This window comes from Arachis stenosperma, chromosome 3 (genome assembly GCF_014773155.1).
Source record: "Arachis stenosperma cultivar V10309 chromosome 3, arast.V10309.gnm1.PFL2, whole genome shotgun sequence".
Taxonomy (NCBI): domain Eukaryota; kingdom Viridiplantae; phylum Streptophyta; class Magnoliopsida; order Fabales; family Fabaceae; genus Arachis; species Arachis stenosperma.
Genome location: NC_080379.1, coordinates 26,644,420 through 26,716,508, shown reverse-complemented (window position 1 = coordinate 26,716,508; position 72,089 = coordinate 26,644,420). Strand labels below are relative to the sequence as shown.

General features: G+C 33.6%; 4 protein-coding genes and 1 non-coding gene across 6 annotated transcripts in view; 1 reads left to right on the top strand and 4 right to left on the bottom strand.

The window, feature by feature from the left end:
• The first annotated feature begins 25,151 nt into the window (after window positions 1-25,151).
• Window positions 25,152-27,120, top strand: LOC130968146 (transcription factor TCP3-like). Of its 2 annotated transcripts, none has more exons than XM_057893252.1 (2): window positions 25,152-26,443; window positions 26,539-27,120. In XM_057893252.1, the coding sequence occupies exon 1, from the start codon at window positions 25,384-25,386 to the stop codon at window positions 26,404-26,406; it is 1,023 nt and encodes a 340-aa protein (XP_057749235.1). In that variant the 5' UTR covers window positions 25,152-25,383; the 3' UTR covers window positions 26,407-26,443; window positions 26,539-27,120. The 2 variants fall into 2 exon arrangements, with proteins under 2 accessions (XP_057749235.1, XP_057749236.1); XM_057893253.1 differs by having other exon boundaries at window positions 26,523-27,120.
• A 16,702-nt stretch (window positions 27,121-43,822) lies between these two features.
• LOC130970065 (PLASMODESMATA CALLOSE-BINDING PROTEIN 5-like) lies at window positions 43,823-45,538 on the bottom strand. The gene is made up of 3 exons (XM_057896025.1): window positions 44,939-45,538; window positions 44,682-44,709; window positions 43,823-44,588 (listed from the first exon to the last, which is right to left on the bottom strand). Exons 1-3 carry the CDS (start codon window positions 45,303-45,305, stop codon window positions 44,408-44,410), a joined length of 576 nt encoding a protein of 191 aa, XP_057752008.1. The 5' UTR covers window positions 45,306-45,538; the 3' UTR covers window positions 43,823-44,407.
• Window positions 45,539-51,253: 5,715 nt separating this feature from the next.
• On the bottom strand, window positions 51,254-51,361 carry LOC130971804 (small nucleolar RNA R71). The gene has a single exon (XR_009083013.1). It is a non-coding gene; the product is annotated as a small nucleolar RNA R71 (small nucleolar RNA).
• An 8,880-nt stretch (window positions 51,362-60,241) lies between these two features.
• On the bottom strand, window positions 60,242-61,837 carry LOC130965752 (uncharacterized). The gene has a single exon (XM_057890512.1). It carries the CDS (start codon window positions 61,835-61,837, stop codon window positions 60,242-60,244), a length of 1,596 nt encoding a protein of 531 aa, XP_057746495.1.
• An 8,963-nt stretch (window positions 61,838-70,800) lies between these two features.
• LOC130965750 (protein FAR1-RELATED SEQUENCE 5-like) overlaps window positions 70,801-72,089 on the bottom strand; it is a 6,214-nt gene continuing 4,925 nt past the window's right edge. The window contains exons 3-5 of the mRNA XM_057890511.1: window positions 71,241-72,089; window positions 71,007-71,066; window positions 70,801-70,923 (exon numbers count right to left, since the gene is read on the bottom strand). The exon at window positions 71,241-72,089 is cut by the window's right edge and continues 155 nt beyond it. Of these exons, the coding sequence (XP_057746494.1) occupies window positions 70,801-70,923; window positions 71,007-71,066; window positions 71,241-72,089 (1,032 nt within the window). The remainder of the gene's footprint in view (window positions 70,924-71,006; window positions 71,067-71,240) is intronic.

Below are 72,089 nucleotides of genomic sequence, written 5' to 3'. Positions count from 1 at the left end.
ATTCTTAGTTTTTATTTCTTTAATTTACAACTATTTAATTGCTCATTATCCAAACACAAACTCTCTTGAAAACCCCTAATTAATAAATTAGTATCCTTTCTAGCAACTCGTTAGGAGACGACCTGGGACTCATACTCCCAGTATTTTTCATTCTAATTTTATGACACCCTTTCTAAATTGATACACAGAATCTTCATTGGTTAAGAGCTATACTTGCAACGCCATTTTCTCTATAAACTCTTAATCGGTGATTTTCCGCCACGTCAATATTTTTTTCTTGTTTTTCTTCCATTCCATGAGTAATTAATTCTCTGTCAAAAGGTTAGGAGCTCTGTTTATATTTTTTATGGGTTATTAATATAAGTTTATTTTATTTTAAAGTCTTGCATTGATCTATTTTATGATTGAATTATTTGTTCTTCATTCGGATTAGTGATATCGAAAGGTATTTTATTCTCTTTTAACTCTTTTATTATAATTGAAAATTTTGATATTTGAATTAAAGTTTGAAAACTCTTTCACATGTCTCTTTGAATTCGGCTAGAAATAGTAGTTCAATTAGTGTGCGACACATGCATGATTTTCAATCACTCTAATTTTGAATAAGTGACATATAATTTGGATTAGAACAACTTTTGAAAATTGTGTTTTTCTTCTAAAGGTTAACTGGACAGGACTAGCTTGAATAGGTGACATGTAATTCGACCTAAGAACTACTTTTAAATCTTATTAGAAAACTGAATTAGTTTTTGTGCTTAATCTCTTGATTAATTAATTGATGACTAATTAATGATTGAAAAACTGAGGAACGAAGGAATTGAAAATCAGTAACTAAAAATTTGTCGTGAAAGATCTTTACAAACTTTAAGATAAGTAAATAAGGTTTGATTTCTCTAAAAGTATAAACATCTCTGAAGCCCTTTACTCTTACTATCATTGTCTTCTCTCAAATCAACATTCGAGCTCTCTATCCGAAAAACATTCAAGTATTCAAGCACTTAAGGTTCTCAAACTCTCAGTAAGACACGATTTTACTCCCCTTTAAATTAAGTTTTATTAATTTAATTAGAAATTTAATCTGATAATTGCTCGTTCAATCCTTTAATTCTCGTAGAAACGATATCCATTTATCGTGATATTATTTGAGCGATTTGATTCACTTGTAGTATCATAAATTTTAATTTTCGCTCATCAATCATATTCTAAAAAGGGTAAATATGTCTCAATTCCAGAGATTGGAGTTATCCCTGGGCCAGCTCGCTTCTTGATGAATAGATGTTATAGTTTGGGGGATAATAATGTTGTTAGTATTAGCAGGATCTGTGACATGCATTACTAACACTTGTAGTATAATTATTATTAAACATAGAAGAAGAGGATTTATTTAAGAATGTATTGATCATAGGTATACCAGAATTACTTTCTTGTTTGTTGTTAACAGTTTTTGGTATAAAAAGTTTATTATAAAAAAATTATATTCATTAAATAAAACATCTCTAGATATAAAAATCTTACCAATAGGGTGATAAATACTTATATCCTTTATGATCTAATACGTAACCTAAGAAAATACATTTATGTGATTTTATTTTTATTATAAGGCTTAGCAGTGGATAACAAACACTGCTAAAGGTCTTTAATAGAGCATAATTTGGTTTTTTGTTAAACAAAATCTCATAGGAAGACTTATCTGACAACTTTATTTGATAAGAGAGACATTTCACAGATTGCAAAAGGTGACTTTTTTACTTTTTTATTTTATATATTTCATAGATTGCGAAAAGTGGTATGCATTTTTTTTTTTTTGCAGCACCCAGTTACTGGCTTTTCGTTGGCTTTCCATAGAACGAATGCCAAGTTATTGGAGATAATAAAGGTCTTGATCCACATTGGTAAAATTACACAAAATGAATAGAATAAAGTGAGAGACCTTATTTGCTCTTAAAGCATGTAATAGAAGAGCTGGTGTGCTCATTGTAATTATTTTGAGTGAACTAATATAAGAAAGTAGATTAGAGTATTTTATAACTGAATTAGGTTGTTCTAGTGGTTAACTCATTAGTCTAATTAAGTAAGTGTGGGGGATTTGAATCTCGCCTTGTGCATGCAGCAATCCATTGGCCAACGACAAACCCTTAAATGGAGTTCAGTACCGCAACAAATTAGTTCTTAACTTGTCAGACTGAAAAATGCCGTTAAAAAAAGAATATTTTATCAGTATAGCCATATTTAATAGCAAAAATCACAAATTTTTGGCTTAAAAAAACATAATTGGAAGAGAAAATTAAAAACACTAAAAATAGGTAATGACAGAAATATATTTTCATTATAATTAGGATAATAAAGTATTTTTTTTGTCCCTAGCATTTTTAAAAATTTTCAAAACTACTCTTAATGTTTAATTTGATTCAATTTTATGCTTAACGTTTGAAATAAGTTCAATTTTATCCTTACGGTTAATTATTTAATAGTCATCATCTAGTCAATCTTTTTTTCCAATTTTATCCTTTTAAATATCTAACCCTAATTTTGTAACCCATGAAATATCCAACTCCATCATCATCAGATCAACACCACTCATTCTCACCCCCTTTCTTCTCACCCATTCCCACTCATTCCTTCTCACCACCACCACCTCCTTAGCTTAAGCGTCGCCCTCATCACTGCCGCATCCCTTCTCTTCCAACTGCCACCACTCACCTTCATTGTCATCCCATCATCATTAGAGTTCGGAGAGAGGCATGTGGAGCTCAAAGAGGGCAGTGAACATAAAGCGAGGATGAAGGTGGGGAGAGGCTTGCGAAGGTCGGAGAGGGTAGCATCGGTTTGGCCGCAAGTGGTGGCGGGACTCATGCTCGGTGATGGAGTAGTTGCAGTGTCATGCCCCATCCTCTCTCCTCCTTCCGTTCTCTATCTCTCTTTCTGTTATTCTTTTTTTTTAACACTAAAAAAATTCGCTACTGTTGTGGGTAAGGGCATGGCGGAGTGGGTGGTTGTTGTGGATAATTTGAGTGGAGTGTGTTGTTGTTAATAGGAGTACGATGATGATGGTAGTGGTGGTAGTGGTGTTGGTGAGGTGAAGAATTGGAGAGGTTAGGTTTGGAATGATGAGTTAAGATTAGGGTTAGATGAATGAGGGTTAAGATTGGAAAAAGAAATTTTTATTAACTATTGACTGTCAAAAATTTTATAGTAGAGACAAAATTAAAATTATTTCAAACGTTAAGGACAAAATTGAATAAGATTAAATGTTAAGGATAATTTTAAAAAATTTTAAGAATGTTAAGGATAAAAAGCATACTTTACTCTAATAAGTATAGATAATTGTAGATTAGACCTATTTCAAAGTAGTCTAATAACAATCCAATTTCATTCTTTCTCGTTTATTTGTTTGTCTTTATCACTTTAAGTAGAAGCAAAGTGTTGGCCTCATAACAAATTGTCTAGCTCCATTTTTCTAAAGTTAATTATACAAAATGTTAGTGCGAAGTTCAACTTTCGACCAAGAACCAAGAAAGTGATCGAGATAAGACATTGGATCCCATGATGAATCTCTTGGAGGAAGGAGGAATTGGTTTGTGATGCATGAACATCCTTAGTTTTCTTTATTATTTCTTTGAATAAAGTTAGTGATTTCTTTATTTTAATTGATATTTTTTTGATTTAATCAATGTTTCTTGGAGTTGCTTTGAACTTTGATGTGTTTAGGAAGTTATTGAAAGATTTTAGACAAGAACAAAGGAGGAGAAGGACAACTAAAGAAGCTCTTGGGAGAACCAAGGAAGGTGACATGCAAAGGGAAGTAACCTCCCAGGGAACCAATAATTGAAGACAAGCCCCAGGAAAGTGCAAAGGAAATTTGTAGATGCTGTCAATCCTAACCTCTTCATACTTCAATGAGTATAACTTGAGTTATAGAGGCCAAATAAGGTAGTTCTAGCGGCGTTAGAAAGCTAACATCTAGAGCTTCAAAATGATATGCATATGTCTATAGTGGACGTTCAGTTTAGGCCACGAATAATCCTCAACTTTGAGCTCGAAAAGTCAGTACAAAGAAGCCTGGAATGTGATGTCCAAAAATGCCCTCCATACACCAAAAACCCCTGGGAGGTGCTATTCGAAGGCGTGCAATGCCTCCAACATGCCCATACATTCCTCCCACGTCCAAAACACGCCCATATACCCCATTCACCTCCAAGCAAGGATGTGCCACTTTCCTCTACGCCAACCCACACGCCCATACACTCCATCTACCTCCAAGCAAGGACGTGCCACTTTCCCACATGCCATTCCACGCCATGCAACACTCCAAGCTCCAATATGCGTTGGCGTGCCACGCCACAACAACGCCTATGCACGCCAACTTCTCCTTGCATTGGCGTGCCACGCCTAACCATTGACGTGTACACGACGGGTCAAACTCCAGGAGGCCAAGATCAAGCAACTCTCGAAGGGATGCCATGCCCTCCACACGCCACACACCAAGGAGGTTGGCGTGCCATGCTCCCACTCGCTAGACACAGGCTCGTGCATCCGCCACCTTGGGCCAACTTCCAATGACCACCAAAAAAACCTTCGCAAGCCACTCCACTTTCACCAATTGTCCAAGTGTCACACTAATTCATCCAAGTCCAAGACCAATTGCAAGGTCCATGATTCCAACACTTAAAGCAACTACCAAGTTTTGAATATCAATTAGGAAAAAGCAGAGCACTCTTAGTTTTAAATTCATTAGGAAAAGATTTAATTAGATTTGTTTTGATTTTAATTTGAATTTGAAAGTTAGGTTTAGGTTAGAATTTAAATAAGTCCAGGAACTATTCTACGGACACCACACATTACATGTACCATATCACATTTCACAATCCTTGTTTTTGTTGTCTCTGCACCATGAGCAACTAATCTCTTCTGTTAAAGTTAGAAGTTCTGTTTATCTTTTTATGAATTATTAATCTAAGTGTTTTATTTTATTTGAGGTTTATGCTTTGATCTATTTCATGATTGAATTTTCATTTTTCATCCCTAAGATTAGAATTGTTGGAAAATATTCTAATTCCATTTTGAATTCTAATATTACTTTGGAAAATTTAATATTGGAATTAGTTTGAAAACTCTTTCTCATGACTTTTTAATCTAACTAGGAGTAGGGCATTAAAAAGTGTGCGTAATTCTCATGATTTTCAACTGGATTAGAACTATTTTGGATAAGTGACATATAATTCAACCTAGGATCACTCTTGAATCTTATGTGAATATAAATTGGAATTGTGCTTAACCTCTTTTCTTAATTAATTGACTAAGAAATTAGTGAATAAGTAATTAAAGAGAAATTGAATTGCCAAAGAATTGAAATTTGGTTATTTATGATTTGTCGTGAATTGATCTCTACATGCCTCTAAATAAATACACATAAGGATTGATTTTCCTGGAGAGTGAACATCTCTAAAACTTTAACATTCTCTTCATTATTGTTTTCATTCATTGCTTTGTTATTTGCTTTGCCTCTGTTTAACGTTCAATTCTCATTCTTCTGTTTTTGATTTGTCTAATTAAAAGTAATCAATTAATTATTGCTTGCTCAATCTATTAATCCTTGTGGGAACGATAACCCACTCAACGTGGTATTATTTTATACGATTCGATGCACTTACCGAATTTTAAAAATCCTCCATCAGTTCAACCAAATGTATCCTTCAACTCTACCATGACTATCTATGCTAAAAATGAATCTCAATTGTAAGAGTTAAGAATGTAGCTATGATCGCTTTGGACTTATTTTGGTTGAAACAAGGCATGAGGCCAGAGGGTGTTGAAACTTGCTAAGTATGACTCTTAGCGAAATTTCAAAGAAGTAAGTAAAAGGAAAATTCAGTCGAATCTTAAGAAATCATAATTAAAACGTGTCTAAAATTGTTAATATGATCCAAAAGAATAATTGTCATGAATGTGAGGTAAATTATTTAATCCCTAAACTGAAAAATAGGTAGTTGAAGATTGATTAGTGACTTCTATTGGACAACTTACAAAATTACGCAGAAACTGTGAAAATTTTTAGTCACACTAACGTAATGAAATAATAGAGTGCAGGTGCATGTGAGTATTGAAAGCCACTTTATTTATTTTTCATTTCAATTCTAGTTAACATTTTAATTTCTTTAATTTTGTTTTTCAAATTATTTGTTTTGCGTTTGATTCTACTTTCTATTCAAACCCTTGGGAATTCTATTTGTAAGGGTATACCAATATTAATAAAGTTATTTAGTTTTGTGGAAAGTTTCAATGTTTTGAGTCTATAAGTCTCTAGGTCAAACTCTTGGAGAAGAATCTTATAAGCTTCCTAAATTATTGAAATATTGATACAAACTTAGTCGAAACACTTTGTTGAACTCAAACCAAAGTCTAAGAAAAAATAATTTGGCACGTTTAGTGGACCCAGACTAATTTTTATGTTATAAACTTTGGATGCGATTGCAAAGTGAAAAAGTCATAAACATGCACTATAAAAAAAACGTTGAATACTGTCGGATTTAGCGATGGATTGACAAAAATAATCCGTAAATAGTATATTTACCAGGGAATTTTTTATCAGAATTAATCCAACGGTATAACCCTTAGTGGTAACTAATTACCATGGGATTCTGTGATGGATTCTTTATTTAATCTTCCGGTAATTTTGGTATTCCACTATTTTCTTTTCTACCTAATTACCGCTGAATTTTGCCCCCAGCAAATCTATTATTTTTTTACACAATAGGTGGTCAAATTTTATTTTTTATTTTTTATTTAAATTTTTTTTTTGCACAATTAGTAGTCAAATTCTAAATAATAGAAACCAAATATGGTAAATTAAATATCAAGTGTACAAAAAAAATTAAAAGTAAAAAAAAAGAATATACAATAAAACAATCTACAAAAAAACTCTAACAACTAAAGATTCTGGTAGTCGTCGTCGTCATCCCCCTGGTCCTACTAAGGCCACGGACTATAAGCAGTGATGTCGATGCCCCTATAGCAGCGCCGTTGCCATCAGCAGTGCTGTTGCCACCAGTCGTGCTGTTGCCACAGGCTTGTGCCTGATCTTATTACACCTCCATCTGTTGCTCCATCTGCCGAAGCTGCTCTAGCTCCTGCCTCCGCTCTAGCCTGAGAAAATCTGTATCTAAGATGCATGTGAGGATCTTCTAATACTTCTCCTCAAACTATTGCAACTGTTGAGCTTGTTGGTTGAGGCTCCGGGTAAGTTCCAACACCTGCTCCCTCAAATCGACGCCGTCCTCGGGATCGACGGGTTGGCAAATGGTAGAGGCGGATGAATGTCTCAGTGTGGAGGTGCGGAAGTTGTCAGAGAAGAACGATCCTATCCCGTAAATACGGTCTCGCGCCAACCGTGTCTGGATTGACTTCATCTACAGAGAGTTGTTTCCATTATCTTTAATTTGTTGAGTGATGCGTGAGCATCTTTCCTATCTTTTCCTACTGAATTTGTATTTAATTTGTTAAGTTTAATTAAGAATTAATTATCTTTAAGCCACTATGGATGCTACTTTGAGTCTTGTACAATTCTGTTTATTTTAGGTAGCATTCGGCTGGATTTGATGGAGTTTCTGCAGCACAAGAATTAAAGGAGAGGACAACGAAGAGCGATGCGCGCGCATACCCGACGCATGCGCATGATTTGGAGCTTTCCATTGCGACGCGTGCGCACACCTGACGTGTGCGCATGATTTGGAAATTTGTGCAGCGACGCGTGCGCGTACCTGACGCGTACGCGTGACACGCAGAAAAGACCATTGACGCGTACGCGTGACTGATGCGTACGCGTGACATGCGCCATGTGCAGAAAACACAGAAAATGCTGGGGACGATTTCTAGGCCCTATTTTTGCACTCAAGTAAGGCGCAACTCTCTGACAAGTTAGGCGCGGATCCAGTGAAGCCAAGTGGTCCCCACATTACAAGGCGTGAATTATTTAATTGATTCTGATTCAAATTTGAATTTTAAGATAGGAAAAGATATTATTTTAATTTTAGAAATTTGATTTTAAATTAATTAGGATTAGTTATAAAAAAGAGAGATTTTTCTTCTAGTAGAGGGGGGATTCCATTAGGGAATTCTATACCAATTAACATTCCGTACTTCAGAGTTGACCTAAATCCTAGTTTTCTTCTCTGAGTCATGAGCAACTAAACCTCCATTGTTAAGGTTAGGAGCTCTGTCTATTGTATGGATTGACATTATTACTTTTCTATTTCAATTCATGTTTTGATTTATATTTCAAGAATTGTTTTCGTTCTTTATTCTATGAATTTGGGTGGAACGGAAGTATGACCCATGTTTTAATTGAGTTCTTGTATAACTTGAAAAAGCTCTTTACTTGAACAATAGCTTGAAAGCATATTCTCCTGAATTTTTAATTATTTGTATTTAACGGGATACGTGACATATAATCCCCTTATATCTGGATAATTAGGATTCTTGTGGCATATAAACTGAATTTGATCATCACCCTTTAATTGGAATTAATTGACCAAGGAATTGGCAGTTAATGAATTTTAGAGGAGACTAGAAAGGTCTAAGGAATTAGGGTCTAGTCACATATAGTTTGCCATGAATTAAATCTTGCATGATTAAAATAGTTAGTAAGAAAAGTCAATCCAGAAAATAGATAACTCTGAACCCTTAACTATTTTCTCTCATATTTTATTCTCAACTTATTCACCTACTGTCTTCAAACTCTTAATTTACTGTTTAATGCTCTTTGAAAATCCAACACTCTTTTCTGTTTGCCTAACTAAGTGGTTTAACCAACCATTATTGCTTGATCCATCAATCCTCGTGGGATCGACCCTCACTCACCTGAGGTATTACTTGGTACGACCCGGTGCACTTGCCGGTTAGTTTATGGGTTATAAATTCCGCACTAAGTTTTTGGCGCCGTTGCCGGGGATTGACTGTGATTAACAACTATCAGTTGTTTGATTGCTTAGATTAGGAATTTTAGTTTTAATTTAATTTAAATTTATTTTAAAAAAATTTCGAAAAAAAAAATTTGTGTTCTATCTTCTTTGCTTTTCTGTTTACCACATGGTGCGTTTAATTCTGTTTGATGCTTTGTGCTAAGAAAAAATAATGGAGAGATATCACATGGGTTACTACTCACACCCAAGTAGTGATTCATATTATGGTGGATGGAGGAACTATCCAAATTTTGGTTGGCAAAGTCAAAACCAAAGAAACTTCAATGCTTCATATTCCAACTATCTAGAGCCACAACCTCCATATTCATATCAAGAGCCACCATCTCCATATTCATACCAAGAACCACCACCTCTCTATCCATATCAAGAACCATCATCTTTCTACCCATATCAAGAGTCACCATCTCCCTATTCATACCAAGGATCATCCTCTTTTTACTCTTATCAAGAATCACCATCTCCTTATTATTCATATCAAGAGCCATCATCTCCTTATTCATCTCAAATACCATAAGATCTTGAGCTTCTCATGAAAGAATTCATACATGATATAAAGACGAGTGTCAAAAATGTAGAAAATTGTGTGCAGTTGATTACCAAGTCCCAGGAAGAAGAACAAGCAAATTCCTTCCCAAGAGATATAATGCAAGATCCTATATAAGAAAGTGAGGAAATCAATCAAACGAGTTCATACTTCAGTGAATTGGAGAACTGTCCATCCTCACACATGGAAGAAGAGGAAGATGCACAAACAAAGGAGGTTGTAAGGGATGAAAACAATTATGGAAATCTACACTCCAATGAAGTAGAGACTGGCATAGATAGTGAGTTTATTGAACCACCAATTCAAGAAGTTCTTGATGAAGGGTACACGCTAACCATCACACAACACCCAGATTTTGAAATCAAAGAAGTGAAGGAAACCAAGAAAAGCACTGAAAAGGGGATTGTGACCAAGAAACCGAAGAAAATATCCATGAAAAAGAGAAGGTCAAAAAAAAAAACAATCCAACCTTTACACCAACAAGCAAGGTGAATCAAGTTAATCATAATAAAAGAAAGCTTGTTCGGAGGAATTTATATCAGGGGGCACTAATTTTCACCTCTCCCCCCTTGGAGACATTTCTTCTAACCATCTGGAAAAAGAGGAAGAAAATTCAACAATCAAGTGTCAAGCTAGTGACATTAAAGAAGCGCTTGTCGGGAGGCAACCTGATAATTTCGTATCCTTAGCTATTCTTTGTAGTAGTAGTTTTTTTTTTACTTATTTGATTTTTTGAGTTTTTACTATTTTTTGATCATGCAGCTATTTTAGAACAGAAACCGGATATTTAAAAAAAAAGAGCACATGACGCGCAAGCGTCGCTGACGTGTACGCATCATATGTGTGTGCGTGAAAAATAAAAAGTGAACAGAAAGTTGCGCGGAGTGGTGCAGGAAGTATGCCTGCTGCACAAATATGCTCACGCGTACGCGTCCATGACGCGTGCGTGTCATTTACGATTTTGGCACTCCACGCGTATGCGTGAAGCACGCGCACGCGTGGATGAGAAAAATCGGCGTAAAAGGTGTTTGGCCAGAGAGTTATGCTGGTGTGGGGCTGGAACTATGCTGGGCGCACAAGCCCCACCACGCGGATGCATCCCTGACGCATTCGCGTCGTTTTCCCATCCTGGCCTTCCACGCGTACGCGTCTCACTTGAAGTTCGTGCGATCCACGCATACGCGTGCCTCACGTGTACGCGTCGCATGCGACGCCCAATTGAACTACCTCAGTGCCTGATTTCAAATCATCCACCTCCCAAATTCTAATTCTCTCTTGTTCTTTTATCTTTTTCTTCTTCTTTCATCATATTAATTGCTTTTATGTCTCTCTCTGTTTGCAGTTCTTCTTTGTTTAAGGACAAGCAAACCTTTAAATTTGGTGTTGACGTTTCGCTTATGGCTTTTCTATCTAGCACCAAAGGGAGAAGAATGTTCTTCATGAAGGAATGAGATGACCACCAGCATAACCGAGGTGGTTGAGTTCCTTTCATTCTATTTCTCCTCCGTTCTTATTGTGTTATCGTCTATTTTCTGTTGGTTTGATTGCTTGCATGATCTTAATTACTTTTAGTAGAAAAAAATTGTCTCATGTATTGCTCACTGAGCTTGAATTTAAAAGAAAAAAGAAGTGATGTATTTCTTGAGAAATTGAGTTATATTTAAGAGTAGTCTTATTGGCTTAAATGTGATGGTATTACTTGTGATTTTGAATGCATGGCATGAACAATGCATATTTGAATTTGAATTAAAGGGTGTTGATGTATAAGGAACAGGAATTTAGAGAATTATTATGACTTCTCTGAAATAAGTAAAAGTTTAATCCTTGAAGCAAAAGAAACAGCAAAAGAAAAAATATATAATAATAAAAGCAAGGTCCAAGGCTCTGAGCGTCAATGACTAGGGAGGTCAGACATGATTAAAAGCTCAAAGAGTTGTTTTCCTAGTCATATGATTGTGGTATGATTGTGTCAAGTAATCCTTGAGACAGAACACTTGGAGTCGAGACCAAGTGCATTTAACAGAGTATGCTAAAGGCTTTGAGTACCACTGTCTGGGAGTAACTAAAAGAAAAATCAAAACTTAAACGAAGTTCCCCAGTTAAGTGCTTGTGGTGTTTCTATGTCAAGTAACCCTTGAGACAAAATATTTAAAGTCACGGCTAGGCTCAAGGTGCAAAGCACCAAAGAAAAATAAATTAAAGAAAATTATGCTGTGTCAAGGATTAAACTGGAGTATAAAGATCAGAGAATTCATAATATGATTCGGATTCTAATTTCGAATGACACTGACGTTCCTCTGATCCAAAGGAGAGAGAAATGCCAAAACTGTTCAAAATTACAATGAATAAACCCCATTTTAAGAATAGACTTGAGCTTAATCGAACTATCATTCTCATGCAAATTCACATCCTAAGCCTGTATTATTTTGGTTGCTTGAGGACAAGCAACAATTTAAGTTTGGTGTTGTGATGTGTGAGCATCTTTCCTATGTTTTTCTAGTGAATTTGCATTTAATTTGTTAAGTTTAATCAAGAATTAATTATCTTTTAGCCACTATAGATGCTACTTTGAGTCTTGTGCAATTCTGTTTATTTTAGGTAGCATTCGGCTGGATTTGATGGAGTTTCTGCAGCACAAGAATTAAAAGAGAGGACAGCGAAGAGCGACACGTGCGCATACTCGACGCGTGCGCATGATTTGGAGCTTTCCATGGCGATGCGTGCGCGCACCTGACGCGTGCGCGTGATTTGGAGATTTGTGCAGCGACACGTACGCGTGACATGCGCCACGTGCAGAAAACGCTGGGGGCAATTTTTGGGCCACATTTTGGCACTCAAGTAAGGCGCAGCTCTCTGCCAAGTTAGGCGCGGATCCAGTGAAGTCAAGTGGTCTCCACGTTACAAGGCGTAGATTATTTAATTAATTCTGATTCAAATTTGATTTTTTAAGATAGAAAAATATATTATTTTAATTTTAAAAATTTGATTTTAAATTAATTAGGATTAGTTATAAAAAGGAGAGACTTTTCTTCTAGTAGAGGGGGATTCCATTAGGAAATTCTATACCAATTAACATTCCGTACTTTAGAGTTGACCTAAATCCTAGTTTTCTTCTGTGAGTCATAAGTAACTAAACCTCCATTGTTAAGGTTAAGAGCTTTGTCTATTGTATGGATTGACATTATTGCTTTTCTATTTCAATTCATGTTTTGATTTATATTTCAAGAATTATTTTCGTTCTTTATTCTATGAATTTGGGTGGAACGGAAGTATGACCCATGTTCTAATTGAGTTCTTGTATAACTTGAAAAAGCTCTTTACTTGAACAACAACTTGAAAACATATTCTCCTGAATTTCTAATTGTTCGTATTTAACGGGATACGTGACATATAATCTCCTTATATCTGGATAATTAGGATTCTTGTGGCATATAAACTGGAATTTGATCATCACCCTTTAATTGGAATTAATTGACCAAGGAATTGGCAGTTAATGAATTTTAGAGGAGACTAGAAAGGTCTAAGGAATTAGAGTCTAGTCACATATAGTTTTCCATGAATTAAATCTTGCATGATTAAAATAGTTAGTAAGAAAAGTCAATCCAGAAAATAGATAACTCTGAACCCTTAACTATTTTCTCTCATATTTTATTCCCAACTTATTCACCTGCTGTCTTCAAACTCTTAATTTACTGTTTAATGCTCTTTGAACATCCAACACTCTTTTCTGTTTGCCTAACTAAGTGGTTTAACCAACCATTGTTGCTTGATCCATCAATCCTCGTGGGATCGACCCTCACTCACCTGAGGTATTACTTGGTACGACCCGGTGCACTTGCCGGTTAGTTTGTGGGTTATAAATTCCGCACTACTGAGTTTGCCGAAGAACGATCCCATCCCATAGATACAGTCCTATGCAACACATGTTATGATTCGGACTGCATTTAATTAAAAACTTTATACCCCATGATGTTTACTCACATAATGATCCGCAGCCCGCTAATCAGTAAATCTCTCCTTGTTCTCTTCAAGGTGTGAGTGTACTTAAAGGTCTATGTCATCGTTGCATCACGACTTAACGAATTAGACTACGCAACAATATATTAAATCAAGTAATAATGACATTATATTTCAAAAACAAAATAAACTTAATGACAAACTGAAACAAGTTACATACCAGCCTGGCCTTTGTCTTCATAAAAGTCGCTGACCCACCAGTATACTTCGACAACCTAGCCGATGTCCTATTAGCTCTGTTCGTGAAACGACGATACTTGAACCCCTCCTTAGTCTTCCAATATATGTACAGTGTCTTCTTAAGGTCTAGGTGGAGCCAAGTAGTGAGGTGGTCGCACCGCTCACGTGCATCCTCCATCACCTGCTGTAGCCGCCTAGCCATCCGATGGTCGAAGATCTTCCTAATTATCACATCGTCAGTCTTGTTCCATATAATTTTTTTCTGCACAAAGAACATTCACCAAATAGTTCATCAAAATTAAATACATAATTAAACAAAATAGAAAATATAAAACTAAGTAAGGTTTAAATATGTAAAGTTTTTACCACCTACTTCTGAAACCATCGCTTTCTGGTCTTAGCAGGGATCTTCTTGTAGCTCGACCACGGGTGATCGTACATCAACTTGATGACATTAGTACACTCCTATGTACATGCATTGTTATTTGGTGGAAACCTATCAATGAAAAACTTTAGATTTTTTAGAAATTTTGACAGAATTTCATCTATAACTAAAATGCACCACAAATTCTATCCATCAACAATTCACTTAAATAATTCACAAATAAACCAACATGAAATTATATCCCTTAAGCAGAGCATCCATCAACAATCAAGAATTTTCAAACACGTTTAGCAGTTCAAACCTACTAACCTAAATCAAACATATCTTAACAACCTAAATCCACTAAAACTAGGAAATTGAGTGTACATAAATTAAACTAACTAAAATAGTATGCATATAAAAGACTTAAAATAGTACTCACGCTGTCAAACTATCAGGCCAAATCATCATCCGTACGATGGAAAATGGTGGAGAGGGATCTGATTGGGAACCGTGAGAGGATTCCAGCACCACGAGGGTGACGCAGTAGAAGGAGCCACGTAGTTGGAATTAGGGACCATGATGAACGGCTGATCCTGTGCACTCATTGCCTGTGACGTCCCAGGGGTAGTCAGAGTAAAAGGCGAAAACTGAGAAGTCCAGGGTACTAGTAGACACCCTTCCTCTACCACAACCATGAGGCTGATTCGTGATACATGTGTCTTTCGTCATGTTTACAAAGAACATACTAATTAAATTAAAATTTGCATCCATTAAATTTCACTAAAACTTTTCAAAACGTAATTCTTTACCTAAAATTAATCAAATTAAAATTTTATAAAATTTTATAAAAATCAAATTTACAACAACAATTTTCATCATTCTTATTTTTCAATTTCTTTCAAAATCTTATAAAAATTTCGACAAAATCTCCCCTAAAATTTATATTTCGTCACATTTCAAGAGTTCCATTCAAATCAAATATTTCTCAACCCTACTCAACTTTTTAAATATCAAATAATTTACTTAACATAATTTTTTTATTTGTTATCTTTAATTGTCTTTAAGTTATTAATTTTTTCAATCATTAAGACAATAAATAAGATTTCAAATCCTAATCCACAAACGACGAAGCTTCAAGCATTGTTACTAATAAATTTATTATTAGAGCTATTAATCTTCTTTTAATCCTTAATCAACTTAGACTCCATTATTTAAACAAACTTTAATATTAAAAATTAGATTAATAAAATCTTTAATAAAGATAATCAAACCATAAAATGTCAATCAACTCAAAAACTTAAATTATAATACTAATTAACAACTAAAACCTAAATTAGTCCTAAATTTAACTAAAACAAAAAGAAAAATTAATTAGATGATGATGTTACGGAGAAGGAACACAGAATGTCAACAAATGTTGTTGGAGACAGAGGGAGTAATGACGGCAACAGCAACAACGGCGACGTCAAAATAATGGTGGTGGTCGGCACTACGGGAGCGGCTGGTAGAGGTGGTTGGAGGCGGCGAGGGAGAGAGAGAGAGAGAAGCAAACCGGCGGACGACGAGAAGGGTCATCGGAGGGGGTTGCCGGAGAGAATGTTGAGGGAGAGATGAGATTAGAGAGTTAGGGTGAGAGTGGGAGACAAGAGGGTGAGTAGAGAGAGAGAGACTGATTCTATACGAGGGAGAAGATGGTTTACGGTTTGAATTTAAGGGACGATTACCTCGGATTTACCAGCGAATTTATTCGACGATAAAATTTTGCGGGTATTCCAAAACGCAATATTTCACAAATCAAGGCTATTGTCAGATTTATCTGCCTATAAATCCGATGATAATATTCGTGCTAATTAATCTTGTTTTCTCTCTAAATATTACTGTCGAAAATTAGAATTCGATGGTAATTTTTTTATCCGACAAATTTATTATTAAATCCGCCGACAAATTCATCAGAAATTCCGACGCTAACAACCAATGATAAATCTGATGATAACTTCGATGGTGTTCAACTTTTTCTTGCAGTGATGTTTGATAAGTCATCTCCCTTGACCGAAGAGTCGAGTGGATAAAAAGCCAATGCTTCTAACGTAGCCAACATGGGTGTTACAGAACACATGTATTCTCATGTTGGAGGAGAAAATTATGCCACAAGGATGGTTAGAGGGGGAGCAGTGTCTAATTCAATCACAACTCCTATTACGTGTTCGATTTATGGGCTGCCTCATAACTATACCCCACCATATGTGACAACCCCAAGAGGAAGGAGGTACTTGAACGTTAAAAACAACCTCATTTATACTCCATATCCACCACTTGGATACCCTCTTATATATGTGCCAATCGGATATATAACCCAGGCAACTTTAATTATGGTGCCTTTTAACACTTGCTAAATAATTCTCCCGACCTAGGTACTGTTCCAATAACTACACAAGGGGTTGGTCAAGGTTCTGTCTTCCTAAAAATATTAAGGCAAATTCGTATAGGGACAGGGCCTCCTAACACAGTCGAATTTCTGACTGTGTTTAAACAGCAAATTGAAGATAACCGTGATGATCTAGTTAGTGAATATGATAACTCAACAGAAGACTAGAATGTTAAATCCCACAATAGAAAACAATAATAATGTTAGGATTAGGAGTGAACGCAGATCAGATCGAATCGGATATAGCCAAAATCTCGATCCGATCCGCACTAATTATAAAATCATCGGATCGGATATATCCACAAAACACAAAAAATATTTTAAAGTTTATTTTTATAAAAAATATTAATAAAATTTATTTTTTTTACTCTTTTAAATATGTTTATTCTTAAAATAATATTAAACATAATTTTCTTAAATAATAAAATTAAAATAATACAAATATGATAATTATTAGTTAAAATAAAACATAAGAAGAATATTTATTTATTTATTTATTTATTTTTGCAGATCCGCAGACATGCGAGTCCGCAATCAAATCGGATCTGATCCGATCTGATCTGATAGCCTTGCAGATCGAATCCATATCTACAATTTTCAGATCGAATTACTCGGATAAATAACGCGAATATACAAATTGAATCCGATCCATAAACACCGCTAGTTAGGATATATAGAACAGGTTACAAGACAAGTCAATGAGTGTTTAGAACAATCAATTGACTCTTCAATTTATTGGTAAGAAATTTAACTAGAGGAAAAAGAATACCTCCACCTAACCCTTTTCCCATCTTGTTGGATCGAAGAAAAGATCCTAATAGAATTTTAAATGAAGCCAATTTTTCTATATATATCTTTTAATTATTATTTATTTATTTTATATTAGTTAATTATCGCTGAAATAATTAAATAATATTTAATATAATAAATATATAATTATAAATATTATATATAAAATTATATATTAAATAAAATAAAATAATTTTAAATAATTATTTATTATTTCCCTAACATTCCTGGCTACTCGTCAAAAAAGAATTTGTGGGTTGTGGCATATATATGCTCCAGATTTCTGTAATCCCTACATGCATATAAAGCGAACCTTTTTGGTCACCCAAGTTGATGTATGTCGGCAAATAAAAGCGTGGTTCCCTTAATTTAGCATGCATTCTTTGATGTTTAGTTTTAAAAATAAGATAAAATAAGACAGAATAAGATATAAAAACTAAAAATAAAATATTTTTATATTTTATTTATTTTTATTTTTTATTTAAAAAATTAAAAAATAATAATAATAAAAATATAATTAAAAATTAATAAAAATAATAAAAAATAAATTATTTTTTTTATTTATATTTTAATATTTTTTATTAATATAAATATAAAATATATTAATTTAATATTATTAAATATAATATTTTTATTTATATTTTATCTATTAATTTTATATTTTTATATTTTTATATTTTTATTTCAGTGTTTTATAAACAAACACCGCCTCTACCGTGAAAGATTGTGGAAATTGGCAGCTCTAATTTGTGGACTGCATAGTGCATGAGTACTGTTTCTTAGGTATATTCATTAATTATTCAAGTATAATTTCAACAATGTTATGTGTGCCAATTTAATTTTGGATGTAGACGTACTAGAGGCCAACTTTAAGGCTACGTCTGATTATAGTTATATATAATACAAATATAAAGATTCAAAAAAATTACAAGTTATGGAAATAAGCTAAGTATATATATATAATAAGACCGTTTATCTTAAAAGTACTTTTTTGTTACTATATATTTTGTTTTTTTATATATATAAAATTGTACTTATTTTTTACAATAAAATAAAACAAGACATTATAAAGGATGAAAACATAAATTTTTATGTTTTTATATTTTATTTGATAATAAATTAAAATAAATTATAAAAATTTAATTTTTTTATTTTAAAAAATTTAAGACAAAAAATATAATAATAAAAAATATAATTATAAAAAAGTAACAAAAATAATAAAAAATAAGTTATATTTTTTGTTAGTGTCAATATTTTTTCTATTAGGAGGATACAAAATACACTAATTCAATATTTCTGAACACATTATTTCTATACATATTTTTTTGTCAAATACAATTTTATATCTCTATATTTTTATTTAAATGTCCTATATTTCTCTAAACAAACGCAGTGTAAGAGGAGAGAACACCAAAAAATTACGTTTCTTTGTTTATATATATCTATGTATATCATGTCCTAACTATCAAACACCGTCTAAAAGAAATATTTGTAGGCGTATATTTAGTATTTACATGAACTTAATTGAAAAATTTGATACGAAGTAATATACTTTATTACAAATATATATGTTATTATATATATGATTACCCAGTAAATTGAAAAAACCAATAATCATGTACAATATTCTCCTCCAAATGTGCTCTTTAGAACAAAGTTTGGTAATGGAAAAACCTTAGAAGAAAAGGAGGAGGCTGACGAGGACACATCAAATTAAAAACCAAACTTTGGAAGACCAATACATCTGCTGTGACCTGTAAAATGTACAATAGTATAGCCACAACAATAAAAGAGGGTCCCCAAAATGTACAATAGTATAGCCACAACTTTAGACTAATTTTTATTGTCTCCCAAAATTTTTTTACATGTTATTCTTCTACAAGCTAGGGAGAGTGGAGAACTGGAAAAGTATACCGTTCCTTTTAGCGGAACCATAGATTTCTTAACATGGAAGAGAAATTTTAAAAATAAACAAATAAATAAATAAATAACAAGTTTTAGATGTCATTATCAAAGTCTTAAAAAGTTGCATTGTGCCTATCTGTAATTCATGACCCTGACCATAGCTTATCCCGTTGGCAACTTGCCGTTTTAATTTTGAGTTATTTCTGTTCCTAATTTAAATCTATTATTATATCTACCATATATAACTGGATATAGAAAAAGTTCACTGCAATTTTATTTTATGTACTCTTTCTTTATTATTATTATTATTGAAAAATGTTAAGTGAATAAGTGCTTTTATAGTCAAGCTCTTACCAAGTCTTTTAAAGTTACTATTTTTTTTAATTGCAGAAACACAAAAATTTGATGTAATAAACAGATCTTTTTATAATAAATAGATACGTACATAGATGGTTAAAAAAAAAAAAAAAGAAACAGAAATTTTTCATGAAATATTTAAAAAAAACTACTGAAATTATATATAAATAAAAAATATGAAGAAGAGAAGAAAAAGAAGAAATGTGTTGAGAGTAAAAGAATATAACAAAAGAAGGAAAAAGAAAAAAAAAAAGAAAAACATATAGCATATATAGGAAAAAACCTAGCATCAGAAAATATATACAACTAAAATGGGACTCAACAAAATTTATTATCTAAATTTTTTACTAAAATACCACTAACAGTATCATATTTGCATTTAACTGATAACTAATTTTGGTTCATAATAAGAATAATTTTTTACTAGAACATAATATAAAATTAACCTTTCTATACTAACCTCCCAAATTCTTGACAAGCAGTAGAAAGAGAACCGAAAGTGAAGGTGAAACTCTGCGATATGATGGAAGTCTTGGTCGTAGTATTTATAAGCAAATTTTAACCTTATTTTTCTACACAAAGCAAGGTGAGAAATATGTTTAAATGTTTCTTTTAGCATTCCACTTACAAGGTCGTGAAATAAGTGCAACTATTTTTTTTAACAACATTTTGTGATCTGGCTCACAAATTACGTTAAAAATTTAAACTCGTCATTTTGAAGTTTTAACAACGAAATATGTGTAACATAAAATTTCGCACACAATATATAAAAACGTAAATATTTTTATCTTTGCACAATGCAATTTCATAAATAAAATATTTTTTATGTAAATAAAAAAAGCCATGGAAAAGATAGTGATGATCCTTGGCTAAAATAGTGATGTTTTCAAAAACAAAAATGCTATTCGTATACTAAAATTATTTATTAAAATTAGTCATTAATATATTTGTGTATAAATATATGTGTAATTTAATTTATTTTTAATATGTATTTATATTTTAATGTGTATTTTATACTGATAACTGACTTTAATAACTGATTTTAATATACACGAACATAATTCTTTCAAAAAATAGGTTAAACTAGTAAATAATGAAGATGAAGCAAGAAGCATGAAAGGAGAGGGATAATATGGAGAAAAAAAGGGAAATGAATATAGATTAATTAATCAATCTGTTAAAGGAAAAAAAACAATGTTGTTGTTTAATAAAAATACTCGATAAATATAAAAATCTTCGATAAATATAAAAATCAGTGTATATATATATATAACAAAATAATTATAATTATTAGAATAATAATAAAATATATTATAACAGTATAATTAATTTTTTTACCATGGTATAATCAAATTTTAGTATTCATATAATGTGATTTAAGTTTTAAATTAAGGATATACTAATTATTAAAGGATTTAATTTTAATTTGTTGTAGGTTTTAAAATAATTTTATATGCAAATTTAATTATGTATCGTTACATCAGAAAAATTAATTATTTTTTACATTAATTGTATAAATGATTATCTAAAAAAATAAATATAATTAAATAATTATATAAAATATTTTAAATTGAATAAAGACATTTGATCTTATTCATTGAATAAATTATCATATATTAAATTTTTGATATGTGACATAAATTAAAAATATTATTTTTATTAAAAAATATTATATTCTTAAAATCATTACTTTGACTCTAATATCATTTTTTTAATTTGTTTAAAATTTAAATTTTTAACAAAAGTTTTATTAGAAGATTGTTTTATTTTTATTATCTTTTATAAATTTTATAATATTATTTATTTATTTTATTATTATTTTGATATTTCTTTCATTTTACGAGTTTAATAATTTTTTATAAGTTGAATTTTTATTTATAATTTTTATAATTCCTTTAATATATTTTTTCTAATTTTTAAAAATTTATAGTTTAATTTATTAATTCTTATTGCTAATTTTTTTTATTTTTAATCTATTAATTCTTATTTATTTTTGTATTCTTTGAATAAAACTTATCATGAAATTAAAATTTTTTAAAAATTATTTTTTATAAATTTAAGAAATTTTAATATTGTTTAAATTAATATTAGTTAAAATCATTAATATAATTATTTTTTAATTTTATTTATAATTTATACTTTTATTATTAATTTCTATTTTTTAAAATATATATTTTTTCTGTAGTCAAATAAATAATTTTAACAAAACAAAATTTGTTATGTTTATATGAGTGGTGTCCATATGTATAATAAAGAAGAGGAGAGAGGGTTTAGGAGTAGGTTAAAAGTCTTTATTTATAAGAAGATAGATGACTGCAAGAATTGAGGTCCCTGACATTATGGTTTAAACATTTGGGTGCTGTGGGGCTAAGAACGACCAAAATATCTTTAATCTCTTCTCTGACCCACGCTAGCTTTATATTATTATGTGCACAGAACACAGAACCATGCATCAACCTACTTTTCATCATTTTTACCTTCCACAAAATTAAACCCTTCTCAGCCCAATGCCCATGTGATATCTCTTCATTCATTCAATTCATTGCCCGCCCGCTCGCTTCCTCTCCTCTTCGTGGTTAATGACTTTTTACTCACTACAACAAATTAATAAGAGTTTTTGTACGAAACAAAAATCGTTGTCATATATCAAAAAACTATTTCTAAAACTTTAGGTAATGTTTTAGTAACGATTTTTGACTTGTAATATATGAAGTTATTATCAATGTTCATAGACTAATTTTTTACCTAAAGACAACGATTTTGACAATAATTTTTAAAGAACGATTTAGAATCATTACTAAATAGACAATAATTTAAAATCGTTCTCTTTCATGACATAATGATTTAAAACTATAACTGAATGGGCAATAGTTTTAAATTGTTATAATTTTGTTACTTACAAAAATAACAGTTTAAAGGCATTATTTTTGGTGTTATTTTTTTATAACAATTTTAATATCATTGTCATTTTGTAGTTGTCTTTGACAACGATTTTAACACCATTACTTTTTGTAACTTTTGACAACAGTTTTTGTAATTATATAATTTTTTATTTATAATCATTTTTTTATATTACATTAAAATTAGTTCTAACTATTTTTCTAATTTAGTGCAATAAATAACCTTAACTATTTGAATCAAATTATTAAAGAAAACTAATTGAATATTTACCATCAAATTTGATTTATAAATTATTACGTAACATTCACACTCATATTATATTATCATTATTGCAAAATACCATAATACTAGTCTAAATCATAACTACTTTTAATTATATCATCATTTATTTTTCAAAATACTATAATACTAGCCTAAGTTATAACAACCTCGAACTATATCATCTAATTTTATAAAAAATACACAAACAAAAGAGAGTTGAAATAACTAAGTAGCCAGTATATTTATCATCATGTCCACAAGTTTATGACTTTTACTCTCTAACATTTTATCTTTAAAATGTGATGACCTTTCAAATGGAACATAATTTTTATATGTATCTTTTAATTTGCATAATTATTTAAATAATATTATTATTTGAAAATTGTTACTCGAAAAAAAAATTGTTGTAATGGTTATAAAACCATTTTTTTAAATTAGTCAAAGAGAATGGTCATATTTTATTGTTATAACATAATGAAAAATTGAACTTCAACAACAATACTATAAAAATCGTTGTTTAAAACTATATAATAGAACGATTTTAAAGTGTAGTAATTTCGACAACAATTTTTAAGCGTATCTTTTATACAATTATTTAAACAACGTTAAAAAACTGTTGTTTAAAAAAATCCTTGTAATGGTTATAACATCATTCTTTAAAATAGTCAATTCATTAGGTATGTGGATTAGATTGGGTTTAGTTATATATAATTAAAATATGTTGAATGTTCAATTCATTAGGTATGTGGATGATTATTTTTATCTTTAAGTGGATGATTATTTTTACTAGGGGTGAACGACGTCAGTAATAATGGTGTGTGGCAAGCCAAGCAGCAAAACATGAGGAGGAGTCCGACGACGCCGTTCGTTTTTGGTCTAGAGGAGAGCAACGCCGATAAAGATCCTTGTTGATGAACCAATGACAGTGAGGAGGATCCTAACGACGATAATGGACTGGTTGACGACTAAGCGATGACGACGATGGTAAAAGATTTGGGAGAGAAGTTGGTGTTTTGATAAATTAAAATATAATAGATATTTAAAACTTTTGAATTATTTAGTTAAGTTTTTAGTTGAATAATTTAAGTGGAGTATTTATTTTAATTTGATTGAGCTAAATTTCTAACCTTTTGTTTAAATTTTCTGTTCTCTATCCAGCGGAACCATTTTAAATAATTTGTTGGCATTTATTTGAATATAGTTTGTTTTTTTGGCTTGAATTCATTATCAATAATTATTTTTAAGGGAAAATAAGTCCAAACACATAGACGTACGTACACGATTAATTAGACGAGTTGATAAATAATTAAGATGGACAGTGAGTAAGTAACTTTTTGTAGAGACAACCGAGATGGGGGTGTACTGCGCAGTGTTGGGGTATTTTTTAGGTAAAAGGAATCTGAAAGATTGGAATGGCAGGTTCTGGTTTATTTTGGGACCAGCAGCTGTCACAGAATGATCATAATTCAAGGCTGTGTGGACACCTGCTGCCGATCTCTACTTACTGCCAAACTCTCTCAACTCTAAATTTCCCTGCCTTCCCCTTCAATAAATAAATTTAACAGCCAGAGTAACAAAACAAATCCTTCTTTTCTTTTGTTACTACAAAACAAACCCTTCACCCCTTTCTATTTAGTAACTATTTCAACAAATAAAAGATGTTTAAATTTAAACAAAATAGTCGATAAATTAAGACCAGCAGGAGTGAAACTAGGTTGAATTTTTATAAACGGGCCAAAAATTAATTTTACAATGAAAAAAAAGAATAAATAAAATTTTTAAAAAAATTAGACTAAAATTTATACACAATTTATAAAAAAAAAATTAAAGTTTGGGGGAGCCATTTGCTACATGAGCTCCGCCCTAGACAAGATATTTACATTCACTGAAATATAAAAAAAAAAAGCCAGTAAATTTTAATTTATATTAATCAATACTTTTAATTAACAGTCTAATATTTTTAATTGAATAATTCAACATTTTATTTTTAGATAATATTTTTAAATATTAATAATTAATTATTGACTAAAAATAATAAATTGTTTAACTTTTTAACGTTATTCATATTAAAAATTGTTTGATAAAATATACGGAAATTTGACAAAAATATACCAATTTTTACCTATTCATAGTTGTAGTTAACATCCTTGTCAATACGGTACATCAACCATTTACTTGACACTACTTGACTACCACACAATTTTTGTAAATTCTAACTCACTCATATCTGTAGTGATCCCAAATTTACAAAACCCTAACTTATAATTTTTGGATTTTAAAATAACCATTTATCATATTTTAAGATAGTAAATTAAAATATTGAAAATTAAGATAAAATAGAAAATTTGTCCTTTTTCATCTAAATTTGAAGTGATAAAGATAAAACATTTCATCTGTTTTTATATTTGTTTTATGTGTCATGATATTTTTTATGTTTGTCTTAATACGGATTCTTCATGCGACCTAAATTGACACAGGTGAGAGAGTGAGTGGGAGTGTGGGAGAGAAAGATGCATAGAGTTAGAGAGGGAGATGAGAGATGAAACACTGAATATCAACTACCACAAAAACCAAAGCCACAAGCTATACACAAAGAGGGTATAAATTCTCACAGAAAAAGAGCCAACTTTAAAGAAGCAAAGAACAGAGAAGAAGATCAATGGGGATGAGGAGCAATAGTAATAAAGGAGGAGAAATTATTCAAGTTGAAGGGGGACACATTGTGAGGTCCACAGGGAGAAAAGACCGCCACAGTAAGGTCTACACCGCCAAAGGACCACGCGATAGAAGGGTCAGGCTATCCGCCCACACCGCCATCGAATTCTACGACGTTCAGGACCGTCTCGGCTACGACCGCCCCAGCAAGGCCGTCGATTGGCTCATCAAGAAAGCTCAGCCCTCCATCGACAAGCTAGCCGAGCTTCCTCCCTGGCACCCACCTCTCTCAGCCGCCCCGCTGCAGCAGGATCAAGAAGAAGAGGAGGAGGAGGAGGAACATAATAATGATATTATTAATCACCAATTCCATTCGTCTTCACACTTGCTTCAGATTCAGCAACAGCAGCAACAAAACCTTGAAACTGACCCCATAGCTTTCTTCCCTACAAGCTCAGCTACTCCCTCTATGAATTTCCAAAACTACCCTCACGAGATGATTTCAAGAACCGCCAACAACAACGTTAACCCCATTACGGAAGATCTTGGACTTTCACTCCACCCGTTTCAACAAGCACCTTCCAATCAACATCAAGGTACTCTCTTTGCTGCTGGATCCAGTAACAACGTCGGATTTGAGAGCCAGTATCAGAAGATTGTAGCTTGGAACAACGAAGCTGCTACCATGGATATCAACAGGGTAGGGTTCATGGTGAACCCGCAGCAGAATCATCATCATCATCCATTTCTAGGCCAAAGTGTGAGTGGGTCCCTTCAGTCAAGTTTTCCACCACCATCACTTAGATCTTGGGGTGAAATTCCGATGAACCCAAACTCCTCGGAACAACAACACAGCAGGCCACAACAACTGATTCACCATGCTTCCATATTTGGAAGCAGGTTTGTTTCTGATGGATTAGCAGCAGGGTTTTGCATTCCAGCTAGAATTCAAGGCGACCAAGAGAACCATCATGGAGTTGCTTCTAACACCACTCCATCTTCTGCTTCTCCTCATTCTCACCACTGACCCATGGTTTTGAATTGCCGTACAAATATAATTGCAGGTAAGAAAGTGTATACTTAACCGTCGCAATTCTTGTTGCATTGTAACAGCGGCAACAATTGCGTTTTTTTTACTCTCAGTTACTTGCTTAAGCAGACGGAATTCACTCAACCAATTGCGGCCTTTTCTACAATTTAGCAGCTTTCACAAGTCTCAGGTACTGCAGTTAATAATTTTTATGTAATTTTGCGCTTAAAAACACCAAAAACATTTTGGCAATGTATTTAATTTCTCTTCTATGTGTCGGCTTCTTGATCAAGTAACAGTGTAACGCTGTCAATGAGGATTCATGACTATAACCTATATGTGTATGTCTTTATCTCTTCTTGTAATATATTTTTATTTGTTTAGAGTAGTGTAATATATAGTTAGGGTTAGCAATATTATTCATTTCCATTTTACATGTTAATTAGGTTTTTCTGATTGAAATTAATTTCATTTTATGTTGCTAATGTGCTGCTTTTATTTCTATACGAAATTGCATGTTTCAACAAAAACAATAATCAAACTATGTGAAATGTAATTTATTTAGTAGAAACAAGTTGACTAGTTGAGTAGCAAGAAGGGACCATTTCTCAGGCTCAGCCACCACAGAGTTGGGGATATGTGTAATGTGTTCTTTTTACAGTATCTTGTTATTTTCAATAAAAAGATATAAAGTGTTTGCCTTTTTTTTAATGTGTTGCCTAATTGCTGAAAGTATAACCGCTCAGTATTTTTAACGTAATTTAATTGGTGTACTTTCAAATATGCATTAAGAACGTCTGATTTTCATTGCTTAACAGCTTTACATGTTTCTATATTATACCGTGTAAGATGACTAGTGTACTTTCTTTCAAAAAGAAAACCTATTTAAATAATGGTTTTGTTGACATTTATTTTCTTGGTTGTACATTATATTCAGATATTAAGAAAATATTGTTAACAGAAATCTTTATTTGTTTTTTTTTTTTATTTTAACAATTTGGGATCATTGTCAAGAACAAACATTCTTTTTTGAAAATCAAGAACGCTCAGCTGAAATAGTTCATTTTTTTGTATAACAACGTAACATATGACCTTCAGGGATACTCATTTACGGATTCCGTAATGTCATTATTTTATTCAAAGTTAATTCATGAGGTTAAGCAAATATTGATGTATATATTCTAGCCAGCTTTTGTTTTGCAACTCGAATTTAGAACTTGATTATATATCTATCTTTTGAAATTCTATTTATATATTTATTTTTTTAATTTTTTATATAAACTTTTTATTTAATCGTTTTTCGAATGTCATGCATTTTTGATCTTATTTTTTCATTTTTTTTATTTTTAGTTAAACTATTATATATATATATATATATATATATATATATATTATATTTTATTTTAGAGGTCATAACGTCTTACCACATTTAATTTATGTTTTAGACGTAAAATTCGATACGATCTACATTATAATATGTTCTATGTTTTCTGAAATATTAAGTTTACATGACTAAAATACCAAAGAAGAGAAACTCAGATATCATATCAAGATAAAGAATGTGGCAGAAAAAAAAAAATTAGAGGTGGTACAAATGGTATACAAATTTTGTTTATTAAAGTTGTAAAACGACAATGAATATAGAACATTATAAATTCTTTAAAAAAAGCTAACATTATAGAATGAAGGAAATATCTAGATATATAACTTGTTGAAATTAAATGCTCATTTTTCTCATGAGACAGAAACAGATTCTAGGCAATTACATATTTCCCATTCTCAATTATTCAAAACAATGAAATATTCAAAACATTGTAATAAATAATAATGTATCTAAACACACACACACATGCATTTTATGTATCTATTAATTCCAAACACATAATTGAGTGGTCCTAATTCATATTTTAAATTATTTTATCTGTCTTTCTCTTGTCCAAGAGGAGATTAAATATCTATGAGTAGGCTATTAACAATTTTAAGATAAATTTTGATAACATTCTAATTAAAATTTGGTGGTCTTAATTCAACTTAAAATGCTAGTTTATGAGGTGGAAAACCAATAGTGTTCTTAACTTTTAGAAGGGCTAATAAAAAATTTTAGCATAAAAATTGTATAATGATATTTATATGAAAATAAAATTTATACACAATTATTTTTAATTTTGTCAGAAATATGACACAAAATAAGTACTTTTACAAATAAAGATAATTTTAAATGAGTTGAAATTTTTTAATAATTGAATTAAAATAAAAAAAATTTAGTAATTTTTAATATAAATAACTAAACTATCATTTAGAAAATCATCTTCTAACTTATTTTTTAACTTTGTTTACATTAGCTTCAAAATAATTAATTCATTGTTTTTTTATGGAGGGAGACGTCCTTAGCTTTTCTTTTTCTTGCAGGGAGTGATATTGAGAGTATATAAAAGTTTTGTTGGTCTTCAATATAATTAATTAGTTGTAGTTTTTATTTGAAAAAAATATATATTAAATGAATGAAAAAGGTGAAACTTGAACGCAAAGCACCTGTGTGTGCAACAAAAACTAGTTGATTGAACAAATCACATCAAATAAACAAGTTCTACTAAAAGTTTTATAAACAATTTTGGCGTCCATGGCCCCATTGCCAATACAAAAATCCACCGGTATGGGAAACACTTTAAAATCATTTTAACTTTTGTAACTACTAAAAATAAGAAGTTAAACAATAATTGGAAAAGTGATACATGATCAGTTCCACTTGATTTATATATAGTAGTTGCCATGTAAAATTATTAGTTGAAGCTGTTTATATTATATGTTGACAAGCATAGCAAAAGTGGCGAAGTTTTTGAGAGGGACCGCGCCGTTTACCCCATCAGATCTTGTTGACTTTTCCGTTCATCTTTGATTCAAATTCTATAAAACTCGAAAAGGGATTCTTGCCCCCATGAAAAGGCAAAAACATAAAAACAAAACAAATCAAAATGAAAATAAAAAAAATAAGGTAATTATCTATCCTGATCCTGATAATTTATTTAAAAGATCACGAAGTTTCTAATAAAAAAAAATACTTTCTAATCTTCGATCTTTAGTTTATAAGATTAAATGGTTCTTTCGTCAATGATCTCTTTTGAGTTAATGAAGCGTATTTACATGATAAGTTAATCAATTAATCTGTCTATTAAATATTAGCTAGAAATGACATTTTTTATTAGGAACTTCGTTATTCTTTTAGGATAATTGTCAATAGTTATTTAAGATTTTTTTTTCTATTTTTCATTACCTTCTTCATATATATTGGTTAAATTTATTATATAAGAATTAAAAAATATTAGTGATTTTAAATTTTTTTACCTATAGAAATTGAAGAAAGAATATACATATTAATAAGAATGACATTGCCAATTCAATACAAAAAATTCGCTGAATACCGTCGTTACTAGAGGAATTAAAAAAAATTGTCGATAAATTTATTATCATTGAATTTAGCGTAAGACACAATCCAACAGTAAAGTCCTCGCCGGTTACCAAGTAATTTTCAACGATAACTTTGACGTTATGCATCCTGGTTTCACGTCACATTACCGTTGAATTTTTTTTCGATAAATCCAACAGTAATATATTATTCTATATTTATTAAATTAAAATTTACCAATGGATTAACCATGGTAAATTTGACAATCTTTTTTTAACCTGTTAGAACACGATAGTCAATAATTAATAGTTAAATCTCTATTAGTGAAAATCAAGTAGTATTTTTAACAAAAACAACCAATTATATATCCTGTTAAATATCAAGTGTACAAAATGAAAACACAAAGAATAAAATACTGTCAAACAAATAAAAAAAAATCCTAGTTATTATGGTAGCGTTTGATAGAGAGACAGAAATTGAAAGATTGAGACTGAGAGATAGAAACTCAGAGACAGAGACTGAAATAAATCTCAGTATTCTATTTGGTGCAAAGTGGGAGACAGAAATTGAAACAAGAATGAATCTCTAATTTAATTTGTACAAAGGGTAAAATTGGAACTAATTAATTGAAATGAAGGTATTTTAAATATAAAATGTTATTAAAGTTTCAGTTTCCGTCTCTAAAAATTTCAGTCCCTGTGTCTCCACTTTTTGGAGGTACTGAAATACTAAAATTTTAGAGACAGAAACAAAAATTTTAGTACCAGTCTCTAAGCTAACAAACATGATATTGAGTCTCAGTCTCCCAGTCTATGTCCTAATACCTCAAAACAAATGCTACCTATGGGTCCTGATAGTCATCATTGCAATATTTTTCCTAGTCCTTCTACGGTGGCGGCGGTCTAGGTGGTCATGTCGGTGCCTATCCTGGTTGCTGTGCAGAGAACGAGGAGCCCTTCAGGAACAACGCGCATTTGGTCATAGTACACCACCATCTGAAGAAGCCGCATCCGCTGAATCTGCTCCACCTCCCGCCTGAGCTTCTACCTCAGGGACTTTGTCTCTACATCGCGAGTATCCCTCGTTGTCATGCATGCGAGGAGCTTGTTATACTTCTCCTTATCCAAATACAGCTAGTGACCCTGGTCCTGAAGGCTCTAAGTGAGGCTATAAACCGACTCCTACAAATTGTTGTCCTCGGAAATGGCAGGGCTGGTGGTTGAGGTGGACAAAGCTTTAAGGATGGAGGTACGGAGGTTGTTGGCAAAGAATGACCCCAGCCCGTAGACACGTTTTTAGTTCGGCTTGGATGCAGTCTCACGCCACACCACATCAGGATAGACGACGGAAGTAGAGGAGTTGTTGCCGTTCTCCTCATTCCGCTGAAATTGCTGGGTAGCGGCCTCCAGGTTTTGCGTGTAAAACCTACATTCCAAAAGTTATTAGGACGACAATTAATTGAAAACGAATATATGTTACAAAATAAACCATGATGTTTACTTACATAATAATTTGCAGATCGCTGATCGACAAATCTCTCTTTGTTCTCCTTCAAAGTATGAGTATACTTGAAGGTCTTTGCCGTCGTCGCTTCATGATCCAATGACTTAAACTGCACATATTGAAATAATAGGTTAAATAAAGTGACAATTATTTAAAAATCAAGGATAAAACGAATTTACCATACTAAAACAAGTTACATACTAGGCCTTTGTCATCATGAAAGTCGTTAACCCGCTAGTATATTTGGACAACCTAGCTGATGCCCTGTTGGCGTCCTGTTTTTGACTTGGCGATACTTGAACCCCTTATTAGTCTCCCAATATGCATAGGAGCCTTTTTAATGTTTGAGCAGAGCCTCTGAGTAAGGTGGTCGCACCTCTCACGCACAGCTTCAAGCATCTGCGGAAGCCACCTATCCATGTGATGGTCGAAGATTTTCTTAATCATGACATCCTGAATCTTTTCTAATATAAATTTCTCCTGCACAAGGCAACAATTAGCATAGTTAATTGAAATTAAATACATAAATGAAATAGAAGATAGAAACTAACTAAAGTTTGAATAAGTATTTATCACTCAGTTGTGAAACTATTGCTCTCTGGTCTTAGTATGGATCTTCTTGTAGTTTGACCATGGGTGGTTGTACATCAACTTAATAATATTAGTACACTCCTATGTACAGGCATTGTTATCCAGTGCAAACCTATTAATGAAGAACTTAAGATTAGTAAATACAAATATTGTTTAATAATTTCAAAATAAATTGCGTTTAAAACCAATTAAAATAGTACCCACGTGGTCTAAAGCCAAATCGTCATCCTAATGACTGGCAGCAGTATTGGAGAATCTGATTAGGATCAATGTGAGGATTCTGACACTGTAGTGTCTGTCATTGGAGGTGGCATCATCGATGTGGTGAGCTGGTGAACGAGTGAAGGTGGTGGAGGTGTTCACTCGGGTGAAGCAGCAAGATGACTTACTGAAGGTGGGGATAGCGCAACAGGACCCACATAATTGGGGTTAAGGACTATGATGAAGGGGTAACCATATGCACCCATCCAGTGCCTGTGACATTCCAGAGGTAGCCGAGATAGAGGGTGATAACGAAAAAGTCTCATGGGTGCTACTAGTGTCCTTCCCCTCTACTCTGACCACGAAGCCAACTCTCAATACCTTTGCCTGAAGTCATGTCTACCTAAAACGAGAATGAAAACAGTTATGTGGCTAGTGTGCAATGTAATTATATAATGATCTAATTAAAGTTTAATAAAAAATACAAAAGATAGAACTAAGACTAGCGTGCACTGTATAATTATATAACAATCTAATTAAAGTTTAAACATATAACAATCTAGTTAACTATACTCGGTTACCCTTATTCGGATTTTCATCTTCTTCCTCTAGTTCATCCTCCCATTCTGAGGTAACTTCCTGATCATCGAACTCGTCTTCTTCTTCACTGTCATCTTCTAGTGGTAGCATATTGTCATCTATCCTAAGGTCAATGATATCATCATCCATAATAGTTAACTTAAAAATGATCAGATCACCTATATCAACCACCATATTCAGAGGAGTTGGATCATCAATTTAGTAAGGTTCTTGACCCTCTGTTCCATCACTCAATACAACCTCTTGGTTTAGTTTTAACTATAACCATCCAACTAAACTTGCATGATCCCAGGTAAGTAAAATAGTATACTTGCAGTGTATTTTGAGGTAGAATAAAAGGATCATAATGCCTATATTTTTTGGCCACATTTACTTCAGTGATGTTTGATGAGCGGATATTTTATACGCTTTTTGGCATCATTTTCATAGTGTTTTAGTTATGTTTGGTTTAAGTTTTATTATGTTTTCATAGGTTTTAATGAAAAATTCACATTTTTGGATTCTACTTTGAGTTGTTGTATTTTATCATGATTTCAGGTAATTTCTGGCTGAAATTGAGGAGCTTTGGCAAAGTCTGATTCAGAGGTAAGGAAAGCATAGCAGATGCTGTCAGATTCTGACCTCCGTGCATTCAAACGAGCATTTCTAGAACTACAAAGGTCCAAATGATGCATTCTCAATGGCTTTAGAAAGCTAAATCTCAGAGCTTTCCATCAATATATAATGGTTTATACTTTTCTTCAAAGAAGCCTGCCCATATTGGGGCATTGAACGCCAAGAAGCTACTCCCTTGCTGATGTTTAATGCCCCAAGGAGACAGGCCAGCGTTGAACGCCCAAGAACTACCCTCTTTGGGGCGTTCAATGCCCACAAAGAAGCAAGGCAGCGTGGATCAACTCCCTAATGGGCGTTCAACGCCCATTCTTCATGTTGGACACCAAGCTCAGCCCAAGTACTCAACCAAAGTGGGCCCAAGGATGGATCTTCACACCTCTAGTCTAGTTTGTCATACTTTTTGTACTTCTTAGTTATTAGGTTATTATATATAGAACAAATATCACCACTGTTAGAGATATTTGCCATTTTTACATTTTACATTACTTTCTGTAAGCTATAAGCTACTAAACCTCCTAAGTTAGGGTTAGGAGCTCGGCTGATTCTCATGGATTAATAATATTACTGTTTTTATTTCAATACACGTTTGATTTCATTCTCTTGTGCATTCTTGTTCTTCATCTCATGAATTGAGAATGACCCGTGACAATCATTCTTGTTCTACATGGGTTCTGTGTGAGTTCTGACCCAGATAGCATTAAACCACAGCTAGAGAGTGCACTGCGGATTCCAAGAGCGTGCCTGGGTGACTATGGATAAGTGACATAAAATCCCATTAACCGTGGGTTACTGAAGTCTCTGTGGCATTAAGGCTAGAGTCTGAGAAGCAGTGTTCCCTGATCTGGAAGATCCGACCTTGTCTTTGGCATTTTGAGTAGGATCGCGAAGGGGGGTGGATTGCTTAGGTCTTCACCTTCGACTATAGTGGGAAGCCATGAGTTAACTTGATGAGGATACTACATGAGTTGCTTGGATATGGTGGACTGCTATGGTTTAGAAGAGGCTAACTTGATGAGGATGCTACATGAGTTGGTCAATTACGACTGCCATTGAATGAATCATTCGTTATTGAAGTAGACAGTAAAAAAAGTTAATCCGGAAAGAATACGCATCTCTGAAGCCTTAACTAAATCTATATTATTGTTTTCACATCAATCTGGTATTTCATTTCCTTTACTTTCGTTTATGCTTTCAAAAAACAACCATCTTTTCTAATCGTCTGACTAAGATTTACAAGATAGTCATTGCTTACTCAATTCGATAATCTCCATAGGATTCGATCCTCACTCACCTGAGGTATTACTTGGACGATCTGGTGCACTTGACGATTCAGTTATGCGGAGTTCAATTTCCCGCACCAATGTTGTAGTCCTTATACTCTCGTGTTCCTAGTCATGGACTTGGATCAAACTATTCACATTCAAACACACACACACCTTGTAGGTAATGTGACAAAAATACTCTAATTGAATTATATTGTGCAACACACCATATTTTTCAGCAAATCGAGTACACATCTCCTTATTACTGCACAATTTTCAGCAAACAAAATTTTTGAAAAGGCACCACACCACGAAAAAAAAAAAAGATTAAAATTGCCATAATTTTACGGCAGTTGTACAGAATTCTCATGGTTTTTATGGGGGGTTTAGTTGATTTTGGCAGTTTAAACCGCCACTACCATTTTCTGTTACTCTTTTAATTCAAGTGATTAATGTTGCTGCATATGAGAAATATGAATGACGAACCCTAATCTCGTGCAACCGTTCATCTCCCGCCGTTGTCATTCATCTCATGTTGCTGCCATTCATCTCCTCATTGTTGCTCATCCCCTCGTCGCTGCTCATCTCCTCGCTGCTTCAAGAAACATTGTTGCTGCCTTCTGCGAGCTTCTACACTTTGGTTCTCGATCTGGCTTTGATCTAATAATTTGTTGCTACCACTTAATTTAGCATCGTTGTTTATAACTTATATATTTTAAAAAATATTTAAAAAGATCAATTTTATATATTGTTATCTATCAATAAATTATAAATTTTTTATTTATGTTCTACATCAAAATTATATGTAAAAAATAAATATAAAATTTTAAATAATTAAGATCATTAATATATATAATTATATAGTACTATTTCATATGTATATATATAATATTAAAAATATAGATTAAATGTGTATATATATATATATATATATATATATATATATATATATATAATCGAGTCAGCTTACGAGCTAATGAGCTGAGCTTATCCAAGCTCAAGCTCGGCTCATTTAATTTATGAGCTCAATTTCAAGCTCAAGCTTGACTCACTAGCTCACGAGCTTAGCTTATCGAGCTATTAATGAGTCGAGCTCGAGCTAACTCATGAGCTGGCTTGTCTCACTTCCAGTCCTAGTCGGTATACTAAAATAAACCTCATTATTTTTTATTTTGGTCATTGAACTAATATTATAATGCATACAAATATAATTAGTTCATCAAAATCAAAATTATACATGTTTAAAAAAGTTCAAATCATGTTTAAAGCAATTCAGTATTGAACCTTAACCTAATAATAACCAAGCTTTGGGCTTGATCAAATGCCTATTCTATCTATTCAAAAGGTCTAAAAAATATGACTTAATTAGTAAACTAACAAAGAAAAAAGATCAGTTACAATATCATGTAAAAGTAAGTATTCACTCACTTATTTAGAGATGTTTCAATCTAGCTGCACAAATGTGATCACGCTTCTATAAAATTTATTATACATTATACATCTCAATTTCTCATTGTACATTAAAATTTTTTATAAAATAAAAAATACAAATAAACAACACCTAAGACTTGGCAATTGATACAGTAAGGTAAATGTATTAAACTACAAATTTGTTTCTTCAAAACTGTAGGTATCCACATTAGTATCTATATTCGTAAACATAGTTGGTTGATTTACTGAGATACTGCTAGGCAAGATAGAAATATTATTTTCTCCATCATCTTTCCTTTTATTATTGTGCACAAAATATGAGGAGAATTATCTATTTTAGTAATGCAAGCATGAGCAAGAAAATGAAAAGAAGATAAGCCTAAGAAGATTATAAACTATTTAACCAATCAATTTATTCTACAAAAAATAGCAATTTAAAGGTCACAAAAAATCACTTCCAATGAGCAGAAAAAGAAGTAATAAAATTACAATTTCAAGAATAAAATATAAAATGCTTACCCTTAAAATGAAAAGAGTCGTATTTTTGTGCATTTGTTGAAATATAGCAGGGCATCTGAAGAATTCCTATGTAGCAAAACAAATCATCACATGAGCACAAATTACGCAAGCAGTTTTTTCTTGTAAGTAAAGTATTTTACCAGAAAAAATGAAGATACAGTATCAAACAGTATATCGTTGAACAAAAGTATCTTCTCTTCAAGCAAACATTAGTATTTAAGATGAAAGATCTAGATTATGCCGGCTAGTTAAAAATTACGCAATATAGACATTACACCTGGTTACTATATAAAAATAAGAGGCTTGACATTCTTATTCTTATTACCAACTAAATAGTATAAATCTAAAGATTATTAACATCCATAAAATTACAGCAGATTAAAATGTCATAATAGACTAGAAAATGAGTTTTCATCGTCAAATCCAAGTGGATAAACTACTTTCTCAATCTATGACAAAATTTGTCAAGAAAGCAATATGCTTCTTTCTGTGGCATGTATCCATAGTAAGAGTATTCAATACTATTATATCAGTAATATTGAGCTAAATAAATCAAGCTGTTCAGAAGAAGAGAAGAATTAAGAATCACAAATTCTCTTGTAATAAAATTTATTTTTCAAAAATGAAAAAAAAGGTAAATGCCAGCTCCTCTAACGTGGAAAGAATGCAAAGTAAAATTTTAGTATGTAAAGGTTATAGACAAAGCACAGTTGAAACTATAAAAGCAGAAATTATAGATTATGACACTAACAAAAAAGATCAACCCCCAAATAAATAAGAAGTAATAGATTTCTAAGTTACCCAACTGATCAAGTTTAGTTGTATGTTCTCATGAAACATGGACACAGTTGACAAACTTTGTATAGCTTCTTCTAAAAAAAACACAAACAACAGTGTCCAAAAAACATGAGACAAGCAAGTAGATAGATTTATGTAAGAACATATCTACCTAGAAAAAACCAAACATGAATTATAAAACAGAAAATTCTAAATTTTTGCCACTACTTTAAAATTAAGCAAAACTATTTACCTTGCAAATATCAGGATTAGATTCACTCCAACATACTCCTATCATAATCCTAGTATCATCAAAATTAAATTCTTTCTCTTGCACTACATTGGGTAATTTTTTTTCTGCAATGAAACATAACGTATTATAACTGTGATCCCTAGACATAGACCTGTTATTTTCTTACCCATGCAAAAACATCTTATGATCAAGGAAAGAGAATCATAAAATAGAAATTAAAAAATTAGAATCATAACAACACACTTACAAATAGAACATCAAAAATTAGAATCATAAAAACAGAACTTCAAAATAAAATTAAAAAATAAAAACCCTAATAAACAGAACAAAAAAAATAAACAAAGCAAAAAAATAAATAAATAGAACAAAAATCAAACCCTAAATTATCACTACAATTTCAAAAAAAAATAGCAAAAGCCAACAGTGAAGAAATAAAAGAACAACAATCAACAATAAAAAATATAACCAAACTGACACGGAGGCTCAATTTCTAGTGCACGCTATTATTTATGAATGGAGGACAACCGCGGCTGTTGGTGCGGGGAGGATGATGGCAGATGCTGGTGCGTGGCGCCATGGGGGAGAACGGAGAGAGAAGAGCTACGAAGAAGGGAGAGCGAGAGGAAAGGGTCGCGCCGCCGCGTGAGAGGCTGAGAAGAGAGAAGAGTTTGTCGATGGCAGAGAAGAGAAATGAGTTCGTTGACAGCGGAAAAGAAAGAGGAGTTCGTTGATGATGCAGACATAGGTGGTGTGTGGAGCCGCGGAGGGCGACGGGGAGAGAGAATCACTACGAGAAAAGGAAAGGAAGAGGAATGGGTCGTGCTTCCACGATGGTGCTATCCGGTGGCATCAATGACGGAGAAGAGAGAGGAGTGGAATTTCGACACTTTGAAAGTGTAAGGGGATAAGGAGTTTTGTGCTGAGGGTTGGAGCACTGGAGAGTAGAGAGTGGAGTTACTGAGTTAGAACTAGGGTTATTAGTGGGCTGCGACTAGATATGTTTGAGGGTGTTGACGAAGAAATTATTAGAGACAATATAGTTTTTAATTTTTTATTTGAAGTGCTCAAAATGGCGCTTATATGTATTTTTAATTTTTGGCATTAAACGTTTTTTTAAATTAATATAACTTATTTTATTTTTTGAGTTATTTTTTTTAATTTTTATTTTGATATTTTTAAAAAAGAATTTAAATTTTAAAAAATCTTTTTAGATAGATAAGATTTTTTAAATAAATACAAAAAGATTTATATAGATATCAATGATCTTATATTAAAATAAATAGACTAGATAATTTGTATTGTTACTCTTTTAATTTAAGAATCATTTTATATTTTATAATTTATGTTTCCATAACCAAAATCTCACAAATCAGTTCAATTTAAATATAAATTATTAGATATTTTGTATATAATAAAATTTATTTAAAGTATAATTTATATAATGATATATATCATATAAACAAATAATAAGTAAATTTTCGGCATTCGAATCTCATCTCATATATGTAATAATTTATTGGTTAATGATAAACTGTTAAATAAAACTCTAATTCGTACCTGATTAATTATTGATTTATCGGGTTAAAAAATACCATAAAAAACTAAAAATAGTAAGAATATATATATGGAATATCTATTTTGCCAACAAAAAGTGAACTTGTATATATGATGAATGGACGATCACTTTTAAAATATTTTATGACTTTTTAGTTTAATCTTAATCATTTATATAAAATATTTAATAACTCATATATTTGACCCATATACTCTAATATATTTGTTAGTATTATTTATTAAATATAATTATAAATATAAATATAATCATTATATATATATATATATATTTATATATATAGTATAGGTATTGATGATTACTTCTTGTAACAATATAGTTTTAGTTATTAAAAATTCTTTATTTATGGGTTTTAATTTTCTAACTATTCTAAATAATTTATGGCCAGAGTCTAACCCAGTTAATTTTTTGTTTTTAATTAAATATTGAGAAAAAAACTAAGTTTTAGGGTGAGCAATTTAAAAAAAATAATATTAGCTAAAAAAATAACTTTTAAATTTACCGTGTTACTTTTTTTTAGGGTACCAGTCAAGTTTTAAGTCGGATTCATAAAAAAGAAAAAATGTACTAGTTTATTTTGAAAAAAAAAAGAGACATCCGTTTGGATCAAGAATCGACTAGCTTAATTCGTTATTTTTTTTTGTAGTCGAACTAAGTTGTTTAGATTTGATTTTTACGAGTTTGATTTTGAAGTCAAACATCAATCTATTTAAGTCAGGTAAACGAGCTAGTCCGACGAATTTTGGCTCATTTTGACGATCCTAATTAATTCAAGAACTAGCTCATATTAATCTTTATTGAATGAATTCTGAAATGATTCTAATTAATAATAAAACTTGCACGATCATATGCAAATAAATTTTCATATATAATAATTTAATTATCTTGTCTATTATATATTTTTCTAGTATATTTTGTGATTGAAAATTATTAACATTATGCTCCCATTTCTTAAAAATATTGAATTTTTAAACTTTTCTTTTAATTATATCAATTTTAAACTTTAATTCAAATTAACAGCAAACTTCTCATTAAAAATAACAATAAATTTGTGATTTAATTAGATTAAAAAAATCCTTTTTTTTAAGAAAAGCTTTTAATGTGAGTTGTTTGTAAAATTTTTTAGAATTGATATTTTGTAAAATATTGTAAGTTATTAGTTATTAAAAATTAGCTAACTAATTATTAGTCACGACTTTAGGACTTTAATTATTCTCTTGTTTAAAATAGCTTTAGATTAGTGACAAATTACAATAGTGTGTTTGGCAAATTTATTTCAAACTTTTCATGAATTTATATAGAGGTTAGTGATTAGTAGCAATATGAAATAAGGACATAATAAGGACTAATATTTTTTCTCACAAATTAGTAGTAACATGAAATAAGCAGGAAAGTCTATCAGTTGTTAAGCGGTCGCTAATTTCTCACTAAATAAGCTTTTGATTAGTGACTCAACTGCGACCAGTTACTTCAAAAAAAATTTTCGGTTAGCTTTGGATTTGTTATATTTCTGCGATGGATTTCCAACGAGATTAGTCAGTAATTTGCTACAAAATAAGTAGGATACAGTTTTTGCTTTGCGACAACATTGCAATTGCTAAATCGCTCGCTAAATTAAAATTGCAACAACTTAGCGACAATGTATTTTGCTCGTTAATTAGCGACTTGAAATTAGCGAACGAAGTGTGTCAGTTGTTAAAGGGTCGCAAATTTCTCACTACTGAGGTCCTAGGTGCTCAATATCCATATTTCCACTTTAGCGACTAATTAGGAAGGAACACTTCCCTAGCTGAATAATGTATCCGTTGTGACGAGTTAGCGACGAATGTTTTCCATCGCTAACCTAATTTGAATTTTACAATAATATGAGACAAATTGTCTAGAAACTAGTTGCTCGCTAAAATAAAACTTTGGTGACAAATTAGCTAGGAAATTTTCCATCGCAAAATGCATTTCAAGTCTTTGTGATGGATTAGTTAGGAACATTGTTCCTCACTAATTACTCTTTTCTCATAGTTTATTTAGCGACAAATTAATGTGTGAACTGTTTCTCGCTAATTGTATATCAAACACTTGTGATAGAATAGTGACAAGTCAATAATATTCCTTACTGCTTTACTTTTATTCGATTAAATCCCTAAGTGACTGATTTGCTAGAACATTGTCACTTGCTAATTAATTTGTGACCAATTAGTGAAAAAATTTTTACCACTATTTTTTTAGCTACAAAACTCAATTTGCTAGAAAAAAATTTACTCGTGAATCTCTCGCTAATCAGTCACTTGTCTCAAGTTCGGATATTTTATTGTTAGTGTATCACTAATTCGTCGCTAATTAGGGATGGATTAGTAACAAAAAAATATTTCTCACAAAAGTTCGTCGCTAATTTGTCAAATTCTTGTAGTGTTTTCAACTTCAAACTTGATTCCAAATTCTATATCAGTTTCACTTCCCATCCTTCTGCCCTTGTATTAACCTCAGCCTCTGTTTTATCCTCTTCATCATTTTCATCACTTGCAAGCTCAACATAGTAGAGTATTCCATCTTCTGTGTTTTGTATTTTCTTGCTTCTCTTGTCTTCTTGTTCGGCCATTTTTCTTCCTTTTTCTCTGTGCCAACTGGTTGATTGTATGGGTTTTGATACTTCAACTTCCATATTATTCCTTTTTAGATCTTCTTGTCCAACGTTTTCAGGCATGTTGTCCTCCATTTGTTATTCCCATTCCTAATTCCTCTAATTTGCTGTTGGAAGGATCCTCTGGTGGGTTGGTGCTTTGTTGTTGAGGAATTTGGCTTCTCTTTTTGTAGAACCCTTCCACTATTTATATCTTTACTCATTGGGCTGTTTTTGTCTTCTTCTCCTATGCTTCCTTTAATTGGATAATCACAGGTGGCCTTCTCACTCTGAAATACTTTTTATTGGACTTTCAAACTATTTATCTGGCCTAACTTAGAGTTATTACCCAAGGCTCTTACTTCTTTTCCTTTCTTCATCTCCTCCACCTCTTGACCCATTTTATCCAACTCCTCAGCAAGTCTTGCATGCTTTGAGATTCATCTCCTTTTGACATATGAATTTTTCAACCAAATTGAGGCAATCATCCTTAAAGCCTTGTTGTTCTAGCTTTTGAATCCATATAGTTTTACCTTCAATAGACTCCATTCCATATTTTGTCATGATCTTTACACTTTTTTTTACTCTGATAACTTAGGCCGATGTATGTACTGTTTGTTTGTTTTTTGAAATTAAGATGTCTGTAAGATAGGTTTCTATGATGTTTAAGTAAATAAGAGTGAAATATGGCTCCCCAATAGAAAAAAAATTCTGTTTTAGAGAACTTTCATTTCATTTTATTGATTATCCACAAGATATCTCCTTTTTTTATATTTTGTTGATTATCCACAATGGACATTTTGTATTCATCATGTTCACAGTAAATGAATATATCTCCCTTTGCCAAAAAAAAAAAACGTTAAAGATCCAGAAGAAGAGGAAGAAAAAAAAGACCTGACAGAAGATAAAAAACATAAAGAGAGAAAAAAAAACTTTGGTACAGTCCAAAAAAATAAAAAAACTTTGGTTGAACTATCCTGAAAAGTGAAAATACTTCACAAATTTACACATTTATAAAGTGAATTACACGGATTAGACTCATAGAACCAAAAAGTGAAAAGAATGGAAAATACTTAAATAAAATACATGTCATGCTTCAACTTCCCAATAAATAAATACATACATATATATATTTGGCAACTACAAACAATAAGTATAGACTTATCATTTGTTTATTAATACAATGGACTTGAACCAGATATAAGTAAAAATTAATCTCTTATAAAATAAAAAAGTTATAAAATAAAAATATAAAATATCTAATTACTATCAATTCAAAATAGTGAGTCATCATATAAATTACAAAATTAATAAAAATTAAATTATTATTTTTTATTTTAGAAGATATTTTTATTATTATCAAATTGATTGGATATATGTAAAAATTCAACCGTGTATTGTTAGGATTTTTTATTTTTATAAATTAAATAAATATAATAATTACTAAAATAAATAATTTAAAAAATATTTATCAAAATAAATATCATCTCTTATCTCATTTACAAACGAGATAAGAGATGGGTACTATAAACGAGATATACTCAGTATAAACGAAATATATGTTTTTTTTAAAAAAAAATTGAAAATAATAAAAAATATTAATAATATCAATAATCTAAACTTTTAACATGCAATTAGTACATAAAAAAGTTAGCAGAAAAGATTAAAATAACACTTTTTTATTATTAAATAACAATTTTTAAAAAGTATTGTCTAAAAATTTTGTTACGAAAATCAAAAGATATATATATATAACTTTAATTTTAACAATACTTATATAGTTCCTATAGTATAATCATAGTACAATCCATGACTAATTATAATGCTGGCAAACGTATCATTTTGGAAGTTTCCTTAAAAACTCTCTTATCAGTTATCAATAGAGAAGGTCGAGCCATATTTTTAAAAGTACCATTTCCCATGTGACGATTTAGAACTATGAATCATGAATAGAAGTACAATCAAGAGTCATGAGTAGTTCAAATTCCATGTACAATCCATAATCAAGAATCACGAGGACTTCAAATTCCTTGTAGATTACTTCTGTAAAGGATAAAGCAGACCCCAAAAATAGAAAACATATGACAGCTACTATAGGTGCTGATAGCTATCATATATATCTTCCCCAAGATACTTTAGAGCATTATCACACGTTACATTAGCACAGACTCATGTATAGAATGTTTAGGATGGAAATGATTCAATCCCATTCCACCAGAACTCTCAATTTGAGGGGACTTGGGATGAAAGTTCTTTTTCTCAAACGATTGTTAAATAGAGAAGAATTGACTCGATCCCTTTCTTTTTTATCAAGAAGCAATTAAGAATTAACACACATCAAGATTGTTCTGAATCACATTCAAGTGAAAAACGAATATGTGACCAAAACGGATTGAATTTTGCTTTTGTTTTCAGAATTTTGTGTGAAGAGAAAGCTCCAAACCAATTAGTTCTTAGAGACAAAAGATGATATGATAGGCAGGAACAAAAATATATATTTCATTAACCTTAATCTGTCATAGTAAACGCATATTAGTTAATATTCTTAGAAATTGCCTAAGCTATGTGAAAGTGAACAAGGAAGGGGAAACATCTTTATGTTTTGCCATATTCCTTTCCCAATTCAAGGGGCTACTAAAAATAGTTTTACTTCTTACTATCCAAAAACTGAAACCATGAGCAGCAAATGTGATATACTCAAAAGCCAAAACCACCACCTCAAAGAAACTTTGCTGCCTCCACTCATATCCTCACTGGGTCCCAATCCCACTGATGATGATGACGACGATGACGTCGACGACATTGTTCCGGTAACACCTCCATTGCTCACACTCAAACTGCATGTATAATGTGTTTCTAAAAAATGGTTAATTTCCCTTTAACAAAATTAATGTTAAAAAGAAAAAAGGCAGAAAGAAAGCAGTTTTCACCTGGAAGGAAACTTGCATTTATCATTACCTGAAAAATCAAAAACCATTAACGCATAAGTCTTCACTCATAATTTTTTCCCTTAAATTTCGGCATTAATTTAATTTAATCTTATCTTACTCTAAGCAAATTAAAAACAAAATAAGCTGAATTCACACTAACGAATGGAACCAAATCTACCTTGCATGAAGTTCTGATCCAAAAAAGTAAGATAAAAATAGGAGAAAAAAAAATTAAATGAGGGGTTTTATTTACTGACTAGGGTTCAAAGAAGTAACAGCAGCGGTGTTACTGAAACTGCAGCTATCATCGGTCAAGCCATGCTTCAGGAAGTAATCGTTGAAAGCATAGGAAGCCATAAGCGGAGTATTGCTTGGGTCGTAGCATGGTCCTCCATTTTGGATTGGGCTGCAGTCGGCCCCACCAGGCCCACAGGCCCAATTCAGCGCCGTCGTCAGATCCGAGTCCTCCGCGTTGTTTTTCGCCACGCACCAGAGCTCCTGCGGCGGAATGCCCCCGCCGCCGCCAGAAGCGCCACAAAACGGGGTGAGTGTGAGAAGGAAGAGGAGGAGAATGAGTCGGTGAAAGTAGGGCGAAAAGACGAAGAAGCTTTTTGGTCTGTGCATGTTTTACACGTGGTTTGAGATCAGATGGCGAAGAAGAAAGATGTGAAATCGGTTTTGAGATTGGTACTGCTGGTTTGAGGTAGTTTTCCTTTTTTATCGGGAAATATGACCGTTATTGCGGTGTTCTGGAGGGAAATCGAGGAGACAGAGAGAAAGAAATAGAAGTGATTATTGGTGCTGTTGTTGGTGACTGTGTTTGAAGACAAGTTGAGAGTGTGAAGGGTGCTTTTTGTAACAGTGACCGGAACCACTGAATGGCTGTCTTTTTTGCACTCTCTTTTCTGCTAATACTATACTATCCTTGTATATTCTGTCTTTCTTTCGGTTAATTGACTTAATAAATTTTGAAACTAAAAGTATTTTTTACTTAAATCCTCATCTTTTGTAAAATAAATAAATAAGATATAAATATAAGATAAAAAATTATAAAATTTTAATATTAATGTTCACCAAAATATATATATATATATATATATATATATATATATATATATATATATATATATATATATAGTATTGTATGTAAAGAGAGAAAAGAGTATAAAGAAAGAATATTGTTATGAGCACCGCTAGGGGCCAGCAGTTTTCTAATTTTTGGGCCAGCAAACAACCAGCAATACTAATTTTATACCTCAAACAAAATCAAGCCCAAACCCATAAAGAGAGCGTGTATTCACATTCCTTTACCACGCTCTCTTCTTCTCCCCAAAAATTTTAGCCTCTCCTCTACACTCTTGCGCGCCATCTTTGTTGTTCTCAATGCTGGAGCACGTTCAACACGAATCAGCATTCTTGAGCTCGCTGTTCATCTCAAGTAGCGTCTCCAATAGCAGCAGCGTTACTCTCTGCAACATGCAACAGCATCTCTCAGCTCTCTATCCATTCTTCTTCGTTTCTACTAATGCGTGATGCTTCTTCAAGATTAATGTGAAGGTAAATGAGTTTTGATTTTTGTTCATTTATTGCTTTCTTCAACTCTTACCTTCTTACTGTCCATCATTCTGTATCCATTCAAAACATGCAACTAGAAATTCATAATAACACCCAAAAATATTACTCAATGTTTTCTGTCTTTCATGAAAAATCTTTAAGTACTCTATAATAAAATTTCTTTTGATTTTGATTTTGATTCTGTTAAATGCGTGCGAGAAGGACAGTAGCTCTCATCGAACTCTGTGGAATGAGTTCTTGAGAGGAGAAGAATGTGAAAGTAGGATGAAAAATAGAGAGGTTGGAGATGCAGAGAAGATGAAGGAGAGAATAAAGGGAAATAGTTTTGTGAAGTGAAACAGAAAGGTTGGGGTTTTCTATTAGTCATGAGGCTAATATATATACATCAGGGAATGAATTCATCTGTAACAAACTTATCAAGTGACCAAAAATATCTACAACTAATTATCACTTTGTTAGCTATCTCTAACTGCTTTGATTTATAAATTAATTATCTCTAACAAACTATTATTAACTTATTGGGTTGAACCAATCAAGTCACAGCCTCCCGCAAGCTAGGACGATGGAGATCAAGTAGTCCTAGCTTGGACAAATTGGTGGAGAAAGGTCATGGTGCCAAAGGTTTGGTGAGAAAGGGTGCCAAAGGTTTGGTGAGAAAGTCTGCCAATTGATCAGCAGAGGAAATGGGCAATAAGTGCGTCAAGCCGTTTTGTAGCTTCTCACGAGTAATGTGGCAGTCAACTTCAATGTGCTTAGTATGCTCATGGAAGATGGGATTGGCGGCAATGTGAATTGCAGATCTGTTGTCACAAAAAATGGTAATCGGAGCCGTAAATGGCATGCCAATGTCTTGGAAAGTGAAAGAAAGCCACTGGGCCTCGCAAGTAGCATTTGCTAATGCACGATATTCAGCTTCAGATGAAGACCTGGAGGCGGTTGATTGTTTCTTGCTCTTCCAACTAATCAATGCTGACCCAAGATAAAAACAGTAACCAGTGATTGAACGTCGTGTATTGATGAGCGGATAATTTGTATATTTTTATTAGTTTTTAATTAAAATTCACTTTTCTGGACTTTACTATGAGTTTGTGTGTTTTTCTGTGATTTCAGGTATTTTCTGGCTGAAATTGAGGGACCTGAGCAAAAATCTGATTCTGAGACCAAAAAGGACTGCAGATGCTGTTGGATTCTGACCTCCCTGCATTCGAAGCGGATTTTCTGGAGCTACAGAAGCCCAATTGGCGCGCTCTCAACGGCGTTGGAAAGTAGACATCCTGGGCTTTCCAGCAATATATAATAGTCCATACTTTGCCTAAGATTTGATGGCCCAAACCGGCGTTCAAAGTCACCTCAAGGAATCCCAGCGTTAAACGCTGGAACTGGCACCCAAATGGGAGTTAAACGCCCAAACTGGCACCAAAGCTGGCGTTTAACTCCAAGAAGAGTCTCTACACGAAATTGCTTCATTGCTCAGCCCAAGCACACACCAAGTGGGCCCGGAAGAGGATTTTTATGTCATTTACTCACCTCTGTACACCCTAGGCTACTAGTTTTCTATATATAGGACCTTTCACTATGGTATTTTCATCTATCTTTTGATCACTTTTAGATCTCTAGATCATCTTTGGACATTTTAGTTCTTAGATCATTGGGAGGCTGGCCATTCGGCCATGCCTAGACCTTATGCTTATGTATTTTCAACGGTGGAGTTTCTACACACCATAGATTAAGGTGTGGAGCTCTGCTGTACCTCGAGTATTAATGCAATTACTATTGTTCTTTCATTCAAATTCCGCTTGTTCTTTATCCAAGATATCACTTGTTCTTCAACATGATGAAGGTGATGATTGACGCCCATCACCATTCTCACTCATGAACAAAGTGACTGACAACCACTCTTGTTCTACAAGCATCTGAGGCTTAGTGAATATCTCTTGGATTCCTGATTGCACGATGCATGGTTGATCGCCTGACAACCGAGTGCTCGCCTGACAAACGAGCCAACCATTCCGTGAGATCAGAGTCTTCGTGGTATAGGCAAGAACTGATGGCAGCATTCAAGAGAATCCGGAAGGTCTAACCTTGTCTGTGGTATTCTGAGTAGGATTCAATGATTGAATGACTGTGACGTGCTTCAAACCTGTAACCTACTGGGCGTTAGTGACAGACGCAAAAGAGTTATTCTATTCCGGTAGGGGAGGGAACCACACCGGTGATTGGCAGCACTGTGACAGAGTGTGTGCATTAGCTTTCACTGCGAGGATGGGAGGTAGCTGCTGACAACAGTGAGACCCTATACGAGCTTGCCATGGAAAGGAGTAAGAAGGGTTGGATGAAGACAGTAGGAAAGCAGAGAGACGGAAGGGAAGGCATCTTCATGCGCTTATCTGAAGTTCCTACCAATGAATTACATAAGTATCACTATCTTTATCTTTTATGTTATTTTCGTTCATCACCATATATATCTGAGTTTGCCTGACTAAGATTTACAAGATGACCATAGCTTGCTTCAATACTAACAATCTCCGTGGGATCGACCCTTACTCACGTAAGGTTTATTACTTGGACGACCCAGTGCACTTGCTGGTTAGTTGTGCGAAGTTGTGTAATGCCATGGTATTGAGCGCACCAAGTTTTTGGAGCCATTACCAGGGATTATGAGAGTTGTGAAAAAGTATAGTTCACAATTTCGCGCACCAAGTTTTTGGCGCCGTTGCCGGGGATTGTTCTAGTTTTGAGCAAGCCTTTGGTAACATCAGTGCCAAGATCCGGCAACAACATCAATTTTTTGGTGTTATTGCCCGGGATTGTTCAGGCTGGACAACTGACGGTTCATCTTGTTGCTTAGATTAGGTATTTTTTTTTCGAAATTCTTGAAGATGAATTCTAGAGTTTTATGATGATTTGTTGAAATCTGGCTGGCTGAGAAGCCATGTCTAATCTGATTGGACCGAGGTTTCAACTTATCACCACAAGAGCTTGTTGATTTCGTATCAATCTTGCTTTTGGAGCAGTGATTTGCTAAGGCTTGGCTGACCTTTGGTCATGTCTAGTGTTTTGGACCGAAGCTTTCTTTGGAAGCTTGGCTGGCTGTGAAGCCATGTCTAATTCCTGGACCGGAGTCTTAGACTAGCATTGCACTGATTCCTGGAATTCTCATTAAGAATTTTGATACCTTCTTTTTCTACTTAATTTTCGAAAAACACAAAAAAAATTAAAAAATTAAAAAATCATAAAATTCAAAAATATTTCTTGTTTGAGTCTAGTGTCTCATCCTAAGTTTGGTGTCAATTGCATGCATTCATATGTCTTAGTGATCTTCAAGATGCTCTTGATGATTCACTTGCTCTGATCTTTGAATTCTATTGACTTGAGTATTTTGTGTGTCTCATATGCATTTTCAGTTCATTAGTGTCAGTAGTATACAAACTGCTAAGTTTGGTGTCTTGCATGCATTGTTATTTGATTCTTGTTGCATTTTAATTATTAAAAATCCAAAAATATTTTTAATTTGTGTCTTTTCAAGTTAATGATACAAGGGATTGAAGATTCAGAACACACTGCAGAGGAATTATACAGAAAAAGCTGAGCATTTAAAAATGCCCAGTGAAGAAGGCAGACTGGCGTTTAAACGCCAGCCAGGGCACCTGGTTGGGCGTTTAACGCCCAAAAAGGTAGCATTTTGGGCGTTAAACGCCAGAATGTATACCATTCTGGGCGTTTAACGCCAGGATGGTGCTAGGGGGAAGATTTTGTTTTCAAATCAATTTTTTTTCAAGTTTTCAAAGTTTTTCAAAATCAAATCTTTTTCAAATCATATCTTTTCAATCAAATGGTTTCAAAATCAATTTCCTTCCTTTTTCAAAGATACTTCCTAACAATTAATGATTTGATTGAACATCTTAAATTTGTTACCTTTTCTGTTGAGAAAGGTTTAATGTTTGAATCATATCTTTTCTTGTTAGGCAAGTCACTAATTTTCAAAATCAAATCTTTTAAAATTATTTTCAAATCATATCTTTTAAAATGGTTTTCAAATCATATCTTCTCAATCACATCTTTTTAAGACCATAACCTTTCAATCATATTTTTTTTATCATATCTTTTTCAAATTAGTTTTCAATCAAATTCTTTTTAGTTTCTAATTTCAAAATCTTTTTCAAAAAATCACTTGATTTCTCTTCCACTTTCAATTTTCGAAAATTATCAATCAAATTTTCAAAATGTTTTCAAAATCTTTTAATTGAATTTTCGAAAATCCTCTTCCCTCCTTCTCACATCCTTCTATTTATGGAGTACCACTCCTTCTAAATGCACGATTCGAACCTTATCTAATTAAAGTTCGAATTCTTCTTCTCCTTCTTCTTTCTATTTCTCTTTTCCTCTGACATTTCAAGGAATCTCTATACTGTGACATAGAGGATTCCACATTTTATTTTTCTCTTCTCTTTCATATGAGCAGGAGCAGAGACAAAGGCATTCTTGTTGAAGCTGATCCTAAACCCGAAAGGACCTTGAAGAGAAAGCTAAGAGAAGCCAAAGCACAACTCTCTTTAGAGGACCTGACCGAATTCTTCAAAGAAGAAGAACCCATGGCAGCCGAAAACAACAACAATGCCAACAATGCAAGGAAGGTGCTGGGTGACTTTACTGCACCTACTCCCGACTTCTATGGGAGAAGCATCTCTATCCCTGCCATTGGAGCAAACAACTTTGAGCTTAAGCCTCAATTAGTTTCTCTAATGCAACAGAATTGCAAGTTCCATGGACTTCCAATGGAAGATCCTCATCAGTTTTTAGCTGAATTCTTGCAAATCTGTGACACAGTTAAGACTAATGGGGTTAACCCTGAGGTCTATAGACTGATGCTATTCCCTTTTGCTGTAAGAGACAGAGCTAGAATATGGTTGGATTCTCAACCTAAAGAAAGCCTGGACTCTTGGGAAAAGCTAGTCAATGCCTTCTTGGCAAAGTTCTTTCCACCACAAAGATGGAGTAAGCTTAGAGTGGAAGTCCAAACCTTCAGACAGAAGGATGGAGAATCCCTCTATGAAGCTTGGGAAAGATACAAACAATTAATCAGAAGATGTCCTTCAGACATGCTTTCTGAATGGAGCATCATAGGTATTTTCTATGATGGTCTCTCTGAACTATCTAAGATGTCCTTGGATAGCTCTGCTGGAGGATCTCTTCATCTGAAGAAGACGCCTGCAGAAGCTCAAGAATTGATTGAAATGGTTGCAAATAACCAATTCATGTACACTTCTGAAAGGAATCCTGTGAACAATGGGACTAGTCAGAAGAAAGGAGTTCTTGAGATTGACACTCTGAATGCCATATTGGCTCAGAACAAGATATTGACTCAACAAGTCAATTTGATTTCTCAAAGTCTGTCTGGAATGCAAAATGCACCAAACAGTACTAAGGATGCTTCATCTGAGGAAGAAGCTTATGATCCTGAGAACCCTTCCATGGAAGAGGTGAATTACCTAGGAGAACCCTATGGAAATACCTACAATTCTTCATGGAGAAATCATCCAAATCTCTCATGGAAGAATCAAGAGAGACCCCAACAAGGTTTCAACAACAATAATGGTGGAAGAAACAGGTTTAGCAATGGCAAGCCTTTTCCATCATCTTCTCAGCAACAGACAGAGAGTTCTAAGCAGAATACTTCTGACTTAGCAACAATGGTCTCTGATCTAATAAAGACCACTCAAAGTTTCATGAATGAAACAAGGTCCTCCATCAGAAATTTGGAAGGACAAGTGGGTCAGCTGAGCAAGAAAGTTACTGAACTCCCTCCTAGTACTCTCCCAAGTAATACAGAAGAAAATCCAAAAGGAGAGTGCAAGGCCATCAACATGGCCGAATATGGAGAGGAAAGAGAGGAAGAAGACGCCACTGAGAAAGACCTCAGTGGGCGTGCACCACTCTCCTCTGAGTTCCTCAATGAGGAACCTTGGGAATCTGAGGCTCAAAATGAGACCATAGAGATTCCATTGGACTTACTTCTGCCATTCATGAGCTCTGATGAGTATTCTTCCTCTGAAGAGGATGAGTATGTTACTGAAGAGCAAGCTGCTAAATACCTTGGAGCAATCATGAAACTAAATGACAAGTTATTTGGAAATGAGACTTGGGAGGATGAACCTCCCTTGCTCACCAAAGAACTGGATGACTTGTCTAGGCAGAAACTGCCTCAAAAGAGGCAGGATCCTGGGAAGTTTTCTATACCTTGTACCATAGGCACCATGACCTTCAAGAAGGCCTTATGTGACTTAGGGTCAAGTGTGAACCTCATGCCCCTCTCTGTAATGGAGAAATTAGGGATCTTAGAGGTGCAAGCTGCAAGAATCTCATTAGAGATGGCAGACAACTCAAGAAAACAAGCTCATGGACTTGTAGAGAATGTTTTGGTGAAGATTGAAGACCATTACATCCCTACTGATTTCATAGTCCTAGAGACTGGGAAGTGCATGGATGAATCCATCATCCTTGGCAGACCCTTCCTAGCCACAGCAAAGGCTGTGATTGATGTTGATAGAGGAGAGTTGATCATTCAAGTGAATGAAGAATCCTTGGTGTTTAAGGCCCAAGGACATCCCTCTATCATCATGGAGAGGAAGCATGAAGAGCTCCTCTCAAAACAGAGCCAAACAGAGCCCCCACAGTCAAACTCTAAGTTTGGTGTTGGGAGGCTACAACCAAACTCTAAGTTTGGTGTTGAAACCCCACATTCAAACTCTAAGTTTGGTGTTGGGAGGTTTCAACACGGTTCTGAGCATTTCTGAGGCTCCATGAGAGCCCTCTGTCAAGCTAATGACATTAAAGAAGCGCTTGTTGGGAGGCAACCCAATGTTTTATAATTAATTATTTTCTTTTGTTATTTTATCTTTTTTGTAGGTTGATGATCATAAAAAGTCACAAAAACAATGAAAAAAGCAAAAACAGAATGAAAAACAGGAAGAAAAACAGCACACCCTGGAGGAAGATGCTGCTGGCGTTTAAACGCCAATAAGCCTAGCAGTTGGGCGTTTAACGCCCAGTCTGGCACCATTCTGGACGTTTAACGCCAGAAAGGGGCACCAGACTGGCGTTAAACGCCAGAAAAGGGCTAGAACCTGGCGTTAAACGCCAGGAATGGGCACCAGCCCAGCGTTTAACGCCAGAAATGGCTCAAAACGTGATTTTGAGCAACATTTGGTGCAGGGATGACTTTTCCTTGACACTACAGGATCTGTGGACCCCACAGGACCCTACCATCACTCTCTCTCTTCTTCCCCCATTCACCAATCACCTCAACACCTCTTCCCCAAAAACCCCACCAACCTCACCCTTCAAATTCAAACCACTTTCCCTCCCAAACCCACCCATTCACCCCCTTCTCTCCTATAAATACCCTTCTTCAACTCTTCATTTTCACACAACCTAAACACCCTTTCTTCCCCCTCTTTGGCCGAATACACCACCATCTCCCTCTTCTTCATTTTTTCTTCTTCTACTCTCTTCTTTCTTCTTTTGCTCGAGGACGAGCAAACATTTTAAGTTTGGTGTGGTAAAAGCGTTGCTTTTTCGTTTTTCCATAACCATTTATGGCATCCAAGGCCGGAGAAACCTCTAGAAAGAGGAAAGGGAAGGCAAAAGCTTCCACCTCCGAGTCATGGGAGATGGATAGATTCCTCTCAAGGGTGCATCAAGACCACTTCTATGAAGTTGTGGTCTTGAAGAAGGTGATCTCCGAGGTCCCCTTTTCACTCAAAAAGGGTGAATATCCGGAGATCCGCCATGAGATCCGAAGAAGAGGTTGGGAAGTTCTTACCAACCCCATTCAACAAGTCGGAATCTTGATGGTTCAAGAGTTCTATGCCAATGCATGGATCACAAAGAACCATGACCAAAGTGTGAACCCGAATCCAAAGAACTATCTCACTATGGTTCGGGGGAAATACTTGGATTTTAGTCCGGAGAGTGTGAGGGTGGCGTTCAACTTGCCTATGATGCAAGGAGATGAGCATCCTTACACTAGAAGGGTCAACTTTGATCAAAGGTTGGACCAAGTCCTCACAGTCATATGTGAAGAGGGCGCACAATGGAAGCAAGATTCAAGAGGAAAGCCGGTCCAATTGAGAAGGCATGACCTCAAGCCCGTGGCTAGAGGATGGTTAGAGTTCATACAACGCTCAATCATCCCCACTAGCAACCGGTCCGAAGTTACCATAGACCGGGCCATCATGATCCATAGTATCATGATTGGAGAAGAAATAGAGGTTCATGAGGTTATAGCCCAAGAACTCTATAAGGTGGCGGACAAGACCTCCACCTTGGCAAGGTTAGCCTTTCCTCATCTCATTTGTCACCTCTGTTATTCAGTTGGAGTTGACATAGAGGGAGACATTCCCATTGATGAGGACAAGCCCATCACCAAGAAAAGGATGGAGTACACAAGAGATCTCACTCATCATGAGATCCCTGAGATTCCTCAAGGGATGAATTTTCCTCCACAAAACTATTGGGAGCAACTAAACACCTCCCTAGGAGAACTAAGTTCCAACATGGGACAACTGAGGGTGGAGCATCAAGAACACTCCATCATCCTTCATGAAATTAGAGAAGATCAAAGAATCATGAGGGAGGAGCAACAAAGACAAGGAAGAGACATTGAGGAGCTCAAGCACTCCATAGGATCTTCAAGAGCAAGAAAGAGCCGCCATCACTAAGGTGGACCCGTTCTTTGATTTCCTTGTTATTGTTCTTCTGTTTTTCGAATTTTAATGCTTATGTTTATCCATGTTTGTGTCTTATGATCATTAGTGTCTTAGTGTCTATGCCTTAAAGTTATGAATGTCCTATGAATCCATCACCTTTCTTCAATAAAAACGTGCCTAATTGATAAAAGAAAGAATTGCATGAATTTTGAATTTTATAATAGTTTAATTATTTTGATGTGGTGGCAATATTTTTGTTCTCTGAATGTATGCTTAAACAGTGCATATGTCTTTTGAATTTGTGGTTCATGAATGTTGGCTCTTGAAAGAATGATGAAAAAGGAGACATGTTACTAAGGATCTGAAAAATCAATAAAATGATTCTTGAAGCAAGAAAAAGCATTTCAAAAAAAAAAAACGAAAAAAAAGAGAAAGGAATAAGAGTTGTGATCCAAGGCAATAAGAGTGTCCTTAAGAACCCTGGATACCTCTAATTGGGGACTTTAGCAAAGCTGAGTCACAATCTGAAAAGGTTCACCCAATTATGTGTCTGTGGCATGTATGTATCCGGTGGTAATACTGGAAGACAGAGTGCTTTGGGCCACAGCCAAGACTCAATAAATAGCTATGTTCAAGAATCATCATACTTTACTAAGAGAATCATTAACACTATCTGGATTCTAAGTTCCTAAAGAAGCCAACCATTCTGGATTTCAAAGGATAGAGTGAGATGCCAAAACTGTTCGGAGGCAAAAAGTTAAAAGCCCCGCTCATCTGATTAATACTGATCTTCACAGATGTTTTTGGAATTCATTGCATATTCTCTTCTTTTTATCTTATTTGATTTTCAGTTGCTTGAGGACAAGCAACAATTTAAGTTTGGTGTTGTGATGAGCGGATAATTTGTATACTTTTTGGCATTGTTTTTAGTATGTTTTTGATATGATATAGTTAGTTTTTAGTATATTTTTATTAGTTTTTAATTAAAATTCACTTTTCTGGACTTTACTATGAGTTTGTGTGTTTTTCTGTGATTTCAGGTATTTTCTGGCTGAAATTGAGGGACCTGAGCAAAAATCTGATTCTGAGACCAAAAAGGACTGCAGATGCTGTTGGATTCTGACCTCCCTGCATTCGAAGCGGATTTTCTGGAGCTACAGAAGCCCAATTGGCGCGCTCTCAACGGCGTTGGAAAGTAGACATCCTGGGATTTCCAGCAATATATAATAGTCCATACTTTGCCCAAGATTTGATGGCCCAAACCGGCGTTCAAAGTCACCTCAAGGAATCCCAGCGTTAAACGCTGGAACTGGCACCCAAATGGGAGTTAAACGCCCAAACTGGCACCAAAGCTGGCGTTTAACTCCAAGAAGAGTCTCTACACGAAATTGCTTCATTGCTCAGCCCAAGCACACACCAAGTGGGCCCGGAAGAGGATTTTTATGTCATTTACTCACCTCTGTACACCCTAGGCTACTAGTTTTCTATATATAGGACCTTTCACTATGGTATTTTCATCTATCTTTTGATCACTTTTAGATCTCTAGATCATCTTTGGACATTTTAGTTCTTAGATCATTGGGAGGCTGGCCATTCGGCCATGCCTAGACCTTATGCTTATGTATTTTCAACGGTGGAGTTTCTACACACCATAGATTAAGGTGTGGAGCTCTGCTGTACCTCGAGTATTAATGCAATTACTATTGTTCTTTCATTCAAATTCCGCTTGTTCTTTATCCAAGATATCACTTGTTCTTCAACATGATGAAGGTGATGATTGACGCCCATCACCATTCTCACTCATGAACAAAGTGACTGACAACCACTCTTGTTCTACAAGCATCTGAGGCTTAGTGAATATCTCTTGGATTCCTGATTGCACGATGCATGGTTGATCGCCTGACAACCGAGTGCTCGCCTGACAAACGAGCCAACCATTCCGTGAGATCAGAGTCTTCGTGGTATAGGCAAGAACTGATGGCAGCATTCAAGAGAATCCGGAAGGTCTAACCTTGTCTGTGGTATTCTGAGTAGGATTCAATGATTGAATGACTGTGACGTGCTTCAAACCTGTAACCTACTGGGCGTTAGTGACAGACGCAAAAGAGTTATTCTATTCCGGTAGGGGAGGGAACCACACCGGTGATTGGCAGCACTGTGACAGAGTGTGTGCATTAGCTTTCACTGCGAGGATGGGAGGTAGCTGCTGACAACAGTGAGACCCTATACGAGCTTGCCATGGAAAGGAGTAAGAAGGGTTGGATGAAGACAGTAGGAAAGCAGAGAGACGGAAGGGAAGGCATCTTCATGCGCTTATCTGAAGTTCCTACCAATGAATTATATAAGTATCACTATCTTTATCTTTTATGTTATTTTCGTTCATCACCATATATATCTGAGTTTGCCTGACTAAGATTTACAAGATGACCATAGCTTGCTTCAATACTAACAATCTCCGTGGGATCGACCCTTACTCACGTAAGGTTTATTACTTGGACGACCCAGTGCACTTGCTGGTTAGTTGTGCGAAGTTGTGTAATGCCATGGTATTGAGCGCACCAAGTTTTTGGAGCCATTACCAGGGATTATGAGAGTTGTGAAAAAGTATAGTTCACAATTTCGCGCACCATGTATCTACACAAGCAGCCCAATCAGAATCGGAGAAACCAGTTACTGAAAAGTCAGAATCAGAAGGAAAGAAAAGGCCAAGTGTGGGACAACCCTTGAGATACCTCAAGACCCTAAAAGCTGCCTCGAGGTGAGCAGTAGTTGGGCAGTCAATGAATTGACTCAATCTGCCCATCACATAAGAGATGTCCGAACGTGTGTTGGCTAGATACATAAGGCGACCAACTAGTTGCCGGTAATTGGTGAAATCAGAGAGCAAAGTGCCATTTTCGGAAGATAGTTTCGCATGGTAGTCCATGGGGGTACTGACAGGTTTACAATCCAAGAAACCAAAATCTTCAAGAATGTCCAAGGCATATTTTCGCTGACAAAGATGAATACCTTTGGCTGAACGTGCAACTTCCATGCCTAAGAAAAACTTCAAGTCACCAATGTCCTTGATTTTGAACTTGTCATGAAGAATTCCTTTAATTCGATTAATCTCCGAAATGTCATCCCACGTGAGCACTAAATCATCGACATAGACAAGGATAATGGTGATCCCTGAAGCTGTAATTTTGGTAAAAAGAGAGTGATCTAAAACGGACTTCTTGTATCCCGAGGTAATAAGTGTGGCTGTCAACTTCAAATTCCATTGTCTACTTGCTTGTCGCAAGCCATAAAGAGATTTCTGTAACTTGCACACCATCCCTTGCTGTTCATCCAAGCCCGGAGGGATTTTCATGTAAACATCTTCATTTAGATTGCCATGTAAGAATGTCGTGTTGACGTCAAGTTGTTTCAAGTGCCACTTCTTAGCTGCTGCAACTGCTAACACTAATCTCAAAGTAGTCATCCGAACCACAGGGCTAAATGTATCAATGAAGTCGACCCCTTCAATCTGTGTGAAACCTTTTGCAACCAACCTAGCTTTGCGTCTTTCAATGCTACCATCTGCATGAAATTTGGTTCGGAAGACCCACTTGCAACCAATGGCTCGCTTACCAATTGGAAGTTTGCAAACTCTCCAAGTATTGTTTAACTTCAATGCCTCCAACTCACTTTGAATAGCCTCTCTCCAGCAATGATGAGCAACAGCCTCCTCATAAGTGCGAGGATCAGGATTTGAAGAGACGGCCAAACAAAAAGATTTGTAATTAAAATTTAGCTTATTATATGAAAGAAAGTTAGAAATTGGATATCTTTGAGTAGAAGGAGGTGCTAAACCTGCTGTGGCCAACATACAATGATAGTCCTGTAAGTAGGAGGGTGGTTTGCGGTTCCTAATAGGTCTTGTTGATGCAATAGGAATGATGTCAGCAGAAACATGTGTGCCTAAATTCTGTTGAGATGCAGGGTGATGTTGTGTTGTATTTAAATCCTCATGTGGGGTGTCTAATGAATGAGACTCATAATGATTTAATGAATGAGATGTATTATTTTCTAATGAATGTGCTGCATTATTTTCCAATGAAATAGGAATGTCAGGAGAAGTTGCATTTGAAGAATGCGGTGATGCAGGTGAGTGATAAGTGCAGGAAGTAAATGGATCTAAATCTTGAAATTGAAGATTATTAGTCCTGCAACCAGCACCAATAGTTGAAGTGTAAGTGGAATCATGCAACTGTGAAGAATGAGACAAGTAGGGAAAATAATTTTCATAGAAGATAACATGTCTTGAAGTAAAATATCCCTAGTATTAAGATCAAGTAAAATGTAACCTTTTATACCATCTTTAAAACCCAAGAATACACACTTCTTAGCTCTAAGGTCCAATTTAGTTCTGCCATGAGCAAGTGTACTAGCATAAGCCAAGCATCCAAATGCTTTCAAATTTTGTAAATTCGGCAAAGTTTGAAATAGAATCTGATAAGGACTGCAATGGTCTAAAAAAATGCTTGGAACTCGATTGATCAAATGAATTGCATGAGCTATGGCAAATTGCCAAAAAAATTTGGGTATGTGAGACTGAAACAGCAATGCCCTTGCAACGCCAAGTATGTGTTGATGCTTGCGCTCAACGATACTGTTTTGTTGTGGAGTTTCTACACAAGAGATGTGATGGACTATTCCACTCTTAGTGAAGAAATCTCTCAATAAAAACTCAGGTCCATTATCAGTTCTAATGCATTTTATTTGTGCATTAAACTGAACGTTAGCATATTGCACAAAATTTTGTAAAAGTATGGATGCTTCTGACTTTGTTTTCATGAAATAAGCCCATGTGTATCTACTCTTGCCGTCTACCACTGTTAAAAAATATTTGTGTCCGGAACTAGAAAGCTTAGATAGTGGTCCCCAAATATCCATGTGTATAAGATCAAAACAATTTTTAGATTTACTAATACTATGAAAAAATGGTAAACTCTTTTGTTTAGCGAAATGACATGGGTCACAAGGTGTGACTTCGCTTTCTTTACATTGGATATAAGGAAAATCTTTCTGCAACATTGCAATTTTATTAAATGGAATATGTCCTAACCTTACATGCCATAGATGTTCATCAGAAATAGAAACTACATCTAAATGCTTATTATTCTGACCTAACGAATTATTGGAAGAATGAAGTGTTAATGCTGCAGATTTTGATGAATCACTATGTGTTGTAGGGCTGTTCATTGTATATAGTCCATCGGCACATTTAGCTACCCCAATCGTCCTCAATGTAGCTTAATCCTGAATTTCACATGTTTCATCATCAATAAGCATTTTGCATTTTAAAAGTGTTGTAAGTTTTGACACCGAAATCAATTTGAAATCAAAAGATGGAATGAAAAGAACATTTGTTAAAAATAGATTGTTAGAGAACATGATGGTACCTACAATGCTACTAGTTGTAAAGCTGCCATCAGGTAATTTAACAACCAAGGGCTTAACCTTTTGATAAGTTTTGAAATCGGTTAGATCAAAAGAAACATGATCTGTGGCTCCAGTGTCTATGACCCAAAGAGCAGATTTTGGTCTAACCAATGATAAAATTCTTGCACTGAATTGCAAAAAATGAATTTTAGCTTGACCTGAAACAGGATTGGATGATTTCTGACCCTGGTTTGCACCATGAGAGTGTTGCTGAGCACATTGTTCTTTGAGAAGGGACATCAAGGCTTGCCTTTGGTTCACTGTTAACGCAACACTTGCAGTTTCACTCACTTCTGCTTGGTTCATAGCCAATTCATTACTATTGACTTCATCAATTTTCTGCTCAGTAGTCATCATTTGATTGATAGTGCCTTGCTGCCGCTGTCTTAAGTGTGGAGGCAATCCATGCTTTTTGTAGCATGTGTCCACAATGTGTCCCATTTTTCCGCAGAAGGTGCACTGCATCTTGGTGCCCCTACCTCTGCCTCTTCCATTTGTCCGACCACCTCTGTTTCCATCTCTGCCTCGACCTCTATTTCCTGAGCCATCTAAGTAGTTTATCCTTGCATTATTCAGTAAGGTTTTGGAGTCAATCAAATCCAGATTGCCAAACTGCCTCTCTTGTTGAGTGAGCAAAGAAAATGCGGTGTTTATGTCAGGAATAGGATTCATAAGCATGATGTGGGATCTTACAGTCGAATATTGTTCATTGAGGCCTCTTAGAAACCTCACTGTGTAACTCTCTTCTCTGTATTCTCTCATTTTAGCCAGGCCACACTTACAGTCCTCAGTACACATTACACAATTAGGAATTGGTCTGAATCCATTTAATTGCTCCCAAATAGCTTTCAACTTTGTAAAATATGTTGTAATTGTCAATTCGCCTTGTCTCATTTGGTACATCTCTTCCTCTAACTCAGCCACTCGAAACCGATCTCCCTGACAATATCTATGTTCCAAATCTCTCCACAGATCAGAGGCAACATTATTCCAAATCACACTTTCAGAAATTTCAGAACTCAAAGACAGATTAATCCACGAGACAATAAATGTATTGCATCTTTCCCATGCGTCAAACAATGCATCTGTTGGATCTGGCTTCTTTATTGAACCATCTATGAATTTCAATTTATTCTTTGATTTTAATGCTAACAGCATTGCTCTACTCCAGCTATGGTAATTATTTGTATTTAGAGTAATTGATATCAGAGGCGAACCAAGACTCTCACCAGGATGTATGAAATAGGGACTTGCGGGATCTGAAATCAGACTTGAACCATCTTTGGAGATTTGAGCTTGTAATGTGGACAATTGATTAAGAAAGCTTGCAATTTGATGCACATCCATGGATCCCAGTTGTGCTCCACTAGAGGATCGATTGAAACCCTCTGGATTTTCTTCAGCCATCAAGAAATCGCTACTGTTGAATATCTCACTTGATTAGGAGAATTTCAAAGTAATTTCTCAACCAATTCAACTTAATGACTTTGTTTTATCACAAATTCAAATCTTTCTCTCATGAACTCGTCGATCGGAACACCATTACCTTCTCCACGCTCACCGCACCATGTTAAATGCGTGCGAGAAGGACAGTAGCTCTCATCGAACTCTGTGGAATGAGTTCTTGAGAGGAGAAGAATGTGAAAGTAGGATGAAAAATAGAGAGGTTGGAGATGCAGAGAAGATGAAGGAGAGAATAAAGGGAAATAGTTTTGTGAAGTGAAACAGAAAGGTTGGGGTTTTCTATTAGTCATGAGGCTAATATATATACATCAGGGAATGAATTCATCTGTAACAAACTTATCAAGTGACCAAAAATATCTACAACTAATTATCACTTTGTTAGCTATCTCTAACTGCTTTGATTTACAAATTAATTATCTCTAACAAACTATTATTAACTTATTGGACTGAACCAATCAAGTCACAGATTCATCATTAAGTTATTATCTCAGTTGTTACTAGAGGTTTGTTGTGATAGAACTTTGGAAATTGAAGCTGAAGTTTAATATGATAAGACGCAGCAACACCATTTTCATGAGTAGATTGCCCACCACCTGTTTGAGAAATTACCGCAGCAACTCTATAATAACTCTTCTCATCTTCTACCTTTATTATTACTTTTGCCAGTCCATTTTGTCCTTGGTATGCTCCTGGATGTTGGTGGTTTCTGGTCAATGATTTATTTTGCTGTGCATGAAAATTATTCAACAGTGTGAAGAGCTATGTTATATCATATGACTTAGGTTCTTAATCAAGCCACCTCGTTGATGTCAATTTTGATAGACCACCTAAATACATTGTTGTTGATGCTATTATATTAACTAATCATACATAGAAAAGCAGTCTCTGTAACAAGAATTAATTGCTTGAAGATTGATGAATCGAATCAATACATGTACATGAAAATCAGAATAACTTGGCTGTCAACCAATATTAGCTCTCAGAAAGAAAATAAAGCTATATTCAAAAATACTTTCATGGTTATCCCTTTATGCATAAAGTCAATTAAATTATTTTGTGTTTAATATGAACTATGAAGGAAGGAACAGAAGACTTAAAGGCTTAGCTGCTGCTATCCTAAAGTTGTGGGAGAAGAGTCTTATTGCAAAAATTGCTATCAAGTTTGGAGTTCCAAATACTGACAATGAATTGATGGCCAATGAACTAAAGGCAAGTTTGATAGACAATCTATTGTTCAGTATATGCAAGTTTCAAGACATCATAGACTAAATAGGTATATGTTGAGCTTGTAAAGACACTTTTTCTTTAGCCTGAACACTTAAGCTTCCAGAATATTCTGGAGTGTCAAAGGTTAAACATATGACATTTAATTTATAAATCTTTGAAAAAATTCATTAAGTTATTATCTCATTTGTTAGTACAGTTTTGTTGTGGTAGAGCTTTGATAATGGCTACTGCATAATTGATTACTAGCTTTGTTAATAGTATGTTTCTTAATAACATGCAGTGATTATTTGAAAATGGAAAAAGATCCAGGTATTAAGATGCCACGAAGAAGTACAACTACAAAGAAATCTAAAACAGGAACTAGAAGGAAAATACAGCCAAAAAATTTTGAAGAACTAGAATCTCGGGTATGAACCAATTAAAAAGGGGATTTTGCACACTTTACTCAGGACACTTTGCACCCATCTGAATAAAATTTTGCACACACTTTAATGAGAATTTGCACACATTATTCAGCATAGTTTGCACTCAATATAATTGTTTTTTGCACACATTTTTCGAACAGTTTGCACTCACTTTAATTGGATTTTGCACACATCAATTTTGCCTAAAGTATACATGCTTAGATATAATTCCTATCAATCTGGATCCTCTCACCTTAGCTTTGAACATCAACACATGGCATGAGCACGACAGGACCATGTCCAAATGTGGCTACTTCCATTTATGTATGTTGTGTCTAGTAGATATATCTCTAGGCTTCTCTCTACTACTAAAATGATGGGATAATGTTAAATCATACTGTTACTTACATGTCTTTGGTAACTGTTTAGTGGGTCGTTGTTATATTTTTTGCTGGTATATGATGTGGGTCATTTAATTTGTACACCATAGGGGAAAATATTGCATATGCTGCATGCTGGGATTATTAACTTGTATTAAAATTTTTCATATATCACTTAGCATATTTTGCACCCAGTTTAATAAGATTTTTTTACTTTATGTTTGCAGAAAGTAATAGAATGTTGTTGTTCTCCTGTTTCAGTTTTCACAACGATAAATTCTCTTACAAAAGAGCAAAAAATTGAAGTTGATAAAATGGGATTCTCATCCATGAAGGCTATTCAAGATTGGAAAATTGATAGGCGGTTATTCCTCGCACTTGCTAAAAGCATATAACACAATAACAAGCAAACTGGAATTAGTGGTGGGGGATATCGATGTGACAACAGACAAAATTGGGTTAGCTCTAGGATTACCTTCAATTGGTAAAAGTTTTCCAGAAGAAGAAGATTGGACTTCAGAGCAAAAAAGATTAGTTGCCCCATTCAAGTCTGTGACAAACCCATGGTTACAAGAAGTATTACATTCAAGAGAATGTAATGTTTCAACATCCAAAGGGAGAGATTATTTTAGGAGAGCATTTACAATGTTCATTATTAGCTCATTTTTGGCACCAACAAGTAGCGCTGTCACATCCCCAAAGCACTTACGTGCCATTGTTGATGTAGAGAATATCACAAGATACAATTGGGCAAGATTTGTGCATGATGAGCTTATGAAAGGGGTTCAAAAATTCAAGGAAAAAAATACATTAAGTATTGATGGTTGTCTTTATGTTTTGATGGTAATCTGTCTAATGTACTTATCCTTTTTTTTTCCTTTTTTCATTTCTTTTTTGATGATAATCATTACATTTATTATTTTGCTTGTAGATTATCTATAACCACAAAGACACATTTGGAGATAAGGAAAATTATATGGGGCCTCCACCACCATGGATTGCTTATTGGGATAAAGAAAAACTTGCAAAGAAGTTGACACAGGAGTCATCAAAGCAAAGGCCAACGGTTTGTTTTATTTATTTTATCATGTTAATTCGCTTCTTTTTTTAAAAAAATTGATGATTGCTTATAATATCCCAGAATTCTTTCGATTAATGAACCCCTTAATGCACATTTCTAAGTTGAATTCTTTTCACTTCTAGTTATCAGCTACGTTTTGTTTATCCAAGAGGAAATATATTAATTAGGTTTGATCCTTTATGTGTTCTTGTGTGATGTGTGATGTGTGTGTTGTTTGAGATACATACAACTGTGTTGAATTCCTAATTGTTGAAATCCTGATATCTATATAGAATGCTCAAATGGCATAGTTATAGTTATGATATTGCCTCAATTTTATTCTAAGTCTTATATTTGCATGCCTTGTTTTAGAAGCTAGTAAAATGACATTCCAAGGTTGTTGAGTGCAGATGTGAATTAGTGAGTATAATTGTGCTGTTTTGTGGTGTGCTTATTAGTGAATTAGTGCATAGTTATCTGCTCTAAAGATTGAATGCAGTGTGATAAAAGAAAAATAGTGGCAAGTTTGGTGCAAACTGCAGAGAATACAATTACAATGGTAAATAACAAAATTGAAACTAAACTGGATTTAATATGTAATCTCTGTTTTTTATTTTCAATTTTTAATTCATGGAATGCTAGTTATGCTACAACTCTTCTCCGTTGGCGAATGGAAAGCATTATAAGCTAAATATTAATTTCTAGTGAACTGAACCTTTTCTGGATTTTTTTTCTATTTTGCATAATATGATGAGTGTATAATATAATCTGTGTGATTATTATTGTAGGGTATTGTTACCCTTTTAGTTAAGCAAGGTGGTGTTGATGCTAAATTTGCAAAGAACACAACAAGAGCACCAACTAAGAAAAGGGGGGCGAAGGAGCTTAATAAAGATAACACAACGAAGGAAAAGAAAGAAAGGTAAAAAAAAATAAAATTTTGGGAAGTTATAAATAAAAGGACTGAAGCCTATGAGTATTACAAACACTTTTTATCACTAATTAAATTTTTTTTATAGATTTGATGAACAAAATAATGACAACAAAATGTCAAAGGAAGATGATAATGTATCAGATGAGCAAAAAGATAAAGAAAGGTAAAAATTAGTTTTAATTTATCTTTTGTAATAAAAGAGAATGTAAAGTAAAATATAGTGTATTCTTCTTTATAGTGATGCAAAGCAAGATGATGAAAAAGAGGTCAAAACAAGGTAAAAATAGTGTATGTGCTTTTTTATAGTTATGACTTTTTTTATTTATTATTCTACAAATCTTTAATTATTGTTTTTATTGATTTAATAGGGAAGACAAAAAAGATGAAAACAACATGAGATCGCCAATGAGATCGCCTAGCAATATGGGTATAAATTATAGTTCTTAATGATATTTTGCACACATGAATTTGATGTTTTGCACCCACTTTAATGAATTTTTGCACCCGCTTTAATGAGATTTTGCACACATGAATCAGCAAGTTTGCACCCTATGTAATGAATTTTTGCACACATGAATTTGATGTTTTGCACCCATTTTAATGAATTTTCGCACCCGCTTTAATGAGATTTTGCACACATGAATCAGCAAGTTTGCACCCTATGTAATGAATTTTTGCACACATGAATTTGATGTTTTGCACCCACCTTAATGAGATTTTGCACACATGAATCAGTAAGTTTGCACTCCCCCTAATGATATTTTGCACACATAAATCTGATAATTTGCATTTGCTTTAATGAGATTTTGCACACATGAATTTGATGTTTTGCACTCACCTTAATGATATTTTGCACACATGAATCATAGTTTGCACTCACATTCCTATTATTTAGATTCCACTTTCTCTCTATTTTAAATCTCATTTTTGTGTGCATACATTAATATAATTTTTGTGTATATGTTCTGTTTTATGCTTTAGATGATGCAATAAAACCTGAATGGAGAGAAATTGTGCAAAGTGCAGTACAAGCATTCTTAGAAATAGAAGACTGTGATATATATACACCTTCTCCAATCAAGAAGACACAAGAACCTGTGGTACCATCAATTCCATCATTCTCCCTAACGATACATGAGGAAAACCAAATAGGGGAAGAAAAAAAGGTGATAGATGAGAAAAATAAAATAGGGGAAGAAGAAAAGGTAATAGAGGACAATAAGTTAACAGAAGTAGATAAGGATAAGAGATACTTTTGGGCAACAGACGATAGGTTGAACAAGGATGAGACTTTGTGCATCTTAAAAGATATACCTAGAGCAATGCTTGTTAGGGAGGATATCATGTCAATGTTGCCAAGACATCAGATAAACAATATGGTTAGATTTCTTGATTGTGACATGTTTCTGTTTTTTTTTATATTTTTATGTGTATTATGTTTTGGAACTAACATTACATTGTAAAATGCAGGTTTTGAATTATATGGTCTTTTTTTTCAACAAATTAACGCCACCTAGCTTTGATGTCTATTGCATAAATGCTTTTGTTTTGGTGTGTATACAAAGTTACAAACTACTTTTTTCAATTTTATAATTGGAGAGTTTAAACTTTATAATCTAACTATTTCTTTATATATAGGGAGAGATGTTCTCACATTGGGGACACTTGATCAAAAAAAAAAGAAAAAAAGTTATGTACTTCTTCCCGATGATTTTGGAAAGAATGGTGACAACTTTTTTGAGCAAAAGGAAATTCCAAAACATAGATGGGTGAGTAATTTTTGTTCTCTATGTATTGTGTTAATTTTTTTGTTTGTGCCAGAGCTATATTTGCTATGTATTTATTTTGTCGGTGTCATGCTATTTGTGGATTAATTTCATTCCTTCCCTGTCATAGTTGAAACTTCTCTACCATAGTTGAATCCCTTAAGATTATAGTACTAGACCCAAAATGTTTACCTTTATTTAATTCTGGAGGTGTCTATTCCCTGTGCTCTGCATTTTTTTCAGAACCCTGTTTCTATCCACATACCATGTCACTGTTACCTTGTGTTAATTTTTTTCATTTGAATGCTATTAAATATTTATAATGGAACAGAAATGAAACAGAAATGCTATCCTCTGTTTTTGGACTAATAACAATAATTGGACATATAAAGTTATAGACATGAATATATTACTTAATGCTATCCTCTGTTTTTGAATCTATACTTGATATATGGGCATTGGAGCTTCTCTTTATTTATACATTAAAGTTAGTGATGCCTCCTTTTGCCTCATTTGAATATGCTGACCCTAATCATGAGAAGTATTTCTATATCCTTTGGTACTTATGGTTTTGGACAATTTCATCATTACTTTGTTAAATTATAAATCGATTTGTTGGTCAAGACTTTCACTTCTAATAAGAAAATATAATATAATGCAGTTATTGGTGCCATGTTGCTATGACTATCACTGGTGGCTATATGCTTATGACATCTATGAAAAGAGACTTTTTGTCTTGGATTCCTTGTATAAAGAGGCTAAAGGAGATAGGGTGCAGTTAGACATATATGCGGTATAATTTCAATAGTTTTGCTCATATGATATTATATTATGTGGTTTAATAGTTTTATTTATTAACAATGAACCTTTTTTTCAGAGCAAATTGATTCAATAAATGGTCTCGATAGCTGTGCCAAACTATGAGCTACCAAAGAATGATCCGATCCCAATTTATTTGAATCTTCCTAGACAATCAAATAAGTAAGCATAATATTAATTATGTTATATTATAAATAATATAAATGTACATGATAAGACTAACTAAATTCTAATTCAATTGTTTTTTCAGCTATGATTGCGGATTGTTTGTAATAAAATGGGTAGAAATGTGGAATCCTAGTAGTATCGAGATTAATGTGTTCAACATGCCAGAATGGGACGAAGTAAATGTTTTTTTGTATAGTTTTTATTTTTGCTTTTGATGTTCATGTTTTTTTTATAATATATGATCTTTGTGAACATTGTTATTGCAGTTTGAGTGCGTTAATCTAAGGAAGCAATTGGTCATCCAAATGCTTACATCACTTTCAAATGCACTTCTTAAGGATGTTATAAACAAATCAGAGAAATATAGAGTGGTAAAGCCAACTCCAGCTCAATCAAGTCCTTACATAGTATGTAATACTGATGAATTGATGATCGAATGCCTTGGTTCGGCTGGGAAGGGGTTTAGAAAGAAAACTGTTGCTAGGAAGCGCAGAAACTGAAATTCAAGACTTACACTTACCATTTCTTTTTAGGGGTTATTGGATATACTTGTTTTCTATATAACAAAGTTCAAGCAATCATTAGATATACTTGTTTTGTAGAAAGGTATTGTTTTGTAGTTTTTACTATATAGTATGCACTCACTTTCTGAATCTCCAAGCTGATTAATTGTCTCGATGAATGTTTGGGGAAGTTCAGGAGTCCATTTGAGCCTTGGCTTTGGCATCAGTTGCGAGAACCAAGTGCATGCTACTTTGTACATTTTTCATTGTGTGTTGCTTCTTTTAGGAAAGAAAGAGTTACACTGTAGCATGTAATGTAAGCAAACACAAGAGAGACTTTTCAGTTTTCAATGAATGAATGATTCCTTTTTTAGCTATGTATGAATCCTTTGTGATCTTATATATAAATTGGAGTAGTTATATCCCATGATCTCATTCTCATATCAGGAAGCATGAATGGGGTTATATTACAAACTAATTTTATATCTATAAATAAGTTTAATTTGCACCTATTATAATGAGATTTTGCACACCTTATGAATACAATTTGCACCCGTCTTAATGAGATTTTGCACACCTCACTCAAATAATTTACACTCACCTTAATGAGATTTTGCACACCTCACTCAGCACATTTTGCACCCCAAATGTAATGATTTTTTGCACACATGAATTCGATGTTTTGCATTCAATTTAATGAGATTTTGCACACCTCACTCGGCATATTTTGCACCCAATGTAATGAATTTTTGCACACATAAATTCGATATTTTGCACCCAATTTAATGAGATTTTGCACACATGAATCAGACAGTTTGCACACATGATAGTTTAATTTATCATGTAGAAAAAAATATTATTTTTAAATAGCAAGTATAACAAATTTATTAAAAATATACACTTTAAATTATTTCAAATTGTAGATAATGAATGTTAAAATTAAGTAAAAAAATTAAACTCTTCTATTTGAAAATAATGACAAAAAAATTTATTATTTAATTTTGTTTAATACTCTGGTCTTCATAGCCAACGGGGACTTTTGTCCCTTACGACCATTTTATAAAAGTAGTTTAATGCTATTACGGGTAAAATACTAGTTACAAACTAATTTTGTACCTATAAACAAATTTAATTTACACCCATTTTAAGGAAGCATATATGCATATATCCATAGTTATTTTGCTTACAAATTTCTCCATCATCTCGTTCTCAATATAAAATATAGTCTTGTATTATTATTATTATTATTATTATTATTATTATTATTATTATTATTATTATTATTATTATTATTATTATTATTGTAACTGGTACTTGTTTTAATTTATATAAGAAAGAATCTTGGAAGATGATAACTGCATTTTGTCCAATTGGGTAAGTTAGCAAGCAAGCATTAATTATTATTACTAATAAATGGAATAACAGGAGCAGCAAGCTGCTGTATTGGAGTTTGAAAGCAGTGATGGATCATCATCATCATCATCATCAGTTGCCATTCTACGATGATGAGCAGTTTGTACACATGAAACTAATCATTTTTATTATTTTTTGTCCAAAATAATAATTGTCTCATGAATCATCAGCTAATTGAACTCTTTAATGTATTGCCAAATAAAATTCTTTTTGGTTCGACATTATTTTGCTATCAATCGACATTTGAGAATTGGTAAGAATGGATTGAGTTCAATAAGGACATGAATCCTCCCATTGATGCTCCCATTGAATCAGATTCAAATCCCTCATTAACATTGTAGTTAGCATCTTGAAGCTGAAACAATTTAAAAGAAAAAACAAATATATTAGATCACATGTATAAAATTCATATGTTTATAAATCACAAAAATCACAAACTATTGGATGAACCTGTTCGTTGAAAGGGAGACTTTGAATATCTCCATTATGTTGATTATCCTTTATATACAATAGAAAAAGTTATCACTCAAGTGTAAGTACTAAGTAATAACAGCATGGCTATAAAGTACAACTGATTATCCTTTATATATACCTTAAGGAAGTAGTTTCTACATCTAAAGTCTATTTATTGTAAAAAAACAGCATGGGTAACAAAATAAAATAATGTTTTACCTCTTTTTCGGTTATCTCACTTTTCCTCTTCTTTGCCTCGGTCTTCTTTTTTATCATCTTGTCTTTTTCAGATCCTAACCTATTTGTTGGACGACCCTTAGTGAACACATAAGGAGGGCTTTTAATATCTTGAATGCTTATTATACAGCCTCCTACAAAAATAGACAGTGCATCTTTACCACCATCTTTACCACCATCTTCTAATGTAAGCAAATTATCTAACTCATTGGCATTAGATGATGAGTTAGCAACATGCTTTTGACACTCCGCCATAGCCATATCAAGATAACGATGTAAGATATCACTTGTTTCCTTTGTTTGGGATGCAAATTGAGCAACACTGTTCGAATGGGAGCATAAATCATCAAACCTCTCTGTTTTTGGATTCAACAAACTTGGATCATGGCTGCTCTTAATATCACTATGTCTTCGCTTCACAAGTTTGCTCCAACGATCCAAAATGTATCTTCTTGGAATTTCACTCACGCGTTCATGCCCTAGGACAACCAAGCTATGACGGCATAATATGCCTCTTGATTCAAACATTTGACACATGCATGTAATATCCTTCGTTTTCGCATTGTAGTTAACTTCATAAACCCTCTCTTTAGAAGTAGATACATCCTCCAAAATAGAATAGACTTTAGATGTAGAAACTGCTTTCATAAGGTGCAAAATACAATTTGCTTTCTTTCTAAATTGCTTTTGTACTTCCTTAAACTTTGCATTAGTATAGGAACCTTGAAATTGCTTCTCTATTAAGGAATTAGTGGCACAAGGTATTATTGATTTATAGTCTTCAACATCAGCCTCCCTTTCTTGTTGCTCTTTCCATCCAAGGCAATTGTC

Coding starts and splice junctions, on each gene's coding strand:
- LOC130965752 (XM_057890512.1), bottom strand. CDS start 61,837: ATGGCTGAAGAAAATCCAGAGGGTTTCAATCGATCCTCTAGTGGAGCA.
- LOC130970065 (XM_057896025.1), bottom strand. CDS start 45,305: ATGCACAGACCAAAAAGCTTCTTCGTCTTTTCGCCCTACTTTCACCGA. Junction 44,710..44,938: donor TGTTACTTCTTTGAACCCTA/GTCAGTAAATAA, acceptor TTGATTTTTCAG/GTAATGATAAATGCAAGTTT. Junction 44,589..44,681: donor AAATGCAAGTTTCCTTCCAG/GTGAAAACTGCT, acceptor TTATACATGCAG/TTTGAGTGTGAGCAATGGAG.
- LOC130968146 (XM_057893252.1), top strand. CDS start 25,384: ATGGGGATGAGGAGCAATAGTAATAAAGGAGGAGAAATTATTCAAGTT.